The sequence below is a fragment of the Cynocephalus volans genome, chromosome 1, assembly GCF_027409185.1.
Source record: "Cynocephalus volans isolate mCynVol1 chromosome 1, mCynVol1.pri, whole genome shotgun sequence".
Taxonomy (NCBI): domain Eukaryota; kingdom Metazoa; phylum Chordata; class Mammalia; order Dermoptera; family Cynocephalidae; genus Cynocephalus; species Cynocephalus volans.
This window is the reverse complement of record NC_084460.1, coordinates 119,493,010-119,565,098: the sequence shown is the minus strand read 5'-3', so window position 1 is coordinate 119,565,098 and position 72,089 is coordinate 119,493,010. Positions and strand designations below refer to the sequence as shown.

The 72,089-nt window shown below is 38.0% G+C and overlaps 1 protein-coding gene across 2 annotated transcripts; it reads right to left on the bottom strand.

The window, feature by feature from the left end:
- Positions 1 to 21,854: 21,854 nt before the first annotated feature.
- On the bottom strand, positions 21,855 to 47,472 carry TFRC (transferrin receptor). 2 transcript variants are annotated; one of them, XM_063093002.1, is made up of 19 exons: positions 47,405 to 47,472; positions 41,921 to 41,979; positions 41,126 to 41,327; positions 40,431 to 40,629; positions 38,983 to 39,132; positions 38,646 to 38,748; positions 36,955 to 37,068; positions 36,266 to 36,364; positions 35,749 to 35,888; positions 34,152 to 34,306; positions 33,269 to 33,388; positions 32,065 to 32,150; positions 31,768 to 31,831; positions 30,597 to 30,664; positions 29,547 to 29,605; positions 29,245 to 29,326; positions 26,609 to 26,830; positions 25,478 to 25,618; positions 21,855 to 24,877 (listed from the first exon to the last, which is right to left on the bottom strand). In XM_063093002.1, the coding sequence occupies exons 2-19, from the start codon at positions 41,954 to 41,956 to the stop codon at positions 24,635 to 24,637; spliced, it is 2,283 nt and encodes a 760-aa protein (XP_062949072.1). In that variant the 5' UTR covers positions 41,957 to 41,979; positions 47,405 to 47,472; the 3' UTR covers positions 21,855 to 24,634. The 2 variants fall into 2 exon arrangements, with proteins under 2 accessions (XP_062949072.1, XP_062949083.1); XM_063093013.1 differs by lacking the exon at positions 47,405 to 47,472 and adding an exon at positions 45,269 to 45,359.
- Between the last annotated feature and the right edge of the window lie 24,617 nt (positions 47,473 to 72,089).

Below are 72,089 nucleotides of genomic sequence, written 5' to 3'. Positions count from 1 at the left end.
AACCATGAATTTACTTCCACATGAGGTGGAACAAATCCTTTTATCAGTGAGCCTGTTTCTAAGACGTGATCCCTTCACTGGGAGATTGTAAGGGTTAGACAAGGTAATACTGTGATATTTACACCCTTGAATGGTGTTGTTACTGTAAATGCTCTTTAGATGACCTTGCTGACTTCAGTCTCTGTGCCTTCTTGTTACTTCCCCATCAATCTTCCTAAAACATCATTTTCTTTTCTTTTTTTTTTTTTTTGTCGTTTTTTCGTGACCGGCACTCAGCCAGTGAGTGCACCGGTCATTCCTATATATGGGATCCGAACCCGCGGCGGGAGCGTCGCCGCGCTCCCAGCGCAGCACTCTACCGAGTGCGCCACGGGCTCGGCCCCTAAAACATCATTTTCATCACAACATTCCCTTACTCAAGAACTTGTAATTGCTTCCCAGTTCCCCTTTGGTGTTCTACAAACCACAGCAGTCCCATAGAGGTCAACTTGTCATGCAGGGTGACAGAGTGAGAAATCGGGTCTAGATGAGCCAACAAGCTGAAACTAGAGATCAAGATAGGTCTGTGAGTTAGAACTCAAGGACACTCTTTTTCTGGAAGAGAAGACAATATGCATGCCACAAATCAGGGAAGCAGGTGGAGCAGCAGATACAAGTCACTGTCAGCAAGGATACTAACCTATAACTTCTATGATGAGGGGCTTGTGTATAGTGAAAAGCCAAGTAACTGGAACATTAGTTTTAACTATCCAAGACACCTCAGTATCAACAGCCTCAAAGAGGGTGACCAGGTGGTTGAACCAAGAAGAACACTAGTGGGGGAAATACAGGGCACCTGCACAAGTTCCTGAAGATGTCTGCAAGGTAAATACAGATTATACAGTCTCACCAATTGTGCGTCTGTGCTATTGGGATGCATAAGAAAGGATTATAAAGGCACCTTAAAAGGATAGGATTGAATCTGGATTTGAAGGAAGAAACATACATTTCCAGGGGGAAAGGGATTTATGTTAGAACTGGAAAAGATATTAGAGAATATCAGACCCAACCCCCCATTTAGCAATAGGAAACTAAGGTTCTGATAGGTATAGCAGGTTACCCCAAGGATACCCAACAATTTAAGCCTAGTGACTGAACTTGGATTAGAATCCCCAAGACCCAGATAAAAATCCAGGGCTCCTACTCTACTGTTTTTCTCTGATCCAACTCCTTAGCCCTTCTAATACATATATATAGAGAGAGAGACCTTGCCAAAGCTGAGCTGCAGAAATAAACAGAAATAAAATATTTTGGTGAATCCTGAGGGTTTACATATAGGAATTGTATGTGTCCCAGTCTCTATTTGCTTGATTAAAGGTGATGAAAAAGCACCTTAAAGGATTAATTGAGGTGACTAGCTAGCCATCAAGGAGGGCTGGGACTGAGTGCTAGCAGAAGAATAGGTCAGACTGTTAGGCCGCCCCTCTTTCTTTCCGACACATACATGCACAAGCACACATGCATGCACGCTTTTTTCTTGAGTACTAGTAGCATACGTGGGCAATAGTCAAACACACTTTGAAGTGTTGAGATTCCTGGTCCTGAGGTTAGCACTTCAATAGAATGGATTTCAGAGCAGGGAGAGGAGTAGGAAACAGAGCAGCAAGTATACTAGAAACAAGGAAAATTAAAAGACTTTTATATTCATGGTGGGGGGGGAGACTTTTATACTCATTCAAATGTAAGATGATAAGGATCTAGAAAAAGGAAAAGGCCATGGGAATAATGCTGCATCCAAAAGGCATTATAGAATCTCTTTAGGTGTTAGGGAAATTAGCTCCTTATATGTGGAGAAAATATTTTTTATCATTTTGTCAGTTACCTTATGATTTCATTTATGCTATTTTTTTGCCATGCAACTGTAATTTGTATGAAATCAGTGTATCAATCTTTTCTCACATGGCACCTGGGTTTTTGTCATGCTTTGAAAGGCCTTTCACTTCCCTAAGATTATTTTAGAATTCTTCTGTATTTTCTTCTAGAATGTTTATGGTTTCATTTTTAAAATTTGAATCTTTAATTCATATGGGATTTACTTTAATGAAAGAATTTAAGTAAAAATACAATTGGACTTTATCTTTCCCCATGGCTACTGTCAGCTCTTCTTTGTTTTATGGTTAAAAGCTCTCAGAAGCACTTTTAACCAGTACAGAGGGGAGATAACAGCATGGTTGCCAGAAACCAGAGGCTACACTGGGGTTTTTATAGAGTTAGAAAATAAAGAGGGGTTAACTCAAATAAGGAAAAGAAGACTAAAATCCAGGATATGTGGGAAGGTGGAGAGTCTTTATCAAGAACCCTTAGGTCTGCAGATTTTTATCAACACTCCACCTCAGAGAAGACAAGAGATTTACTGTCCAGAGAGCTTGAAACAGAGAGGTTCTGGGCGAGGACACAAGCACACCTACATGGGAGTGAGGCACCATAGTTAAAGCATTGAATGAGACTCTGAAGACTGAATGGTCAAGCCAGCAGTCTCTCTCCCTGTGACCCAGAATGCTAGGAAACAGCTTATAACTCCCCAGATAAAAAGAAAATTTCCTCCAGAAACTCCTCTCTGGAGAAACAAGCTGGGAATAAGACCTACAGATACTAACCTTTGGGAGGTGCCCCAGTGAAATGTCAGGGTCCCCACCTGATCACTCCACTGGGAGGTTCTCCAGGTGACAAATGCCACCCTGCATACACAGCATTTACTCTCTCCCTCTTAAGTATAAACAGACCACCAAACGTCATACTTGGGGAAAGCTTCAACATGAAAGCCAGGTTAAAAAAGAAAGAGAGAGGAGAGAGAGAGAAAGAATGAAAGAACGAACTGAGGGGATACAGAAACAATGAAACCAGGAGATAAATTCAAAAGTACATTAATTTTGTCTGATGAAATAGTATTGCATCCATGAAATAAGAACATAAGGCTATATAAAAAGAAATATTTGTAGAACAAGAAGAAGTTCTTAGGAATTAAAAATATAATAGCAAAAATTTTATTTTAATTTTTTTAAAAAAGATGACTGACTGGTAAGGGGAACTTTTTTTTTTTTTTTTTTTTTTTTTTGTCTTTTTCGTGACCTGCACTCAACCAGTGAGTGCACCGGCCATTCCCATATAGGATCCAAACCCGCTGCGGGAGCGTCGCTGCGCTCCCAGCGCTGCACTCTCCTGAGTGCGCCACGGGCTCGGCCTGGGATCTTAACGCTTGACTTGGTGTTGTCAGCACCACGCTCTCCCAAGTGAGCTAACCGGCCATCCCTATATAGGGATCTGAACCCGTGGCCTTGGTGTTATCAGCACCACACTCTCCCAAGTGAGCCACAGGACAGCCCTAATAGCAAAAATTTCAGTGGAAGTTTGAAAACTAAAGTTGAGGAAGTCTTTCAGAAATTAGATCAAAAAGCCAAAGAGACAGAGAATTGTAGAGGAAAAATAACATTAGAGGAGTTCAAAAAGTCTAACATACAAATAAAAAGAGCTCCATATAGGACCAAATAATGGAAGTGAGAAAATTATAATCATGCATGGAAAAATGTCCCCAAAATAAAGGCCACATTTTTTTAATAAAAGAGTTCACTAAGAATTCACCTGAAGGTACATTACTGTGAAATATAAAACCATGGGGTAGAAGTTTCAAGAGAGAAAACCAGGTTAAAGATAAATAATTAGGAGTCCGAAGTGTATAGAATTTCTCAACAGCAACAATGCAATGTAGAGAATAACAGAGAAATTACTTCAAAAAATTATTTCCAATGTAGAATTATATATACAGCCAAACTATTAATAAAGTATGATAGAATAAAGGCTTTTTAAAACGTGCAAGATCCACTAACATTTACATTTCATAAATCTTTTCTTAAGAAGCCACTGAAGGATGTGCTCCACCAAGATAAGGGAAGAAACCAACAAAGTAAAAAGACATGGATCTAGGAAACAGGACAGCAGCTGTGTAGCAGTCCAGAGAGCCACCACTAAATTGGAATGGAAGGATGGAAGTTCCTGAAAAGATGACTGTAGGAATAAATATGAAATGGATCAATTAGCTTATAGATGTGAAAGTGTTGAGGGGAGATTTACGGTTCTGTCAAAGAGTTTGGGGATGAGATAATGAGAGGAAAGTAGAAAACAAAGCAAACTAAAAAATTAAGTAATTATTATCTCCAGAGAAAATAAAGAATTGTATAAGAAAGGAAATGCTACTGTAGTTCATTGTATGGCTCCTCTGTGAATAATGTATATTTTAATGATGTAATAATAATGTAAATGCTGACTATTGGTTTATTCAATAACTACACTGGAAGAATGGGGAAGGAGAGTTGGTATAAGAGCTGAAGCCATATTTTTCATAGTAGGAAGTCAACAGGTAATATATAAAACTGAAAAATCAGGAAATAAAATTATAAGCATGTTATTTAGAAATAAAGAGGTAAATACCAAAAGAAACTGCTAAAAGAGGTAAAAACCAGGGCCTCTAAGGACTGGGGGAAGTTGCAGCTATTTTTTATTAAAAGCCTTGAAGTACTGTTTGACTTTTAAAACCATGCATAAGCATTATTTTGATAAAAATAAAAATTAATTAGAAAAAGCAAATCTTTTTAGCTTGAAAAAAGTAGCATTAAGTAAACATCATTCTGGATAGCTCTCTGTACATATATACAGTTGGAAGGATGTAATATAATAAGGTAAATAAGATAGAAAAATATAGTTTTATGAAAATGGTTTTGAGAAAAGATAAATTCCACTGGCACTAATTCTCATTTTCTACTCCCTTTGGGAAGCTTAGAGAACTTAGCCCATGTCCCCTAGATTTTAGGGATGCAGGGACAGGTGCCTGACTCACACCTGAAGAAGTTATTAGAATGGCAGAACAGGGAAATGGCCACAGGGGGCCCTGAGTAGACCCTGTCAAAGGGAATCAAACCTGAGTTGTCTTGAATGGTGCCTTGTCCAAGAGATCCAGAAGCAGTAGGGCTGACAGATCCTGGGACTAGAGACATTGCCTGCATCAGGACACCACAGTTAGAGGTTTCCAGCAGTAAAGATCTCTGAGGAATCTGCAAATGCCCCCCATGAAAGACCATTGGCATTTGGACATCTGCTACACCCAGAGGGAACCAACATAGCCATGTTAAAACTGCACTGTCAAGCAAGGCCTTTTAGCACCTTTCCTCTCCGCCACATCTCCAATGGAGCCAGAGGCAGCAAAGCGAGTGATGGAGTCAGAGTAAGGTGGGGAAATAATGAAGAAACCAGTTACACTTTGGCAATGAGATTGATGCTTTGTTATTGTACTGGACTTTTAAACCTACAAAATAAAACCACAGTTTTTGTTGATAACTGTGAGTGCCTAGAAAAGCTATAGTATCTATCCAATATATAATTTTCTCAATCCTTTATTCATGGACACTGATTGTTTTCCAATTTTTGCTGTAACAAACAATGCTGTGATGAACATCTTGCATACACACATCCCCTTGTGCAAACATGGAAGAACGTCTCTTGGGTACATAACTGGAAGTCATGTTGCTGCACCATGAGTACAAAGGGCATTTTCAGATATCCTGTGCATTGCCAAACTTTTTCCAAAGTGATGTATCAATTTTCACTCTCACCATCAGTGTTTATGAGCTTGTGAGAGATTCTCACCTTCTTTGAGACCATCTGAGAGTGATATGATTTTTCCTTCACAGCTGTTAAAGGTTGTTGTTGTTCATATGTTATGTACTTTTTTCTGCAGCCCGAAGCCATTGAATTGGCATTGAGATTCTAATGCCATATTTGGGCCTGGTTCTCACTGTTGGAGGACTTTTACCAGAGTTTATGCCGTCTGGTGGGAGATGGGGTGGTGGGGATCCACTCCCATGGGGTGATGCCCTCAGGCCTCTAAACCTTCTGTGTGCAGTGACAGACATAATTTCTGACATTCAGTTCCACTCTTTCTGTTCCCCTTTCTCACTATTTTCCTAGAACAGGGAAAAATTTGCTCTTCTCCATTATGAACTGTCAGCATTTTAATGACTCATCGTTTTGTCTTTTGGAGGGTGAGGGCAGAACCTCGTTGCTACACTGCATTCATTTCCAGAATTTTCTGTTCCTTTCCTTGAAGATCACTCCGGGAAGATTCCAGCATCAAGTTGTATCTGCTTGTTTGGTTGCTTCTGATAAACCTCTTTTGCTCGTTGTTACCCACCTCCTCATACCCTGCCAATTTTGTGGGTATTGGGAAGGCAGATAACTTTTCACCTCTCCTATTTAAAAGCACTCTGCATATTAATTATGTACCGAGACACTCAATTTATCCCTGTTTTTAACAACGTATATGTAAAATGCTCCATCCACATGTGGAAGCATTTGCAACACACAACAACAAACTCATTTCTGTCACATAGGAAAACTACTCTGCATCAGGAAATTCAAGAATCCAACAGAAAAATACAGAAAATAACAATAATAAAGGTCTATATCTTGATTTGGGTATGGTTGCTCTTACATTTTTTCAAAACTCATCAGATTGTACACTTAAGATCTGTTTATTTTATAGTATGTAAATATACTTATATTTTTTTAAAAACTTGCTGAGGTGAAAGCATGTAGCCTTATCAAAGTAGTGGCACAGGGTATATGCTTAATAAATGTCAGTTTTCTTCCTTCCAGATGAAGGAAGGTATATAAGCAAAGCCAAAGATGCAGGAAAATCCCAGGCATTTGGAAGACTAGCAAGTAAAAATGATATCTCTAATTTGAGAACTTAATATGTATGAGGCACTACAGTAAGCTTTTTGCATGTATTATTCCAAAATCCTTGAAACAATTTTTGGAAGTAATTACTATTCATTCAATACTTATTGACTTCCTTCTATGGCTGGGTGCTGTGCTGGGCACTGAGAATACAGGAGTGAATATGTCAGACACAGTAGCTGTTTCTAGGAAGCTTACCTTGTCAATTTTATGAATGAAGAAACCATGAGAACTTAAGTAAGTTGCCCAAGAATGCACAATGAGTTGATGGCAATGTCATTATTTTTTGAGCCAAGTTCTGTATGACTTCTAAGCTTGTATTCTTAACCACTGTGCTAAAGCAATGGTATTTGTTAAATATTCCATCTGTTCCTCTGTGTTTTCAAGTTCCCTTGCAGTTAGATAGGGCCATGGCATTTGTTCTGGCCAAATAAATCATGAGAAGTGATGTAAGTCAATTGTTGGGCTGAGGCAGTAAAAAGCGCAGGGTGGTTCTCCAATCTCTTCATTTAATATGGTGACTGAGAATGCTGTGTGGTCCAGATGCCGTTTTCACAAAATGGTGGAGCTTCAGTTATCAAAGACCCATACTGACGAGGTGGAAAAGAGCTTCTGCCAACCCATGCAGAATAGGTAGCATAAATGAAAAATAGACTTTTATTGTGTTTGGTAATACAGTGATTGGGTAAGCCAGAAGGAGAAAGGAGAACTCGTTTATACATTGCTGATGGGAGTATATGTTGGTCCAACATCTTTGGAGGTCAACCTAACTATTTAACAAAATTTTAAGTGCATAAGCACATAACAAACAAGAATGGTTCAACATATGAAAGTGTTTGTTCTTGCTTCAATCTTAACAGAATTCACAGGGGCTCTGATAGGGTCTCCTTTCAAACTGATAGGGGCTCCTTTCAGACTGATGTGTTATCCTTCTTATTCCTGAAACTAGATCTTGTTCAGATATGTTATAATAAGGTAGTACAAGTTTATTTTTGTGCAACAAATTTTGCAATCCATGCATAGTTTTTTTCATTAAATTCATTTTCCATGAACATCTTGAAGACCCCTCAAACATACCTAAATATTTTGTTAAATATAAGATGCAGTGGCAAAATAGTTGAACCTGCTTAGCTGTTCCTTGAAAGAGACTGATAAAAAAACTTATGGTATATCTTCATAAAGCATAATATATACTATTTTTAAAGAATAAAGTAGATTTATTTGTATAGATATAAATTATTCAAGATCTATAATTAAGTGAACAAAGCAAGATGCTATGGTGTTTATGTGCATTTTTAATTTTACTACTTTATTGAGGTATAATTGATGTACAATACATTGCACAATTTAAAGTATATAACTTGATGAGTTTAACAGAAATATACACTGTGAAACCATCCCCACAATCACATTTCAATCATCCCCTAAAGTTTCTTTGTTTCCCTTGGTAATCTTCCCTTCTACTACTCCTCTCATCCTCAAATCCCCCTACCCCATTTCCAGGCAACCAGTGATTTTCTTCTATAACTATAAATTACTTTGCATTTTCTAGAATTTTATATAAGTGGAATCAATAGTTCCTTTTTATAGCTAAGTAGTAGTCCATTGTATAGCTATAATGCATTTTGATAGCTATTTGGATTGTTTCCACTTTTGAGCTATTACAAATAAAGCTTCCATGAACCTTGAGTACAAGCCTTTGTGTGGATGCATATTTTCATTTCTCTTGGACAGACCTAGAAGTAAAATGGCTCATCACATAGTAGGTGTATATTTCACTTTTAAGGAAACCACCAAACTTTTCCAAAGTAGTAGTAATATTTTACATTTTCATCAGAAGAATATGAAAGTTCCAGTTGCTCAACATCCTCACCGACACTTGAATAGTCAGTCTTTCACATTTTAGCCATTTAAATAATCATGTAGGCAGGCTGGTTAGCTCAGTTGGTTAGAACGCAGTGTTATAACACCAAGGTCAAGGGTTCAGGTCTCTGTACTGACCAGCTGCCAAAATATATATATATATAAAAAATATTTAAATATATATTAAAAAATAATAATCATCACGTAAGGGTATCTCATTGTGGTTTTCATTTCCATTTCCCTGACAAATGATGTTGAGTATCTTTTCATGTGTTTAGTGGCCATTTATACATCTTCTAAGTATCTATTCAAATCCTACGCCCATTTGAAAAATTGGATTGTTAGCCGCAACTAGGCAAGCTGCTGCCACCACCCCAGAGTCCCACCAGGGCCCTGAGGTATGGAGCCAGGGGAAGCCAAACCCAGCCACAACCAAGCAAAGAGCACACCAAAAATACCATTTCCATGTGGGTAGCCCACCATAGTCACAATTGCCATGGCTACCGCAAAAGTGGGTAGTCTCTATAGCAGCAGTCACAGCCACCGTGCAGATGGCAAACCAGACTCTCAACTGCAGTGACACAAGGAGAGGCACTAGTGGAGACCAAAAAAAAAAAAAAAGAGAAAGAAGAAGAGAGTGATTGCCTCGATTGCCTTGGTCCTCTCTCCACAAAGCACACTGCAGAGTAATAGAAGAAGCATCTGATTTACGATCATAGGGGAGGACTTGATCACACTGTCTCAGTACTGGACAGATCACCTAGACAACAAACCAACATAAGAACAGTTAATCTATCATTGAGAGAACAAACCTATGGTTATTACAGGGGGGAGGGGAAGAGGGAGGGGAGAGATTGGACGAGGGACGTAAAGAACAAGTCTGATTTGTAACAATAATATGCTAATAAGAAAATTTTTTAAAGCTAATACAAGTAAGAGACATAAAAATTAAAAATTGGATTGTCATTATTATTGAGTTATAAGAGATCTTTATAGGAGTCTATTCTGGATATAAGTCCTTAATCAGACATACTCATATCATATGCAAATATGTTCTTCCTTGTCTGTGGTTTGTCTTTTTATTTTTTAAAATGGTGTCTTTTGAAAAGCAAAAGTTTCTAATTTGATGAAGTCTAATTGATCAACCTTTATATGTTTCAGGCTTTTTGTATTCTATCTAAGAAAACTTTACCTACTCCAAACATTTTCTCCTGTTTTGTTTTTTAGAAATTTTATAGTTTTAGATTTTCCATGTAGCTCTGTGATTCATTTTGAGTTAATTTTTGCATATGGTATGAAGAAAGGGTCAATGTTCATTTCTTTCCTGTGTGGATATCCAGTTGAACCAGTACCATTAGTTGCAAAGACTTATCTTTCCCCCTTGGTTACTTTGGTACCTTTGCCAAAAATCAATTGGCCATATATGAATGGGTTGGTATCTGGATTCTATTCTGTTCTATTGACCTATATACTTTTTTTTTTTTTTTTTTTTGGTTTGCCAGACTGTCTTGATTGCTGCAGGTTAGTAAGTCTTGAAATCACGTAGGGTGGCACCTCCAACTTTGTTCTTGTTGTTGTTATCGTTTTTATTCTTTCTCCTCCTCCTATAGATAGAATTAAGTCTCCTAATCCATGAAACAGGATGTGTTTCCATTTATTCTTTTCTTTTCTTTTTTTTAATTGAAGCGTAATTGATTATATATATTTTGGGGGGACAGCGTTGATTACCATCACCTGTGTATAACATGTGATGATCAAATCACTATGTTTCCATTTATTTATGTTTTAATTTCTTTCAGCAACATTTTGTACTCTTTAGTATACAAGTCTTTACCTTTCTTGGTTAAATTTATTCCTGAATATTTTATTATTTTTGATGCTATTGTAAATGGAATTGTTTTCTTAATTTTCTTTCAGATCGTTCATTGCTAGTGTATAGCAATGCAACTGATTTTTGTGTGTTAATTTTGTATCTTACAAATTTGCTGAATTCTTTTATTAGCGCTAACAGATTTTGGGGGGGAATTCTTTAGGTTTTTCTATATATATAATCATAACATTTGTGAGAAGAGATCATTTTACTTCTTCCTTTTTAGTTTGGGTGCTATTTATTTGACCTAATTGCTCTGGCTAGAATTTCTACTGCTTCAACAAGCAAAAGTGGGCATCCTTGTCTTGTTTCTGATTTTTGGAAGAAAGTTTTCAGAATTTCACCACTGTGCATATGATATTAGCTATGGGTTTTTCATATACAGCCTTTATTATTTGGAAGAAGTTCCCTTCTATTCCTAGTTTATTGAGTGCTTTTATCATGAAAAGGTATTGGATTTTGTCAAATACTATTTCCATATCAATTGAAATGATCATGTGGGATTTTTTTTCCCCTTCATCCTATTAATGTGGTGTATTATGTTGATTGATTTTCATATGCTAAACCATTCTTGCAATCCAAGAATAAATCTCACTTAGTCATAGTGTATATACTTCTTTCAATGTGCTGTTGAATTTGGTTTGAATTTTTTGGTTTGGTATTTTGTTAAGGATTTTGCATCAATGTTCATAAGGGATATTGGTCTGTAGTTTTCTTTTCTTGTAATATCTTTGTTTGGCTTTGGTACCAGGATAATGCTGGCCTCAAGGAATAAATTAGGGACCATTCTTTCCTCTTCAATTTTTTGGAAGAGTTTGAGCAAAAATTGATGTTCACTCATCTTTTTTTTTTTTTTTTTTAAAGATGACCGGTAAGGGGATCCCAACCCTTGACTTGGTGTTGTCAGCACCACACTGTCCCAAGTGAGCAACTGGCCATCCCTATATAGGGATCCAAACCTGTGGCCTTGGTATTATCAGCACCACACTCTCCCAAGTGAGCCATGGGCTGGGCCTGATGTTCACTCTTCTTTAAATGCCTGGTTGAATTCACCAGTGAAGCCATCTGGCTTTTCTTTGTTGCAAGGTTTTTTATCACCAATTCAATCTCCTTAGTAGTTACATGCCTATTCAGATTTTCTATTTCTTCATGGGTCAGTTTTGGTATACTGTGTGTCTATAGGAAGGGTTTCATTTAATCTAGTCTATCCAATTTGTTGGTATATGAGGGTATATAAAAAAATTCGTGGATAAATGGAATTAACAGATAATAGGAATTTTTCCATGAATTTTTAAAGACCACTCATACAATTGTTCATACTATTCTCTTATAAGCCTTTATCTTTATGATAAATTGGTGATAATGGCCTAAATTTTGCATCTGGTTTCAGTAACTTGAATCTTCTCTCTTTTTTAGTCCTTCTAGCTAAAGGTTTGTCAATTTTGTTGATGTTTTCAAAGCAACGACTTTTGGTGTTAATGATTTTTCTCTATTGTTTTTCTATTCTCTATATCATCTATCTCAGCTCTAATATTTATTATTTCCTTTCTTCTAAAGGGGTTTGGTTTGCTCTTTTTTTTCCTAGTTCCTTAAAGTGTTCAGTTAGTTTACTGATTTTAGATATTTCTTCTTTTTTTGAATAGATGGAATTATTATTCATCAGTTATACCTCAATGAAGCTGGAAAAAAATTCCAAGCACATAAAAAGAAATAAAATAATGCAGAATTTGTCAACTAGATTTAAAAAAAACATAGCTGTATTCTGTTTACAAAAGAAATATTTTAAGTATATGGCACACATAACCTGAGAGTTAGAAGATGAGAATAGATCTACCATGCAAATATTAAACAGAAGATTATGTGGCTATATTAATATTGGACAAAGTAGATATGAGGTAGAATTACTGGATATAAAGATGCACATTTCAAAGTAATAAAAAGGTCAAGTCCATAGAATGCTGTAAAATCAAAACTTTGTAAATACCAAATAATGTAAATTTCAGTTACATAACACAGAACTATAAACTATAGTCTATAGTTTATAGCAGTAGTTTACAGAACCAAAGAATTAATATGCAAATCTACAATTATAGGGGTGACTTTAATCCACTTTTTTCAGTACTCTTTTTTTAATGTATAAATTCCCCTCTTAACACTGCTTTTGCTGCATCCCATAAGTTTTCAGGTGTGTGTGTGTGTGTGTGTTTTCATTTGTCTCAAGATATTATCTAATTTCTCCTGTAATTCTTCTTTAACTCATTAGTATTTAGAGTGTTGTTTAATTTCCACATATTTGTGAATTTTGCAGTTTTCATTCTGTTATTAAATTCTAGTCTCATTACATTGTAATTGGAAAAGATGCTTTGTATGGTTTCAGTCTTTTAAAATGTATTAAGACTTGTTTTGTGGCCTAACATATGGCCTATCCTGGAGAATGTTCCATGTGTAATGGAGAAGAATATGTATTGTGCTGCTGTTGGATGAAGTGTTATTTGTATGACTATTAGGTCTATTTGATTTGTAGTGTTGTTCAAGTCATGTATTTCTTTACTTATTTTTTTCTGGTTTTTCTTTCTTTCTTTTTTTGGCAGCTGGCCGGTGCTGGGAGCCAAACCCTTGACCTTGTTATTACAAAGCAGTGCTCTAAGCAACTGAGCTAACTGGCCAGCCCTCTAGTTGTTCTATCCATTTTCAAGAGTGGGGTATTGAAGTCTCTAAGCATTATTGTAGAAATATGTCTATTTCTACCTTCAGTTGCCTTCATCTTGCATCATATATTTTGGGACTGTGTTAGGTGCATATATGTCTATAGTTGTTATATCTTCTTGCTTTATCAAATATTTTATCAATATATAATGTCTTTCTTTGTATTTTGTATCTTTTTTGAAGTCTATTTTATTTGATAATACTACAGCTACCCAGCTCTCTATTTTGTCTGATAATACAGCCACTCATCTCTCTTTTGATTACTATATGCATAGAATATCTTTTCCATCATTTTACTTTTAATGTTGTGTTCTTATACCTAAAGTGAGTCTCTTGTAGACAGTATATAGATGGAACCTTTTATTTTTTAATCCATTCTGCCAATCCCTGCATTTTCATAGGGGAATTTAATCCATTTACATTTAATTTCATTACTGATAAATCAAGATTTACTTCTGTCATTTGTGTACTTGTTTTTTGTATGTCTTATGTGGTTTTTGTTCCCAATACCAACATTACTGCCTTTTTTGCATTTAATTTTTTTGTAGTTTACCATTTTAAACTCCTTTTTTCTTTCAATTTCTATACATTTTAAAATTATTTTCTTAGTGGTTAGCTTAGGGATTACAATTAACATCTTAAATTTATAACAACTTAGTTAAATTATACCAACTTAGTTTCAGTAATATACACACTGCTCTTATACATCTCTTTCCTTCCCTCTTTGTAATATTGTTGTCACAGATTACATCTTACTACATTGTATGCTTGTTAAAATATAATTATTTTTGTACATTTTGCCTATTAATTTATATAGAAAAAAGAGAGAAGCTACAGCCCATACCAAAAGTAAAATAATACTAGCTTTTATGTTTAACTACATAGTTACCTTTATCAGTGTTCTTTATTTTTTCTCTTGGTTTAAGTTACTGTTCAGTCCTTACATTTCAGCCTTACTCCCTTTAGCATTTCTTGTAGGGCAGGTATTCTGTAACAAGATCCCTCAGCTTTTGTGTATCTGGAAATGTCTTGATTTCTCCTTCATTCTTGAAGGACAACTTTGCCAGATATAGAATTCTTGGTTGAAAGTTTTTTGCTTTTTTTTTTCTTTCAGGACTTTAAATATATCATCCCATTGCCTTCTGGCCTCCATAGTTTCCAAAGAGAAACAGCTGTTAATCCTATTGAATAGGCTCTCTTGAATATGATGAGTCACTTCTTTTGCTGTTTTCAAAATTCTCCTTTTTTTTTTTCCTTTAGGTTTTGACAATTTGATTATAATGTGTATTAGTGTGGATTTCTTTGAGTATATCCTGCTTGAAGTTCACTGAGCTTCTTAGATGTGTACATTTATGTCTTTCCTCAGATTTGGGACATTTTAACCATCATTTCTTCAAATATTTTTTCTGCCCCTTTGTCGCTCTCTTTTCCTAAGACTCCTTCTTCTGGGACACCTATAATGTGCATGTTGGCATGTTTGATGGTGTCCCACAGGTCCTTCAGGCTCTATTCTTCATTATTTTTTCTTCATTATTTTTTCTTTCTGCTCTTCATACTGGATAGTTGCAATTGTCTTATCTTCAAGTATGCTGATCTTTTCTTCTGCCTGCTCAAATTTGTTGAAATTTATTGTTGAACCCCTCTAGTGAGTTCTTCATTTTAGTTATTTTATTTTTCAGATCCAGAATTTCTGTTTGTTTCCTATTAATGATTTCTATTTCTTTATTGATAATTCTTATTTGTTCATACATTGTTTTTCTGAGTTCCTTTACCTTTTTATCCATGGCTTTCTTTAGCTCACTGACATATTTAAGACCATTGATTTAATATCTTTGACTACTAATTCCAGTATCTGGGCATCCTCAGGGGTGATTTATGTCCAATTCTTATTTTTGTTGTGATTGAACCACACTTTCCTGTTTCTCTATTTTATAATTTTTTTGTTGTTGTTGAGGACTGGACATATTGAGCATTATGTTATGGTATATTCTGGAAATCTAATTCTAACACTCCTTAGGGATTGCTGAAGCTTGCTTATTGAGGGTTGGAGCCATCCATTTGTGACTTCTCCAAATTTTTCTTGCAAAGTGTGTGTGTCATGTGTTTGGTTCTGTTATTGCTTTAGTAAGCCAGTGACCTGACAAGGATGTCCTTAAATGTCTGCCACTCAAAATGGAGTACTGTCTCTTTAAATCTTCTATAAGCTACTTCAACCCACAGGGTTTAAAACAATGACCAATATCTCTGTCAGACCCTCAGTGATCAAAAGCAGCAATCAGCAATCAAAATACACAATCCTGATATTTGGAGGATGTAGTGGATTGAAGTATGCCTCCTGCAAAACTCCCTGAAGCTTGAATTGTGTCCCCCAAGTTTTTCATATTAGAAACTTAGCCCCCACTGTGACTGTGAAGAGAGTGGGAAATCCTATTATGGTCATTGAAAGGTGGAGCCTTGAAGAGGTGATTGGATTGTAGAACCATGCAGTAGTTAATGGATTAATGATAGTGGTCAGGGGCATGGTTCTGAGTGCTTTAAGAGGAGAGTCTCTCAGTCTCTCTCTCTCTCTCTCTCTCTTTCCTTCCACCATCTTGCAATGTGAGACCCCTGGGTCACTGTAACCACCACCAGATGGACTTCGGACTTCCCAGCCTCAAAAACTGTAAGCAATAAATTTCATTTTCTTTCTAAACTAGCCAGTTTCAGGTACTTTGTTATAAGCAACAGAAACAGACTAATATAGAGGACAAGGTCTTTATTACCCAACCTGGCTTCAGGAAACCAGACCAGGAATGCAGACTACTGTCCTTTCAGTTGCCTGCCATGGGTTTGGGATGTGGGGGATAGTAGCCACTACATAAAGAGCCCCAAATCACCTGAATTTACTGAAAGTGATCAGCCTCTTCATCAAGCTGTCCCCTGGATACTGCATGTGCTCACCTGGACTCCAGAGTTTCAAAATGGTTACTTCAGACAGTCCCTGCCAACTCAATTGTTGTTTAGGTGGAGAGATGGTTGCCTGGAGCTTTCTTATCATCATCCATGACACCACTCCACTTCATTCCTTTTTATTTCTGAAAATATTCCATTGAATTCTTATACCACATTGCGTTTATTCATTCATCAGGTGATGAACTTTTGGGTTGTTTCCAATTTTGCCTATTATGAATAATGCTACTATGAATATTCATGTATAAATTTTTGTGTGAGCATGTGTTTTCATTTCTCTTGGGTATATACATAGGCATGGAATTCTGGGTACATTGATTTTTTAATATTAACATAACCTTGCATTCCTGGAAGAAATGCTATTTGGTCATGGTATATTATCCTTGTATGTATTAGATTCAATTTGCTAGTATTTTGTTAAGAATTTTTGCATCTATATTCATGAGAATGTTGGTCTGTAATTTTTAATGTCTTCATCAGGTTTTGGTATGTTATGCTGGCCTCATAACAGGTTGAGCTACTGTTTCTCCTCTATTCTGAAAAAGTTTGTGCAAGGTTGGTGGTATTTCTTCCTTGAATAGTTGACTAAATTCAACTAAGTGAAATGGAGTCTGGAGTTTTCTTTTTGAAAAGTTTTGATAGTCTACGGCCATACCACCCTGAACACACCCGATCTCATCTGAAAAGTTTTGATAAATTCTATTTCTTTAAAAGATATAGGGCTACTCAATTTCCTGATTTTTCTTGTTTTAATTTTGGTAAGCTAGATTTATCAATAAATTTGTCTACTTCATCTAAGTTGTTGAATTTGTTGGCATAAAATTGTTCATGCTATATCTTTACTATCCTTCAATGTCCATAGGATCTGTGGTGTAACCACTTTTTCATTCCTGATATTGGTCATTTGTTTTTGTGTAATTTTTTTCTTGATCATTCTAGCTAGGGGGTTTTCTATTTTGTTATTCTTTCCAAAGAATCAGATTTTGGATTTGTTAGTTTTCTCTATTGTATGATTTCCATTTCACTGATTTTTTGCTCTTTATTATTTCCTTCTGTTTAATTTGGATTTGCTTTGCTCTTCTTTGTCTAGCTTATTAACGCAGAAACTTAAATCATTCGCTTTATTTTTTTTATTGTTGTTTGTTTGTTTTTTTCGTCTTTTTCGTGACCGGTACTCAGCCAGTGAGTGCACCGGCCATTCCTATAGAGGATCTGAACCCGCCGCGGGAGCGTCGCTGCGCTCCCAGTGCCGCACTCTCCGGGGTGCGCCACGGGCTCGGCCCTAAATCATTCGCTTTAGATGTTTTCTTTCTAACATAGATATTTAAAGCTATGTTACCAAGTCAGTACTATGATTTGAATGTATGTGTCCCTCCAAAATCAGTATTGTACTTTAAACCTCAATGTGATAGTGTGAAGAAGTGGGGCATTTAGAAGGTGATTAAGTCTCCTTATAAAAGGGCTACAGGGAACTAACTAGACCCTTTTGCCCTTCCATCCATTCTGCCGTGTGAGGACACAGGAAGAGGCACCGTCGCAGAAACAGGAGCCCTAGCCAGACACTAAACCTGCCAATGCCTTGATCTTGGACTTCCCGACATCCAAAACTATAAGAAATAAATTTCTGTTCTTTATAAATTAGTCAGTCTAAGGTTTTGTTTTGTTTTGCTTTGTTTTTTTAAATAGTAACACAAACAAACTAAGACAATCAGTACCATCCATACAACTTTCTCCATTGATGGAAATATTCTATTTTCTGCCATTCAATACAGTAGCCACTAGCCACATGTGGATACTGAGCACTTGAAATGTGGCCAGTATGAGGAATTAAGCTTTTTATTTAATTTAAATTTGAATAGTAATATGTGGCTAGTGGCTACTGTATTGGACAGTGCGGCTCTAAGCACTGCTTTACCTATAAAGCAGTGCTTAGAGCTTTATAAAGCTTCACAAATTTTATGTTGTATTTACCATTCAATTGAAATTCTTTTCTAATTTCCCTTGAGTTCATCTTTGATCCATCAGCTATTTAGAAGTGTGCTGTTTAATTTCCTGTTTTGGGCTTTTCTGGATATCTTAATTATTAAAAATTAATGATTTTTAATTCCATTGTAGTCAGAGAACTCACTGTGTATAATTTCAATACTTTTGAGACTTGTGTTATGGCCCAGTATATGGTCTATCCTGATGACTATACCATGTATACCTAAAAACTGTATATTGCAGTTGTTGGGTATGGTGTTCTAAAAATGTCAATCAGACTGAAGTGGCTGAAAAAGTGGTTCAAACCTTTTGTCTTACTTTGACCGCTGAGAGATAGGTGTTAAAATCTATTATAATGACAGAATTGACTATTTCTCCCTTTAATTCTGTCAATTTTTTATTCGTGTATTTTAGGGCACATACATATCTATAATTGTACTATCTTCCTGATAAATTGCCTCTTTTGTCATTATGAAATGTCCCTATTTTTATTTCTGGTAATATTCTTTGTCTTAAGGTCTATTTTATCTGATATTTATATAACCACTCCAGTCTTACTATTGCTAGTTTGCATGTTTTGTCTTTTTCTATCTTTTGATTTTCAACTTATCTGTGTCTTTAAAATGTTTCTTGTAGGCAGAATATAAATGGGCCTTGATTTTTTAATCCACTGATTTTTAATTAGAATGTTAACATGTGAATAATATAATTATTTGTATGGCTGGACTTTGGCATACCATTTTATTAAGTTTTTTGTTCATCCCGTCTTTTTGTTCTTGCCCAGTTTTACTACCCTTCACAGTCTGCCTGCCTTTGTTTATTTCTTAAAGACCGCCCGAGGTCTTTAAGACAAATTGATAATTGTGGATATTTAGAGGGATGAAAACTGTGGGGACCAAGAGGAAAATACTTATTTTTCAATGCAGACCCTTCTGTACTTTGACCATCACTTTTTACTTTCAAAAATGGCATTAACAACTATACTATACCATTTGGGAAGGGTTAAGCATTAAGCAGCTTAAAGGACAGATGTAGCACACTGCAAAGGCTTTAACTCAAGGAAGGTAAACCCATTGACAGCCTCAAGGAAGACATTAGTATCTGATGTTAAATTCCAAGCGAAGGTATCTTCCAGATAACCAGCTATCTTCAGATATTTGTTTAGGGCTGCCTAGCCCATCACCTTCTTTCAACATGCACTTTCTCCCATAGAATACAGCAGTTTAATGATTATCTTGCTTCTCCTCAAAGGTATGAATGTGGCTACTAATTCTGAAGGGAGGGCTGGCCGGTTAGCTCACTCGGTTAGAGTGTGGTGCTAGTAACACCAAGTAGAGGGTTCAGATCTCCTTACCAGCCAGCTGCCAAAATAAAAAATTTTTTTAAAAATCTGACAGGAAAGCTGGAACATAGGTGAGGCAATTAGCTGGGACACAGATGGCTGGAATTCCAGCAGCTATACTGAAGAAGAATCCTGGCTGGCACATGTAGTGATAGGATTAAATTGTGTAATGGCCTTTTTGGTAACTGGCAGTAAAAAGCCGGTATAAGAAAGAAAACCCTTATCAATTATGCATTTTGCTATAGGGCTACAGTGTCCACTAATCATATGTAGCTATTGAGCACTTGAAATGTGGCTAGCCAAATTGAGATGTGCATTGCTCAAAGTACAATGGATTTTGAAGATTTAGTATGATAAGAGGAATACAAAATATCTTGGTAATAATTTTAAGTGATTATATGTTGAAATGATAGTATTTTGGATATACTGAATTAAAATATATTAAAATAAATTTCACCTTTTTAACGTGGCTACAAGAACCTTTAAAATTAGATATGTGGTTCATCATGGTTACTATAGTTAATAACAATATATTGTATACTTAAAAATTGCTGAGAGTAGATTTTAAGTGTTCTCTCCACAAAAAAATGTGATAATGCATATATTAAATAGCTTGATTTAGCCATTCTACAATGTATACACATATCAAAACATCATGCTGTACACTATAAATATATACAATTTTTACTTGTCAATTAAAAAAACATAAGTGGTACACAATATATATTTTTTGGACAGTCCTGCTAGAGTATTCTTAGCAAAAACCAGTGACCAACTCGCTGTCCACATGCAAAAAAATTTAATCTAGATACAGACCTTACATCCTTCACAAACATTAATTCAAAATGGATCATACATCTGAATGGAAAGTGCAAAACTATAAAACTCCTATAAGATAGGAGAAAATCTAAATGACCTTGGGATTGGTAATGACTTTTTAGATACACCACCAAAGACGTGATCCATGAAATAAATAATAATTGATGTTAGATTTCATTAGAATTAAAAACTTCTGCTCTGTGAAAGACTTTGTGTCAAGGGAATCAGAAGACAAGTCATAAATGGGGAAAATATTTGCAAGACATACCTGATAAATGATTATTATCCAAGATATACAAAGAACTCTTAAAACTCAACAATAACAGGGCTGGCCATTTAGCTCAGTTGGCTAGAGCATGGCCTTGTAACACTGAGGTCAAGGGTTTGGATCCCCATACCATACAGCCACAAAAAAAAAAAAAAAAAAAAGATAAAGAAAAAAAGAAAATCAACAACCATGATTTAAAAATGGGTGAAAGATCTGGCCACCTCACCAAAGGTATACAGATGGCAAATGAGCACATGAAAAGATGCTCAAGGGCCGAGCCCACAGCGCACTCGGGAGAGTGCAGTGCTGGGAGCGCAGCGACACTCCTGCCGTGGGTTCGGATCCTATATAGGAATGGCCAGTGCACTCACTGGCTGAGTGCTGGTCACGAAAAAGACAAAAAAAAAAAAAAGATGCTCAACATCATGTCATGAGAGTTGCAAATTAAAACAAGATACCACTAGATGGTTTGGCCATTAGAATGGCCAAAATCCAAAACACTGACAATACAAACTGCTAGCAAGGATGTAGAACAACAAGAACTCTCATTCATTGCTGGTGGGCAGGCAAAATGGTATAGCTACTTTGGAAGACAGTTTGGCAGTTTCTTACAAAACTAAACATATTCTTGCCATTCGATCCAGCAATTGTACTCCTTAGTATTTACCCAAATGAGTTGCAAACTTATGTCTACACAAAACCCGCACACAGATATTTATAGCAGCTTTATTCATAATTGCCAAAACTTGAAAGCAATCAAGATGTGGTTCAGTAGGTAAATGGATAAACACACTGTGGTACGTCCAGACAATGTCCTGTTATTCAGCACTAAAAGGAAATGGGCTATTAAGCCACAAAAAGACATGAAGGAAATTTAAATGCATATTGCTTAGTGAAAGAAGCCAAAAAGGCTATAAGTATGATTCCAATTATGACACTCTGGAAAAGGTAAAACTATGGAGACAGTAAAAAGATCAGTGGTTGCCAGGGGTTATGGGGAAGGGAGGGATGAACAGACAAAGCACAGATTAGGGTAGTAAAACTATTCTGTATTATCTATAATGGTAGATACATGTCATTACACAATTTGTCAAAACGCATAAAATTTACTTCATCAATTGAAACAAATGAACTATTCTGGTGTGCTGGATGTTCATAAAGGGGGAGGATGTGTGAGTGGCAGAGACAGGAGATATATGGGAACTCTGTACTTTCTGCTCAATTTTGCTGGGAACCTAAAACTGCTAACAGAAAAAAGTCTGTGTAAAAAATATATATATGACAACTCAGTGTTCAAGCATTTTATTAAGTCAGATGAAGAATCTCCATATTGTTGCACATACCAGCTTGTATACAATTTTAGGGGCATATCACTTGTTCACAAAGATATAGCTGCGTAGTAGGTTGGTAAGTCTAAAATTTCAAGAACATTCAAAGAGCAAACACAGTAAAGGTCATGCAAACTCTAGAAAAGTGAATCATGACAGAGCTCACTCATTTTATTCTTTACCTCCAAAATGTACATGATATTTAACCAGAAAAAAATCTGAAGACTAGCAAGTTGTCACCAGTCAGATATACATTTCATTCAGGAATAGTAAGCCTCTTACCATGGACTGACTTGTTTGATTGGAAATAACCCTAACCATAGAAAAGGGTTTTTTGAACAGATTTACTGCTATAAAATGTATGCCCTTTATTCACAGTATGCTTTGAAGTCACTGAACTTTCACTAAAGTATGTGTGCATGATACTCAACCCAGGAATCCCAGCTATGACCTTTTCACTTAGCTACACTAAATATCAGTCCAAGATAAAAACACTGTGAAGATTAAAGAGACTGAGTAACAAAACAATTCAGTGAGCCTAAAATAATCTAGGTCTACGTCTTAAGTAAGTTGACATTAAGTTTAAGAATCTTAAGAAACCCTATAGATTTTTTTCTTAGGTGGCAATTCTGAGCTGTCCTGTGACAGGTGATTTATCAGATTTATAACAATGGCTAATTAGAAATTAAAATCTTTACTCATGTAGCCTCAAACTTATTTGTTCATATCTATGTTTAACTTATAACCACTAAAATATATTAATGGGTAGATAGACATGATCAAAGATCCTTTTGCAAGCTTTGCCTTCTTACCTGCTTTACTCCCGGCTCCCCCCAAACCTCCTATACAACTTCCCCCTGCTTTAAGCCAAAAGGTCAATTCTGGATTCAAACTTGTCTGAACTAAATTTATAGGAGATAACAGGCAAATAAGGGGATAAAGTTAAATTCATTTGTCAACAGCAAACGTTATAAATGTATGCTACTTTCCCACGAACAGAAGACCCGGAGATACAAAGATAACAAAACACTCACATAAAGTTTTTTTTTTTTTTTTTTTTTTTTTAAGAATCTTGAAGAAAGTAATTTTATTTTACAGTGGTTGAATTTACCCATCAAATGCTTAATGACCACAAAATGTTTCTGCAACTAAAAGATAGATAATTATAGGGAGTTGGGAATACATGTTAGATACTAACTATCTTCAAGCTTTGAAGATATCATTGCATGAAGAAAATTATGGGAAACACTGTTCCCGATAATTACGTACACCCTTAGTGTAACATATGGAGATCACTGTCTCCGATATAGACACTGTGGTAGGCAAAAACTACCTTGTTCTTTATACATTATGGAAGACACTGCTCCCGATAATGTGTTAGGTTTGTGACAAAGGTACTGGAAATTTTGCAAAATTGGAATTAAAGTTACACCTTGGATAAACTAAGCTGTAAAATCTTGCATATATGAGTACTACCACAGCCTTTAAGTGACATTTATTTATAACTTAGTCACAATTCATTACATTTGGGAGAACTATCATTTTTATCTGGTCAGCTAAATAGAAGTCTAATGAGCAACTAATAATTGAATTTTTCTCTAATACTTGGCTTTATAATTTTATTCGGCTTGCGGCTATTTTCTAAAACCCTCAAATGTTGACCACAAATGCAAAACTTCCAGTATCTGTTGGGTTTTATTAGCAGATGCTGCTTTTATTTTTAAAAAACGACAGTATAACTGTCATAATTATGGAAGGCACTGCTTCCGATAATTATCTTCTATAAAAAAAAAACACCATTTATAGTGAACTCTGTCACTGATAAATAAACAATAAATATCTCAGTGCCAAAATGACAGAAAGCTTTCCCAAAAGATTAACACTTCAGCCAAACTTTGGCAGTGTGTTCTTTAAGTCTGACAAACTGAGTCTGAAATTTAAACACCTGAAACTGGCTCTCTTTCAAAATACTTTGGAAAAAATAAAAACAACAAAGAACTAAACAAAGGACTATGGGGCAGAGGACAGAGGAAAAGAAAATATACTAAGTCTTTGGCTTCTGGTCTCCTCTTTTCATAACATTGAGGTTAACACATTAAGGCCTGACTCCTGCAATAAACAGTCGAACCTCATTATAGCCAGCTGAAGGACCTCTATTTCAGACTTCATTGGCAAGAAAACAAGTCCCATCTCTTCTGAAAGTTAACTGTTTCATTCAGGGATGCAGAAACCAGATAAATCCGTATGGAAAGACATATATCTCATTTAGAGAATAACATCTTACAACCTAGTATCTCCTATTTAGCATCAAATGAAGATGGAGGAAGATCACACTAACCTACCACTTTTAACCCTCAGTAGAACCACCTTCTTCCTCTCACCTCAAAAGATACCAGTTCATGTCCTTAGGATTGAGAGCAATGGTTCATGTATCTGGTTCTGACAGTTTCATAACTATAACAGGGAAGAGGCAGTTACCATTACAAAGCACTTAAAATTCTAGAGATAATCAAAGAAAATATTCTATTATGAACATTTTTTTTAAGTGATTATTCACTTTAAGTTTAGATACCTACCATATATTAAAAGCTGCTGCCTAAAGACATCTAGTAGTACCAAAATGACTGGGAAGAATTTTAACATTAGGTTTTGTAGCCCTACTGAAAATTTAGCACAACCAGCACAAGTCTAGAAACCAGACTACCCTGCTATTCTTATGTAAGTTATGGGTATCACATTTAAAACTCATTGTCAATGTCCCAAATGTCACCAGAGAGGGCATTTGCAGCCCCCTGAATAGTCCAAGTAGCTAGAGCCAATTGGTTTCTCAACAGTGTAGCATTAAAAGCACTGTTATTTTTCTGACGCAGCTTCAAGTTCTCTAGTAAAGCTGACAAAGTGTGAGAGCCAGAGCCCCAGAAGATATGCCGGAAAGGAAAATCTCTTGGCGATACATAGGGTGAGAGGAAGTGATATTCCACCTATGAAAACAAAACATACAAGACAGCTTACACAGTGCTATGACTTTTGTTGTGAGGAAAGAAGCTAACATAGTAAAACTGACTGTCAGTCTCTCACTTCAAATGTTAAAATTTCCCTGAATTTAAGCATGTTGAGAACCAGGCTCCTGATCTTTTAAGGTTAAAATTCTAAATCAAACTGTCAATTCCTTCGTAATAGTCAACTTTAATTGTACTGAGATTTTTTTTTGGTTGGAGTATATATGAGGGTACACGACAAGTCCTTTGTTTTTTCCAAGCAGACTAGGATAAAGCAGTTAAGGCTTGATTAATTAAGCCCTGAATGAGATAACAGAAACAGAAAATGATAGCTAAAAATCATTACTGATTTCTTCTAAAAAAATCTTTTTGAAGTCTAAAAGGATTAATAATAGGGTAAATGTCTCTTGTATTTTTGGTTTAGATATGTTGGTTTTAGATCTTGTAAGAGAAAATCTGTACTCAATTCTATAGCAGCAAAGGATTCTAGGCTCCTCAAGTTGCTCCACTTTTTAGAAATGCAAACTTATAAACTAAAAATTTAACATACTTTAATTGCCCCTTTTCTAAGTGCTTACTTACTTTCATGATACGATCATTAATTTCCCTCATGACGAATCTGTTTGTTTTCTCAGCATTCTTGAAATCTGTTGTTAGCCTGGAAGTAGCTCGAAAAAAGTCTCCACGAGCAGAATATAGCCACTGTAGATTCAAGCCCATCTCCTGAAACAGAAAGATACTAAATTCACTATTAGAATTTACATTTCTCGGCCGGCCTGTGGCTCACTCGGGAGAGTGCGGTGCTGATAACACCAAGGCCGTGGGTTCGGATCCTATATAGGGATGGCTGGTTAGCTCACTGACTGAGCATGGTGCTGACAACAACAAGCTAAGGGTTAGGTTAAGATCCCCTTACCGGTCATCTTTTTTTTTTTAGAAAAAAGAAGTTATATTTGTAAGGATGTTATTCTATATACCATTCTAATTTAGGTGTGGCAACTGAGAAGATTCTGATAGAAGGAAGTGACTCACAGGTAAGCCCAAGACTCAGAATGCTGGACTTAAGCACCTTGTTCAAGTGGCTCCAAACTCTATAAACTAAGATAATATGCCCATACTTGAGCCCAGCAGACAGTACTATTATCCATTTTTACCCTCACAAGAAAACCATTCTCATCAAGAAATTTAAAACAATTTACTTAGTAAAACTATATAACCCTATACACTATATTGTTTCCAGTTTTAGTTTCCTATGGGGGAAAACCTCAAACATTTTGGTTCAATGAACTTCAGAATCTAGTTATTTCCATCTGGTAAGTCCAATTTTCTGAACATTTTCCATTAGTTTCGAGTTTCAAGAAAGCCTTAATAATTAAAAGTTGGTGATTTACTTCAATTAAGGGATCTGTTAAATAGACTCCCAGTACCATAAAACACTTATTAATATTAATTTAATGTCTGAACACTAGGCACACAGGATCAATACTAAATACGATAGTAACTACTGGCTATGTTCTCCTTCCATCTACGTTGTGTCTGAAAGGCATATAGTCCAAATTCATAGTTGTGATCTTTGTATTTTCTGGGTCCTACCTATGGACTGCCGGGAATGCATGAATGATAGAAAACTTAACACAGCTTTAGCTTTTGGACATCATACTTCAAACTGCTTAATATGTCAGCAATAAGAATCTTATTTCAGTTAGTGCTCACCTTTATGTCTGCTCTGAATTGGTTCAAATCCCTCACAAATGAAAGTATTTTGTTGTTATACATCTCATAGTCCAGATTCAATTCAACATCATGGGTAAGTTTAATCATGAACTGACCAGCCACTTCTGCTGCTGCACGTGCCATTTTATTCAACTGAGGAATTTGCTGAATCAGTACCTCATAGGTATCCATGGTAGTATCCAAATAAGGATAACCTGTGTCCTGGAAAGAAAACTAGGCTTTTATATTCATGTGAGTTAGGAGAGCAAGAGCTTCACATCCTGGCTTTGCCATCAAGGTAATAAATAGTAGCTGCAATTCTTCCCTTATTTCTAACATATTCCCACCCAATTTTTTCTCCTATCTGCTGCTTTAAGACACCATTCTTGCTATCTACTCCTAGAATGACTACTTTTTCCAAGTTTTACAGAATCCTTATCCTATCATATCATATACTCTGAATAGATTTCTAGCCAAATTCCTTGATACTGTATCCCTTGTTTTAGGAAGTTTGGCCCATATTAAAGGTGAAAGAAGAGCATGCATAAAATTTACTTTCAATATAAAATGTTACTCTTAGATTAAAATATACCTTCTTCCCAATCATGCAGCACTTTTTTTTTTTTTGGTGGCTATCTGGTAAGGGGATCCAAACCACGTTACCTTTCTAACAAGAATGTTTGATGGTCTACCTTCATTAGACAACTTTGGTAACTATTACTTACTCTTTTATTCCCTACCATTGCCCTTTGTGAGAATCACATTGATAATCCTTTAGTTTGACCTTAATTAATTACTTTCAGACTATATACTTCTCTATTACTGTACCTACCTCTTAAACAACACTCAAGGTTTTGACATCTCAAACTACATCTGAAGTTTTTGAAAAACATGACTTTTGAACGTCAGCAAAAGTCATCCATAAATTCCTTCAACCATAGGACCTGACACCCAGTTCTTCCTAATGTACTAAATAGACATTGTGACCAGCTATTTCAATACCATTCATACTGCTGCTCTAGTGGAAGGTCAAGAGAATTCCAACTTTGTTAATCTCTAAATGTAGATCTTTCATCACTCCCTCACTTCAGACCTTTCCCCTCCTAGTCCTAGCTAAAACACCCAGTCGGCACCTTGGGGCCCACCCAGGGACCCGGAGTATGGAGTCGGGGACCGGACCCTCCTCCCACAACCAGGCACACTGCACCAGTACCTCGGGGCCCGTCCAGGGACCTGGAACATGGAGAAGGGGACTGGACCCCTCTCCCACAACCAGGCACATGGCGCCAGCCCCTTGGGGCCTGCCCCAGGGACCAGAGGCATGGAGAAGGGAACCAAACACACCCCACAGCCAGACATGCCACCAGTGCCAAGGAGTATGCCAAAAATAGCACCTCTACGTGGGTGGCCCACCACAGCCACCACAATAACCGTGGCTGCTGCAAAAGCGACTAGGCGCCACAGCCACCACGCAGATGGTCCACCAACCACTGGAGTGCATTCACACAAGAAGAGTCACCAGCAGAGACAAAGAAAAGAAGAGGAAGTCTCTTTCCACAAAACCCATTTCAGAGTGACAGAAGAAGCATATGCTCTATGATAATATTGGGGGACCTGATCACATCTCTCAGCATTGGACAGATAATCTAGGCAACAAGTTAACAGAGTAACCATTATTCTTTCAGAAAGAGAGAAGAAACCTAGGGCAATTAGAGAGGGGAGGCAGAGGGAATGGGGGAAGGGGAGAGGTTGGACAAGGGGCATAAAAAATAATTAGGATTTGTAACAATATACATGCTAGTAATATTGATTTAATCAATATCTCAATGTTCAACCCCCAAAATATGTACAATCGATTTTGATTCAATAAATAAAATAAATTAAAAAAAACAAAAACAAAACAAACAAACAAAAAACCCCCAAAAATAAAACACCCAGTGATAAGAAGTCCAGTAAGGACCTGGCCTCTGCTAGATCAATAATTTGATGCCAAAGTCAACAACTTCTACCCCAACCCCCTACACTAACTCTAGGATCTCTTCACTGTCAGAAGACCTCACTACAGGGCCAGTTTTCCAACTCTAGCACTTCAGCACAAAAGTCCTCATCATTTTGTTTACTCTGCCTGACCTTCAGTGCCTTTGAATTGGTTCTTGTACCAAGCTAATCTTGTTTTCCTCAACTTGTTCAGTTCAAAGTTCTGTCTCATGACAACCTTACATCTGTTTGGTTTTTGTGCTTTTACCCATAATCCCTACTTAAGAGACTAACATCTCTGGGTAAACATCTAGAACCATATTTCAACAGGTATCTAGAACAGCGTTGTCCAGTAGAACTTTGTTTGATGGAAATATTCTATGCCTGCACTGTCCAATAGGTAGCCATTAGATATTCAATCATACAAGAAATTAAGCCTTGTTATTAAAACTCAGCAGACTTCATTGAAGAAATTTTAGCAATAAACTGAAATGTTAACTAAGCTAATTGAGATAAGTCTATATTAAGACTGATAATAAGAAAGTAGGTAATAATTACATGTGTATAACTTCAAAGATTTTAAGCACTCTAGGAAACTTGGTCTCAAAGTTGATACAAGAAGATCTAAGATGTAATGCTTTAGAGTTCTTCAGACTTACCTCAGAAAAACAGAAAGAAACTGCTGGGATTCCAGAATATGCAAGGAAAGGGAAAGCAGCATTATCAAAAGAAAGTTTCTCACTGCAAGGAAAGCGAGAATGTGTGTTTAGAAAGGTTTCTAAAGAACAGACTGTGCTTCCATGCAACCCTCTCCCTACTCCAAATAAATTCTTAAACTGAATCTCTCTGGGGATAGGTAAGCTCATTGCAAGGTTAGGTTTAGATTTCTACCTAACATAGTAGGTGCTACTGGGCAATACTGCTTTTCTATTAGCTTGTTCATTCACTTTTCTCAACTTACACTTTGTTGACCCAGTTGCTGTCCTGATATAGAGACCGCCCAGTAACTGGATGTTTCACCTGTAAAATAAGAAGTTAATTTATCATTAAAACCAACTTTTCTAAACTTAGTTATTCAGGCTAGTTACTAACATGTTTCTCTTTATAAACACTTATAAAAGTATTAAATTTTTACTGTATCTTCTTGAATAAAATTTTCTTTAAGACAGTTAAAACAATCTCAAAGGGGAGGAGGAGGGAGGAGAAGGAAAAAAGAGAAAAAAAACAATCTCAAAGTTATTCCTACTAGGTTCATGCTGTCAGTTGCTTTAATTTTGGTGAGGAAAAAAATGTCTTCCTTCTTAATTGACATTTTAAAGGTGGCTTAACACAATTTCAGAAGCCCTCTGTAAACTTAATGATATGCCTATCTTGTTTCTGGTTTCTTCCTTCTAGCACATTTTATACTGCCAGCCTAATCAGCAAATACATTACTGCCTTGTTTGAGACCCTATAGTAATCTCTTGTTTCCCATGGGATCAAGGCCAAGGTCTACCATCTGACCTTCGTTTCCCTCCTACTTTAATTACTCCAACATGTAGCCTCTAACCCCATTAGGCAAACATTCTCTTTCATGTGTTCATCCCTCATTCAAAACTATGGTCATTCACATGTCTGTCTTTATTCAATAAATGATTCATCTGGCCTTCGTATTTAAGTCTTAAGGATAGTTCAAGTCCACTTAAACCTTCCTTAACATTCTGACTTTATAGACAATTCCCTGTGGGCTCCTACAGTACAGCTCAGGCCTCATGGCATTTTGTTATATATTCTTAAATAGACTACATATTCTTTGAGATCAGAGCCCTTTATATACCACCTCCTTTACTTCACATAGTTCAGTAGGGTAGGGACCAGTAAGACAAAATCATAACTTAACTATTGCTGCTATAGAACTTATTCTAAATTCCTCTTACTGGTTACTGATAATGGCTTAAATACCAATGTTTTTCATTTTATGTAAATGACAAAAAATGAAGTGATACACTTTTGTAATTAGGTATACACTCACATCTTGCATCGTTTTCTCAATTAGCGTATACAACAGTGGGCTGGCAGAAACCTTGAAGTTCCTGGTACCTGCAAAGAAATTATTTTAACATTGCCCCTTCTCCAATCAAGAGAATTTCACAGTGCTGCTTCTACAACTAAAACTAAATGACAAACAGGAAGGCAGTGACATAGATCAGTGGCCCTATACAACAACTATCCTATTAATAAAGTAGACAAAAAGTAATTTAGGAGTCAAGTCCTTTAGCAACTATGCTAACTCTAATTTGACTCAACTGAGGCTCTTACTCCTCGAGTGTGCATACTTTAATGTTAGTGATTTTTTTTTTAATACTTTTTTACTGAAGTTTTAGGTTCACAGAAAAATTAAGAGGAAAGTACAGAGATTACCTATATATCCCCTGCCCCCTCACCTCCCACATTATCAACATTGTGATTTTTTTTTTAACCTTTTTAGTTCATCCAGGTTAGGGCAGTCATCTGCTAGCTATAGTAAGCTTGCTATACTCAATACCTTCTGCTGCATAGGTAAAACGGAAATAATGACTAATCTAATAAAGATTTAGTTTAATTGTTTTAACTCCTTCCCTTTTCTTCCCAGTGTAGACATTTCACTATTCTCGGTTCATCCATTGGCGACATCTGCACTTTCAGTAACATTCACTCTTTTAGAAGTTTGATTATCCAGTACTTCTATCAGTGATGGCACAATCTAGCAGGATGTGAATTCGTTTCTAAAAGTACCATTCTATATGGTATGGTTTAGTTCCTTCTGGTCTAAAATATAGTCCAGTCTAGCAGTTCTAAAATGTTAGTGCATCAGAATCACCTGAAGTGCTTGTTAAAACACAGTTTGTTGAACCTATGCTGTAGTTTCTGACTCAAAAGTTCTAGACTGGAGCCTAAAAATTTGCATTCCTAATAGTTCTCAGATGGTCCTAATGCTATTCATCTGGGGACCACACTGAGAACCACTGCTCTAGACAAGGCAATCTGCACCCATTCTGTAACTTGGACAGTTTAAGAGAAAGCTAAATCAATCTTTTGATCTCGTTACAGCCAATGTAAATTGTAAAAAAAAAAAAAAAAAAAGTGCTGTTTTAGAGAGCTTTCTTCCACTATTTCAAGTTGTTTACCTGAATTTATAAACAGCTAATAAAAAGGATACTTACCAAGAACTGCTTTATCCAGATTAATGTAAGTGAAAGCCTTTAAATGCAAGGAGGAAAGGTATCCCTAGAAGAGAAGGGAAAATAGTAATGTCCTAATATGTATTAATCTATTTATTTATTCATCACACAGAGGAGCTATTATGAGGGATTCATTTTGAAATTTGGATTCTATTGAGACTAAACATATAAAGGCAAAAATAGTATAATCAAACCTAAAAGAGCATTGTTTCTGGAAGGCAGCTTAAGCCAATACAAGTTTAGTGCCCATTCTAGGCAAGGATGATATATAAATAATACCTCTAGCCATTCAGTGGCACCAACAGCTCCAAAGTCTCCAGCACTCCAGCTGGCAAAGATAATGCTTCTGCTGGGTTTAAACCCATCTGAAAGAACAAAAAGTTAGCTTTATCCTGGGAAAGTTCATAAGCAGACAACTAACTTAAGATGAATCAGAGAAGCTTCAAATTCAAGATAGCAGATTCAAAAATATATCTTTTCCTTTTGAGATGCCAAGTGAAAGAGCAATAATCAGGAATTGGGGCTGGCCAGTTAGCTCAGTTTGTTAGAGAGCAGTGTTACAACACCAAGTTCTAAGGGTTTGTATCCCCATACTGACCAGCCTTTTAATATTCCAAAAAAAAGGAATATTAAAAGTAATCTGCAATGAACAGGATAGGAAATCGTCTGTAAATAAGAATCCAAGTGTATAGCAGGAACTAGCTTATTGGTAGTCTTTTATAATTCTGTTCTTTGAATCCCTTAACTTCTGGACCAAGAGATATTTGAAATCACAGTGTAAGTATGAAGTGTTTCTTCTTTGAGAACAATCTTCTTAGAGGTAAGTCACATAAAACACTGGATTATTTTAAAAACAATTATTATGAAATAGAATGAAAATTCACAAATTTAAGTTATAGAAAGAGTTTCCAGAGAAATTACATTTGTGAAGGCTCCTATTGGGGCTACATGTGCCACCGCCCCCCATACCACCACTTCCATGGGTATGTATTTTTATGCATTAACATACTTTGTATAAAAGTTAAGCACTGCAATATACCCTATGACCCAAAGATTCAAGAACATGATGTGGGTTTGTATGTGTGTAAGCTGGTGTGGAGGAGTAACTAATACCATGAAAGAAAGGCTTGAAATTAAGCAGAACAAATTAATAGTTAATAGCTGTAGGTCTTAGTAGCACCTTGGTAGAGAGGTATGCCACTGCTTTCCAACAGATTCCTCAGGGACTATGTTAGATTTACCATGTCATTCTGAATACGTCAAACTAAGAATTAGGGCTCAAAGAAATTGATGATTCCCAGTGCAATGAAGACACTTTCACAAAAAGCTGTTTCAAAGTCAAAAGACTGCCTTTTGTTTAAGAACTAAGGGTCCAGCATGAGAAAACCATAAGAATATAGGCAAAAGTAAGCAAAGCATATGCTAACATCTACAACTCAAAGTAACACATAAAAGTTCAAAGGTCTCAAAATTTGTACTCTACCTTTTAAAACCATATCAGAGAATATCCTGGCAAGTTTCAATAGAAGAGCTGTTCCTACACTGGATTTTGCAGCTCCAGGACCCCAGGCATCTCTCTGGGCCCCTACTACAATATAGCGATCTTTAAAAAAAAAAAAAAAAAGATAACTTATGCAATCAGGTTTTTAACTGTTTTCAAATACTGAAGTCTAGAATAAGCATGTCAGTAGAAGGGTAAAAGTATAGTACATGTATTAAGGATAAAAGAGGTTTATTTCAGATGTGACTTAGGACTCCAGGGATTAAAAATTCACATCACAATATTCATCTTTTTTTCCTTCTTAGTATTGCTATGCTTCTTCTACATTACCAATTAAATTTACTCACTGGCTACTTATTTATGCTAATTGTTTAATAAACAACTTAAGTCCAAGGGCTTTCCTTACTAAACGATGAGACTATTTGACTGCATTTAAATAGTCTATTCCAGGAACTGGCAAACTACAGCCTATATGCCCATTCATTATGTATTGTCTATACCTGTTTTTGTGCTACAATGGAAGAGAAGAATAGTTGCAACAAAGACGGTATAGCCCACAAAATGTTTATCTGACCCATTAAGAAGAAATTTGCTTACTGCTGGTCTAGTCAATAACTTAAAATAGATTTTCTAGTCATAATGGTCGGTTTATAAAAAGTCAATTTTCTAGGGCCTCATTACCTCCCAATGAAGCTGACATCAAAACAGCTCACTTTAGGACAGACTAAGATTTAGTACTTCACAAAGCCAAGCCGAGAAGACTTTCCTGCACTCCCTCCTTCTCTGGCCACATCCTTAAGAATAGCAAGGAAAATTTTAAAAATAAATAAAAATAAAAAAATAAAAACAATACATAGGTCTTTACCTGGTTCTTCAAAGCCTTTAATAACTCCAAAGACGTTAAGAATTCTTGTCTCTTTGAGCACATTGTTCACAGTGAGCTTCACTTTCTTATTTTGTAAGGATAGCTTACATGAAGAGTCTGTACCCCACCTAGAAGGACAGTCATCTTCCATATTTCTAGAAGTAAAAAACAGGCATTCTAAGTTATTGTTATTTCCCCCAGGTTTACAAAATCAGTCATATTTTCTATTCAGCAAAGTTCTAGGTTAAGAGGATATATAAAGAGAATATAAAATTTACTCCCTAGTGGCCAACCATTTGTGTCTTACTCTGTTCTATAGGCACTCATTTGAAAACCATAAGTAACTTTTTAGTTTAAACAATGTTTTTAAAAAATTTCTCTACCTGTTGTCATCTGATGTATGCCTTACTGCCAGAGACATAACTATAGTTTACATTTTAAATATGTACCAAGATGGAGTCAGAATAAAGGTCTTCTATAGAAGTAGATTAATATATTTTCATGTTTTTCAAGCCTCTCCACTAACAGGAGTAATGTACATTCTTATCTTAGTTATAAAAGAATATTGCTGTGCTGCTTGTAGTGACATATCTTCCTCTATCTAATATTCTTCATGTGTTATCCAAACAATGACTGTTCCCAAGAGGCTTACATATAGGTTGAAACATCATTACCCACTACTACAAGAGGGTAAGATAGGGGGCTGGCTTCACAGGTTAAGAAAGATTTGTAGATGGTGGGTAGACTTACCTGATTCTAAGTTTGGTATAAGTCAACAAGAATCACCTATTTCAAATGTCACTTAGCATTACTGATAGTCATATAGAATTTCACAAAGCCCTATTACATGTAGATGCTCTCCATTTGAGACCACTCTATTAAACATTATAGATTTTAGCTATCCAAAAAGTTGAAGAAACAGAATCAGAGGGGTTAGAGTAACTGGTTTTACATCACACAGCAAATAAATGTTTGCATAACAGTTTGAAACTACAACAATACCAGGTGGGAAATATGTCCACATCAAGATAAAAATTAATGATATGTACTCTAATCAGACTTGGATCTACTTTTAAACCCACTAGGTAGGATATGCAGAAGAACTAATCATAAACATAAAGCATGTGGAAACTGTCATGAAAAGTGAGGCTATTAGTCTATAGACAAGGAAATTGAAATTGTTCTGCTGTTAAAAAGAAAACAATCCTGAACTAATGGGTGTTACAGGGAGTAAAATTTGAGCTCAATATGAACTAACATTTTCTCCAACAACTAAATGGGTTGGCATAGGCAACAAAGTGCTTCACCATAGGAAGTACTCAAGCATAAGCTATGCCAGAAATATTGCACATGGAATTCACTGGGTAAATTGGACAAGGAGTTTATAAATCCAATGTCTATTATTAAAATCACTTTATGGAGGAAAACTTTCATTTTTATCTATACCAAATTAATAGCTAACCATCCCCCAAATGCCCAAATGTGGATAATTATAAGCAATTGTTTTAAGATTTGATCAAATCAACTTAAATATATTATCATTCTTCCCTAATCATAAAACCTCACCCTGCAAGAATACTTTCAAATAGGAACTTACGCAAACAACTTTTCTGCTCCAGCTCTGGAAATTGTTTGGACAGGTATATTAGGCAATCCTGATGACTGAGAAGGTGGAAACTGAGTGTGATTGAAAGAAGGGAATCCAGGTGTATAAGGGTCACCTGTTCCCAGATGAGCCTAGTAAAACAAAAGAGTAATTAGGTCTATCAGGCATTTATTCAAGACGTTCCCTATAAGATTCACATTTAGTATGAGACTATAGCCCAAGCTTAGTTTAGCAAAGTCTCAGAGTCTGAGTGGCTCTACAATGTGACTCTTGTTTTTAATATGGCATATGCCAAATTCTCAATTCAAGGCACTACTGATAAAGTACTTTCAGCAACACGTACAGTAAGGTAGGTCTTACGTCAACATAATCCATCTTCTTACTGCTAAAACTCTCCCAGAAAAAGAGTATTTAAGGAAGACACAGTTCTATTTCCACTTTTGTAGATGGAATCCAGTAACAATCTGTAGAACCCCAAAACCCATTTACTCAAGAAATAAGAACTTACGTGTCCAAAGAATGGAAGCTCTGCCTTAAAAATGGGAAACTTGGCCAAATCCATGTATATCAAGACACCAATTGCATTTAAGCTTTCAGCATTTGCAACCTAAAGAAAAACATATAAAGCTCAGAAGATTAAGATCTGATCATATAAAATAAGAATAATAAATTACACTTTATGCTAAAGACAAATGGTCACAGAGGACTAGACTGATACTCCCAGGTTTCCAATAGCTTATACACTCAGGAAAAATTTTTCCTTTAAAATTAACTCATTAATTAAGGAGAATTTGGAAGAAAGAAAAATAATAAAAATCCATTCAAGAAACCACTATCCTTTGATATGTTCCAGTCTAATCCCTTCTATAGGTTTGGCTTTTAATTTTCCTTTTCATAAAACATACTTATAACTGAATTCTTTATATATACATAAAACTGGGTTACACAGACATAATTTAATAAACTTTCACTTAAGCATTTCTGATTACTTCCTTTTCACTGAAAGACAAAGGCTGCAAAATACTCCAAGTGGATATACACAGTTTTGAAGTATCCTGTGACTTTAGGTAACTCTAACTTACATGATTTGTTCAGCACTTTAAGACTGCTGGTTTTCAGAATGTGAGAAAATTAACAAGAAATACCGTTTAACTGAAGAATACTAAGATACCAATGTATTTACCAACTCCTACTCACCTTTTCTGCAAAAGTGATTTTCCCTGCTCTAACAATCACTAAAGATCCATTCACAGAAGAGTTTAAATCCTCGAAGTCTTTTTTAGTGCCAAAATTAGCATGGACCAGTTTACCCTGAAACAAAGACATTAGATTTATGAGCACTACGGTACCAGAACAGCTCTATAATCTGAGACAGAAGGGTTTTACAGATTGAATCTGAGAGGAAACCAAGAGAAAAAAAAAGGGGGCCAAATCCTAAAAAAGATATATGTGAGTTTTAAAGTCAAAACTGGTCAGAGTTATCAGGAGTGAAATCAAGATTTCTGGCTTCCTATATTCATGTCTTTCATCATCCCATGCTATCTTTAATCTAAAGGGTATTTTACATGCTTCAGATATTTCTAGGGAAAAGAAAGGGTAATAGGATATGATATGTTAAACAGAGGTATATGAAACTAGTCATGGCAGCACCATTACATAAGATTCCCACAGCTGAACCCCAGACAACTGAGGACATACATAGGAATAGGTTTTAACTGAAAGGTCTGATAATAAATCTGTCCAAAAATGGGTAAAGACTATCCTTTACAATAAAGAGACTTGCATAAACTAATTTTTAGATGTTTATACAAACTATCATCATAATGTACCTAAACTCTATTAGAGTTCAGATGAACAGCTATCTATATACTGACATTAACTACCAAATATCTGAACACAGAAAGCTTGCAGGTGAACTAAAACCCTCATTGTTCTTTAACAAAACAATCTACCCATCTCCAAACTCCTGGTTTGTAGGTAGCCAGGGAAACTGATACAGCACAAGTAATCAGGAAGGCAGAGAATAACCACAAAACATCATCTGGCTTGAAAGGCACCAACTAAATATAACCCTGACATAACAAATATGTGGTTTTTAACCTGAAAATGGTCTACTCTATCTAGCTGTTTTCTATTTCTGTAATAGTTTGGCTATATTTTTGCCTAAATTTAAAAAGATCAAGCATTGAAGAATCATAAGACTAGACCCCAACCAAGACGGATATTTAGATCTGTCTCCACATAAGGGGGAATCTGATATATGAATTCATTTAGCAAATACTACCATGTGTCAGGCACTCTCCAAGACTCTGGGACATGGCAGTAAATCAAACTAACCCCTAATTCTTCATGTACCTTACATTCCAGTGGAAACAAATCAATAGATAATGTCAGGTGCTACAAATACTATGAAGAAAGATAAAGCGGGATAAATAAAATGATTAGAGGGAGGACATCTTTGACAAAATAATCAAGGAAGCCCTCAACAATGAAGTAATGTTGGAGAAGAGATTTGCACAGAGTAAGGGAACAAGCCATGAGGATATTTAGGAGAAGACTGGTCCAGGCAAAGGGAAAGGCAAGTTTTATAAAGGTCTCGAGGTTGGAGCATGTTCTCGTATAAAGAAGAGCAAGTAGGTAAGTGAGAGTGGCCAGAGCAGAGTGAGTGAGGAGAGCAGTAAGACTAGTGAGGGCCCCCAAAGTACCATAATGAGCACTTTGCATTTTATATTGACTGTGGCACTGGCAGGTTGGGAACAAAAACATTTCATGATCAGTTACATTTTACAAGTAAATTCACACTATGGCTCCTAAGAACAATAAAGATAATGAGTCTTAGAGCTATTCAACAGGGAAAAGAGTCTCGTGGACTGTTTTGCCTTACTTACAGTAACTGTCGTAGCCTTACTATATGCCACGTAACCCTCAGGACTTTCCACCAAGGATACTGTGTCATTGTTCATATCCACTACAGTCACCAAGTTTTGAGCACTATTAAAAAAGATTAAGTTAAAATGAAGCTAAGCCATCGTGAATAAAAAAACTAAACAAACAAAAAATTAAATAGCTTTAGTACATTTAGCATTTGACTTGCATATTTGGCTTGAGAAAATTTAGCTCTAAATCTTAAATCTTAATTTTTATTTCAAAAATCTTTGCTATATTTAGCACACCTGAAAGTAGCTAGCTACTTCTATGAAATCAGTTTGCCATCTTTCAACATACCTCCCTTTAACCTGAATCTTAACAAAATGTTCATCACGCCAGACTTTGCTGAGTTTAAATTCACGGAATTGATTTTCAACAAGAAATGCGACACTTTCATCTTTCTGAGATCCAGCCTCACGTGGGACATAAGAATTTTCATTCAGCTGCCTGGAGGAGAAAACATCTTTGTTAAACTTAAACTTAAATCTAATTTTAAATAAACATTTAACTCAAGAATCAAGCAAATTGTCTTGAAAGAATAACTCAGTACTATTCCTCATAGTTAAGATAAATGAACTGGGGCTGGCCGGTTAGCTCACTTGGGAGAGCGTGGTGCTGATAACACCGAGATCAAGGGGTCGGATCCCTGTACCAACCAGCCACCAAGGGAAAAAAAAAAAAAGGATAAATGAACATCTGGATGGACCCCCCAAGAGACAAACATAGAAGAAAAAAAAATTGTGCCCAATATCTTGAGTAACCTATGACTTCAAACTTGTTAAAACCTCTTTATCCACCATAAAGCACTCCTTCAAGGAAAGCTCCATACTAATACAATATATATGCTTAGAGTGGTTTTAGGGGAAATGAGTAGCTTCCAGGAGATCTACTATAAGCAAAATGAAAGACAGTAATACTGTTGGTGAACTCAAGATGTATACCTTTGAAGCATTCTGAATCTCCTGGAAGCAAAGTGCTCCTTGTTCTGATCTCTGTGGCTCTTTCTAAATATACTCAACATATCAGTTCTTTGATTTTGTGTGTGTGAGTGGACTATACTCTCACTTTATCCATAATGACTGGTGTATGGTATACACAAAAGTATTCACTAGATGAAGTAAAAGTGCCAAGATTTCTAAGTTAAGACTAAAAGAGTTATAGTACCATTGAAATTGCAGGAAGCTAGCAAAAGGCAAAGGACAAAATTGTTCTTTACACAGACACGTATCTAAGGAAGATATTAAAAAATCTAAGGAAGAAACCTCAACTTCTTGGTGTATGGATTAATGGGTGAGAACCTGCAGAAATCAAAAAAATGCTAGACATATGAAGTCAGGCAGTCAAGTTAGTCATGGTCTAGAAGATGAAGGTTACTGATACCCCTGTGGACAGTAGCAGAGCTCAGCATCATGTCACAATAGGTTTATATGGAAAATCAGAGCAGAATAAAGACTGACAACAAGCAATAAGCTACAAAAAGTCAGACAGCAAAAAGATGCCAAGAATTTTTTTAAGAAAAAAGAAAGAATCCCCAGAACAGTTCTTTTTTCCTTATCAGCATAGTTTCAATACTTTAAGGACCCCTTACCCCTATAGCTAAGTATGGGAAGTCTCCCCTACTCTAAAAAGTCTTTCCTCTTAAAAAATCTTTTCTCTGTCACCCTTATTTTGTTTCACCATACCTAATAATCAATAAGTATTTGTTTAGATATTGAGGTTGAACTTGTGAAGTAGCTCAAGCTTACTTGATGATGCTGGTGAAATCAGTGGTATTCAATTTCTCTGACAACATTGTTTTGAGGTCTGCCCAATATAATTGAGAAGGTATTTCAGGAAAGTCCTCTTTTGACTCCTCCATCTCTAGAGACTCTGTTACTGACGGTGTCTCACACTCAGCTTTTGGTTCTGCACGTTTATAGTAGCCCAAATAGCCAATCATAAATCCTAAAGATAAAAAAAGTTTCAGAGTTAAACACGGAATTTCATTTATAATCTATTCCCATAGAAGTTGTTAATATTTTTAGCTAAGCCTTAAAAATACTGGTTTTAATCAAATTCTAAGTAGTCTGAAAGGTTTGTATATTTTAAACTATTTAACCCAATAAACTATATAATACCTTTATTTTATACAATTACACGTTCAAGCACAGGTACCTTTTCTTCCCAGAAGCCTTCCTTGAAACCTTAGGCTAAGTTTTATGCTACAAATATCCTGTGCATATTTCTAGTATAACATTTGTACATTATATTGAAATGATATATATCTCCTTTCTCCCAACAAATTAAATTCAATGGCAGATACAGAATTTTGGTCATCATATTCCTCGTACCTAGCACAATGGCACTTAAAAAAGCCCAAAATTAGTATTTACTAGCTGAAATAACAGACTTCCCAGAGTTGGTTATAAGGAACATTTAAATTTTGAATGACCATTCTTACCAATCAAGAAGAAGATGATTACAGCAATAGTCCCACAGCAAATACTTCTATTAAGCCTTTTTGGTTTTGTGACATTGGCCCTCATGTTATTGTCAGCATTTTCTTCCTCATCTACAGCTAGTTTCATCTCCACATGACTGTTATCACCATCTACTTGCCGAGCCAGACTAAACCGGGTGTATGACAATGGTTCGCCACCAAACTAAGATTTTTTTGAAAAATAAAAAAAAGAGAAAGCATTATGAAGAAGAGAATAGGAACATTTGCAGAAAAGTTTGGTCAGATACTATACTTGTTATTGGGCCATTACTGTAACTTGCTATACATTCTTAAGGGAAAAGAAATTCTTCTTTCAAATCAACATTCTTCCCTGTCAATGGCAGATAAGGGCCAGATCACACACACCGGTCCTTCATCTTATTCAGCCTTTTCATTCAGGGTTTCTGTTTTGTATGTCTCCTACTATACATTTTTTCCCCATTACTTTATAAATAAGGAATCCTACTATACATTTTGATCAGTGCTTTCTTTAGTTCATCTTATCTGCTTGGCTGTCTCCCTCCACCACATCCAAACCACCCTGAAACTTCTTACAATATTTTCCATAATTAAACATACTCAGGAATGAAGATACCCCTTCTTTTGTGGAATCAGTTATGCCTCAAAACCCCCAGTTCAAATGAAAATGAATATCTGATGATAGCTTTGGGTATTATTTCATGCTTAGTGGGTGAAAGTCATGCTTGTATACTTCGCATTGTTGTGGACAATGAATTACAACTGAAAATATCTCACCAAGTTAGAGAATGCTGATCTAGCTTGATCCATCATTCTGAGCTGCCACACAGAAGAACCTAGTGTTAGAATAAAGAATTGATATAATGAGTATCTGTATCAGATTAGTGAACGCTTTTCATTACCAGGTGATATTTATTATTATAGATCAAATTTACTTTTAAATGTTATCACCTTCCTAGAAAAGGTCTTTAACCAAAATATTTAGTTTACATGACAACTAAATTTAGTGTGACCCTTGATTGGATCCTGAATTGAGGTGGGGTAGTAGTGGCTATGAAGGATATTATTGGGACAAATAATAAATGTAAATATGTCAACAGGCCAGTGGTGCAATGGAGAACTCGTCTGATTACAGATCAGAAGAAATGTCAATATGGATTGCATACTGAATGACACTGCTGTATCTAAATGTTAGATTTTGGGAGTGTTAGATTTTGGTACTGTATTGTGTTTTTAGAGGAGAATGTCCTTGTTCTTAGATTAATGCTGAAGAATTTAAGGATAAAATCTATAACTTTCAAATTAATATTTCAGTTAAAAAAAGTATATAAGAAATAAAGTAAATGTGGCAAACTATTAACAAATGGTGAATCTAGGTAAAGGGTATATATAGGTAAAGTCACTGTACTATTATTTCAATTTTTCCTATAGCCTTGAAATTTTTCAAAATCCAAATGTGGTAGAAACTAGTTAGAATGTCATCTCTGATAAGTAGATTTAAGTAATTGAATTTAGTAGTCAAAGAAAAGGGACAAAGAAAATACAAAAAGACAATAGACTATCACCTAGAAAAAAAACAAAACGAAACTACAAACTGAAACAATTAAATCAAGACTGGTCATGCTACAAAGACCAACAATCATCTCCAACAGGAAAGGAGACAAATCTTTGTATCCCTGTACCAGCCAGCTCCAAAAAAAAAAAAAAAAAAAAAAAAAACACACAATAAAAGAAAAAGGAGAGAAATCCTAATCCTTCTGATTAAATGAACAGTTCCTATAAATGATTTGATAGATCTCTGACACAAAAAGAACAGACAAAAATAAACACAGATCATGCTATTTTGTAGCATGAAGAGGCCAATTATCTGAGAGGCTTGTTGTTCATGGCTGAAAACTGATCATCTAAAAATTAAATTCAGTGGGGTTACTGGGTTATAGAAATAGCATTCTCATCTCTGGAAATTTAAGAAATTAATCTTAACATTTTTTCAAAGCAAAAGACACCTCTGTAATCGGGAGAGTCCTATATGTTAAGTTAAAGCCTTAACTAAAATCTGGATTTTCTAATTTAGTTTGAGTGCATCTAGATGTTTCAAAGTGATATTATGTTCAGACTTACAAAATGAACATTTATTACTACCTATTTTAAGATTTTTCCTATATACAAGTAATCTGACAGCATATTAAACACCCACATGGCACAAAACAAATTGTGAGGTATACACAGATTGTAAAGTGAAAAGAAGTTATATAGATTATCATTAGAAAGTCTATCTAAAACCTATTAACAAAAAAAAATTTTAAAGCCCCAAGCTTTAAAGACTAGAGTCAATATGCAATAGATCATATTCTTAGAAGTACAATCTCTTGTGCCTTCTGGTACAAAAAGCTTATCATTGCTACTGCACCAGAACTGTACAGACCCAATCACTAGAGCCAGAACTAGAAGGCCCCACCCTGAACCAATTTTAATCACCCATTTCTAGGAAAAAAAAATGTAAGCTGTTTACAAGTTTAACATCTGAAACATTTTCCAGTTTTAAATTAATTTTAAGACTAAAGTGATAATACTTAAATAAGTGATCTAAATAATTTTTTAAAATGATGAGATTGAGCAATTGTGAGTCTGCAGACAGGTAGATATAAATAGAATATGTAATTATAATTATGTATAATTAAAATCTAAGTATATTTTTACTGAGAAAACAGATGTTACTTCCATTTCAACCCCCAGACACAAAATTAAGACTGTAACATAAAAGAAATCAAGTCAGAGAAAAAAATTGTGACCTAGGCAATTTCCATTTTAAACTCATTTAACTCCACATCTCTGAAGACCACAGTAGTTCTATGATATCTACAAAAGTTACTCCTCAAGTTTTATATATAACAAATTGAGTCATTCTTTCAAAATGAACCTTATACATAGTATAGAAGCTGTCTATTTAAAATAACCTCAATGAATTTTCTTCCAACTGAAATCACTCTAATTTATGTGTTCTAAAAGCATGAGAGAAGCTTTTCATGCCAGTTATAAAACCATCCTGTCTATAAACAGGTAGTTAAAAGAGCACATCTAAAAGCCAAAAACTATTTCCAAATGCTGATAATCGATCACACGAGACAAACCAAACATCACTTTGATTTTTATTCGTATTAGCTATTTGTATATCTTTGGTGTTCCCAATGCCTGAAAAAACTATTCAATTTCTCATATTAATAATCAAAACTAAGGTAAGCAAAACATAGCCCCACATGTTTTAACCATGAAATTGAAGGAGGATCTGAAATGTCTAATTGAGCTGTGAAATGGAAAATAAGGGGCAGGCAAAGATACTAGCTGGACTACAGCCCCAAACTTCTTTAAAATTCAATCATATTCCTACTTTCTTAAAATATGGCATTAAATTATATTTAATTTTTAAAATACAGTAATTATTTTGAGGTATTAAGCTATTTTGGAGTGTCTCAAAACCAGAGATCTGTACACAATACACAGAGTTAAGGGGAGTGAGGAAATCAGGTACAAAAATACACTTTTACCTATGCATAACATAATTAAAGCTGCTACTCCATTTTTCTTGAAATAGGAATAAGCCAGTTGTTTGTTATTACTGAAAGCCCAATTCAATTTAGAAAACAGGCCACTGGTTCAAGTCCTTGGAGCTTACATAAAATGAAGTTCTTCTACCACTTTTGAGGCTCTGTTCTAGAAAGCTTCACTTCTTAATAACAATTTCACTGCCCTCTATTTTCTCCCCAATAAGACAGAGCACAGCCCCTGCCTTTACACACTAACATTCTTCCAGTTCCTTGAGGTCCTACTCATTTCTTCCAGGTTCAGCTCAAGGGCCCTCTCTTTGAAGCCTTCTCTGATTTTCCTATTCTGTGATACTTGATACTGACTTATAAGATAATAAGGGGTAAATATATTTTATTCCTCAACAGTATTAGGACATGCTTAATGCATATGAGATTCCAAATGATATGGAAAAAATATTGTGAAAACCTTGGATGGAATCTTTTCTCATCCCTGACACTATTCTGGTTTATCCTGAAATCACTGGGCAAAGCTGGGGTACTAGGGAGATTTTTTTTAAAGCAGAAAAACTTTAAAGTTTACCTGGTAGGGCTCCAAGATCTCAAGCAACTGGTTGTAGATAACATGCAAATATTTCCCTAGACAACTACACATTTGCCAGGTGAAAAAGAAACGATTACACGAACATACAGAACTTCTGCAAGGTCCTCAGAACTCATATGCTTGTATATACCCAGAATGACTTGACAAGAGATGGTCAAGGTCTTTCCCAGCTTTAAAAGTCTAACTTCATGGGCCTATAACTAGAGGGGAGTAAAGGAAATCAAAGAAAACAAGCAGAATCTTCATTCCCATGCAGTTTTCTGAAAAGAGATTGCCCAAATTGAAGGTCTGAACCACTTGAAGTCATTGCAATCTATTTTGTGTAGTGTTCATCTGAGAGAGCACACAACACAAGCACCTACACAGAATAGTTCCAAAAGGCCTCAGAGGGTCATTTTTAACAAGCTTTCATTTTCTCTGATTCAGGTTTAGCTGGGAACCTTGCTCCATTATAGATAAGTACATTATCAGAGGCAAATAACTGCCTCGCTTTAGGGCAGAATTTGGCCTTAGGCCAAACTACTCTACTCATCCACCTTCAATATAGACCAGGTTTACTGCCACCATTACTTGATGAGAACATCCCATAGAAGAAAACTTAAAGGGTGCTATGCTATACATAGCCCTTTGGAAAATATTTGATATTAATAACAAAAAGTTTTAAACTCTGAATTTTCTTGTAAAGCATACTGAAATTATTATAATCCGAAACCGAGAAAAAAAGCCCAGCAGGGCCCACAGTACTTTTAGAAAGTCTAAGCTTAATTTAATTTTCACAGAAGATAACTTCTGGAAATCAGCTTAAACGTCTTTGTCAATGAGGTCAAATTCTCCAGGTCAGAGACAATTAAGTCAGCATCTAGTATTCCAAACTCATATCTAATCCTAGAATAAAAGTATCAGGTAGCCAAATACTTCTGTATCAGGACTACTATTTCCTACTTCAATCCTCTAACCAAAAAAAAAAAAAAAAAAAAAAAGGAAAAGGAAGCAGTATTCAAGTCCACTGGATAAATGACTACAAAGTCACTGCAAGCAGAGAAAAAATGTTAACGGAAAAGAATTAAGTCACAAGATATTTTATCACTCACCCTCCCCACTACCACCTTAGAGAGCTGTCCAGCAGAAACAGTGACACAATGGCTCTCTACAGCGTTTATCAATACAGCCCAGTTCTTTGACCATACCGCTAATATCCAAATAGCTTTTACAAAAAGTCTTATTCCTATGGTCTCCCATCTTGTAGCGGGGACTGCTAGCAATATTCCTAATGCGAACACCTGCAGCGTTCAGTTGGACTCTGCCTCGGGAAAACAGAATCTACATGCAAGAAACCGGGCAGGGCCTGGCAAGAAAAATCAGGTTGTTCCGGAGTTCAAATGTACAGTGTACACAAACCCCCATCTAAATGCCCATGACACGCTCCTAACTGAATCGGGGACAGCTCTGTCCCTTTCAGAGACCAAGGCACGCCTGGCCCCGAGGAAGCGAAGGGTTACGAGCCCAAGGTCACCCAACGAACCCCGACAGCCTTTCCCTGGGGCGACTTCCTGGAGCAGCCACGTGCTCCCAGCCGAGCATGCATGCCAGTGCTGTCGCGGGGTGGCTGCCCCAGCGCTCCCGAACCCGCGGCCTAGAGCGGGCTCAGGAGGGCCTGCAGCTTTTAAGAGCTAGCGAGTGAGGAACGGAGATTGGCGGGGGCGTGAGGAGCAGGAAGCAGAAGGGCAGGGCGCAGAACGACCATGGGGTATCCCTCATCTCGCCCTCAGAGTCCTGATAGAGAAGCCATTCGCCGCTCCGAGACCAAGGAGGGCGCTGAAAGGCAAAGAAGGGAACGGACCAGAAGCAAAGGGACGCCCTTCTCCCCACAGCGGCTCCACCCCGCTGCACCTGCACCCAGCAACTCGCGCCGCCGCAGCCCCCTCCCCACAGGCTCGCGGGCCCGGCTCCATCCCGCCCGCCCGGCGCCGCCGCAGCCTCGCCGCTCCCCCTGCTGCTTCCAAAGGCTGCTGGACAGCACCGCAGTGCGCCGGCCCGGAGAAAGCTCGGACCAGCCTCGCAGGCTGAGGGGAGGACACAGGGTCGGCGGAGTCTCAGCAGCAGCGCGTCACTCACACAAGCACCTCGCCGTCGGCCGCCGACAAAGCCGCCACCCGCAATCCTGACGCCCTCTGAGGAAAGAGTAGCTCCCAACCGGCGTTTTATAGTCTGGCCCCGCCCCCCCGACGCCCCCCAGAGCGTCACTTCCTGCCTCACGTACACCTACCGAGGTATTCCGAGACAGCCCAGGGCGAGGGTGCGCGCGCAACCGGACGGGGCCCTCAGCTAGGGGCGCGCGGGGCGGAGCGAGCTCAGACGGAAAAGGCGCCAAGACAGCAGGTGGCCTTGGAGCCTAGCGATTGGCGCAAAGGCTTTAGCCTCCGCGTTTGTCGCAGAACGCAGCCCTGGTAGCCGGGAGCATTCCGCCTAGCCTCGACCGACCTCCAGTCCCTGCACTGCAAGGTCAGATGCGGTAGCTTTGGCCTCTTAAGTATTGGATACTTATACTAAAATAATTCCTTAAAGTGTATGCCCAGGATGGAATGTTAGCAGCCACTAAAGCCATACTGTGAATATATATTTTGCAGCCTCGGAAATGCTTAAGTAAAAAAGGAAAAAAGAATTAAAAGCAAAATGCAAATTTATATTCAGGATGAATACAAGGGCCATTTGAACCAAGACTGACAGGGTGCTTTGCATAACGTTTCATGCATGAGGGAATGGGAGGGAAAATAGAAAACAACGATTTATTAGCGTAATAGGATTACAGCTTAATTTTCATGTTCTTTGCCATTACCGTTATTGTGCAATGCATAACAAATGAATAAAATTGGATTCTTGTCACTTTTTAAAATCTTCCCCAGGGCCGAGCCCGTGGCGCACTCGGTAGAGTGCGGCGCTAGGAGCGCAGCGATGCTCCCGCCGCAGGTTCGGATCCTATATAGGAATGACCGGTGCACTCACTGGCTGAGTGCCGGTCACAAAAACGACAAGAAAAAAAAAAAAAAACATTAAAAAAAAAAAAAAATCTTCCCCAAACATTCACACCCTCTTCCTCCCTCTGGTCAGTAACCTACATACGAGGGAAGAAAATAAAATGTTTACACATAGCTACAATGAGAGAAAAGGACCTGGACCATAAAAGAGTTGCAGATAAAGCGATTTCCAGGTTACAGCCTTCGGGGACGCAGTTGTTTAACATGCAAATCTGTTTCCGAGCCTCCGGCTCCTGCTCTTCCCCTTATTCAGCTCTAAAACAGGGAAAGTTCTTGGGATTTGCCCACCGCCCTTCCCTTTTCCCCCGTTCCCTAAAGTCTCTCTCCAAAGAGAAATAATTTAAAAATCGTATAAGCAAGAGCATCGATGCACCTCAGTAGATCTACCCAGAAAAAGGTTAGGGCGAGGAATGCGATGGACACGGATTAGCCGTGGAGGGGCTGGCCGCCTTGGAATTCAGAGAGCGGGCCGAGTCCCCTCTACCTTTTCTTGACTGGCGGTATCTTTAAAAAAGAAACAGTGCTAGTATTTTCAGGTGAAAATCCTAGATCGTCATGGAGAAAATGAGTTTAGCAGACAGTCAGGACCATTCATTTATATGCAAGTCCAAATAAAAAATTTTATACTCACAAAAATGAAACAAATAAAGACGACACTAAAGAGGATGTCAATTATATTTTCATTTTCGTGCTTTTATTAGTAATAACGGACACTATGCAATTAAATTCCCTCTACAAACCCTTTCTCACTAGATGCTTTGCAGGATCTCCCTCCTCAGCAATTTCAAGTAAATGAGTATAAATTTGTCTTTCTCAGCGGCAGAACCTATACGTACGTGAGGCAATTTTTCTTTGCATCCTACTCCGTACAGACGTTCAAAGACTTTTTTTTTTTCAAATCTGATTTTCGTCATATTGTTGTTGCCGTTATTACAACGTTATTACAAAGCATTACCTCCCACTTCTGGAGACCCAGGAACTCGGATGCTTGCAATGAAATATGTTTTTGGTAACACTTATTTAAAGTATTCAGGCTTGCCGGTTAGCTCAGTTGGTTAGAGTGCAGCCTTACAACACCAAGGATCACGGGTTCGGATTCTGGTACCCACCAGCTGCAAAAAAGAAAAGAAAAAGTATTCAGCATAACTGAAATGGATATTATTCAATTTCCAATCTTCCACAAAATGTGGTATAAGACTTACCTTATCCTGGAACTAAAATTAATGCAGTTCTTCCAAAAGGTACACAGAAATAAAATCATGTATTTTAGAATTTTCATAAAGGAAACTGGAGGTTGGCAAGAAATGTACAATGTGCTAAGGAAAAAACAAAAAGACCTTGAGTTATGTGGAAAAGAGCACAAAGCCTGGAGAGTCAAGGAGCTGGAGTTCTCACCTTTCTTGAGCCTGAGTTGTATCAGCTCTAAAACTGGAATAAAAATACCTGCCTCACAAGATTTCCATAGGGTTAAATGAGATAAGGCACGTGGAAGCTCCTAAAAACAGTGACTGTCACATAACAGACTCTTGGTCAGCATTGGCTGAGTCAGAGTCTGGGTGGTGTGAACTGGGGTCAGGCAGAAACGTGACATGGAAAATGTCTGCAGGCTGGGATAGGATTTGGGTTCATAAAGGGGAAGAAAGAAGGCATTTCAACAGAGGAGAAAGGCTTGGTTAACTTAAGGCTCTGAAGTGAGAATGAGCCCCGTGGTGTGTGTTAAAAATCCTACTCTATAGAAATACCTGACAGCTTCTTTATGGGGATTACTGGTGAAGAAGAGGGTACGGGGGTCATCAGCTAGAAAATCCTTCCTTCCTCTCTTTTTTATTCACCTGGAGATGAAAGCAGTCTTGCTGTTTGGTGAGGGAGGAATGGCAGGAAAAACAAACCAGAGAAGCCACTTACGTAGTGAAAAAGAGTCAGCAGCTGGTCCCAGATCTCTCACCAACCGTGCTGTGGAACCAGGGGTTTAATGGCTCTGTGCTTCAGTCTCCCTGTTCGTCACATGGAAATAACATTTAAAAACATTAATCTGTTGGAATTATGTATATTTTATCGCAATATTTTAAAATACCATTTAATCTGTCAATTTAGTAATAGAGGATCTAAAACCATTTTCTAGGGCTGGCCCGTGTCTCACTTGAGAGAGCGTAGTGCCGACAACACCAAGTTAAGGGTTAAGATCCCCTTACCGGTCATCTTTTAAAAATAATTAATTAATTAATTAATTAATTAAAACCATTTTCTCAATCTGGGGTCCTTCCTGTGGCCCTAATTACAGACGGTGGGGAGGGGGTCTCTCCCGCTCTCTTTTTAAAAAATTCTTTCATGTTTAGACACGCATGCAGCAGTGGCATGGATGACCCAAGTTGTATGAACAGATTAATCCACACATTCCAAGTCTTTTCTTAAGTAATTAAAAAAACATCAGGACCCGCACATTGCCAACTTAAACTCACATTTACAATATAAGTAGATGGGGTCTCTTGGGCCAGCATTTCTCAAACATTTGTGACTGCTCTCCATGGAAAGATGTCCGCCTTAACTTCACAACTCTGTACACACATATGTATGTGTATGTGAATGTATATATGTGTGAATGTATGTGTATTTACATGAAACTGAAATAAAACTTTCATGAAATAATACCCTTGCTGTATGCAAAGCACTCCGGAACTTTCCATTCTATTTCATTGTAAAAATGTGATTTTAACACATTGATTTTACAGTGGGCTATATGACCTGTGTTTGAAAACCACAGTCCTGGGCCATCTCCTTTCTCAGAGCATAAGTCTTCCTAATGAACAGGATAAATGACTTGCTCAAAGTTAAATTTCAACTCCCAAGGTTTCTCCCTGTTACTTTGCCCACTGTTTCAACTTTCTAGCACTCTACACTTCAGCAAACACTGATTGAGTTTTGTTTTGTTTTTGGCCACTGGATGGTACAGATATCTGAACCTTTGATCTTAGTGTTATCAGCACCATGCTCTAAGCAAGTGAGCTGACCAGCTAGCCCTGATTGAGGTTTTATGAGTTGGAAGGTTGGGAGGCTGACTTGGAAAACAGAGAGAAATGAAGTCTTTTTAGATGCTTTCAAATAGTGACATACACTTTGGTCAGTGATGGTAGAACTCTCTGCCTGTCACACGGCAGGTCTTCTTAGCAGCCTCTACAGAAACCACTCAAACTCACATTCAGCTCTGACCACAGCTCCTATTTAACACACTGTATCCATTTTCTTCACCTTGGAATCCTAAGCCTAAGGGACTCACTTTAGGACAAGAATCAGAAAATAAAAGTGTAAAACTCTACTACAGGATGCATTCAGAGAATGGCTGGTGAACTATCAATTCATGGATTTGAAGTGGGTATTATTTTCCTTTTTATTTTGCATTTCTTGCCCCCCTCCCCTTAAAAATGTACTTGGAAACCTTTAGTGTCCTGTCCTTATACTGCTGACTAAACTAATTTTTGTTTCCCCAGTGCTAAAAGGGAGCTCACAGTAGGAGAACATGGAGCAGGAGCAATATCCAGGTTATTATGGAGGAGACTGACTCCACTTTATAGCAAATAGCAAAGGTTAATTAGAGCAAGAAAAGGAGAATAATTAACTTTAAAATTAATTACAAGGATATTTATGCCAATTAGTATAGTGGTCAAAGTTGAAGTTTTGAGCAGGATATGAGGTTCTATTTAGTCCCATTTGGGCAAAATAGAACTAGCTTCATAATAGAATTTCAAGTTTGAAAGGAACTTTAACTCATGTACTGCCCCTGGCCTATAGGAGGTACTCAACAAATGTATGTTGAATTAATTAAACAAAAATTCCTCTACTTCACCCCATCAAGTAGTTTCTTCTTTACCTCTCCAATCTATAACTTCCCAAAACAGAGAGGCTTGAGCACTTTGAACTATTAGAAAGTTTTTACCTATATTAAGTTGAATTCTCTCTCCCTCAACTTTCTATAAATTGATTATTGATTGAAGCCTGCTCTGTCCACAGCTGTCTTCTCTTATTTGGGCTAAATCTTCAAACCCCTTCTAAAGGCTACCACAGGACATGATTCCACAGCTCTTCACCCACTGATCACTTTGGGAAGCATGGTTTGACCAGTCCAGAAGGAACAGGGTCATTATCTGTCTCTCGTAGACGAGAGCCTTTAAGAATACCATCTGTCTGCCACCACATTCACTACCTTAACAGCCATGGCACATTGTCAACTCATGTTGAGTTTTCAGCAGGGTTCATTGGGAACAAATTGGTCTTTGAAGTAAAGATACCTGGGTTCAAAATTTAGTTTTACTATGTACTAGTTAATTGTACTAGTATTCCATATTTCTCTCTTCCACAGATAATGGAATATCCAGATATTGTTGCAATCTTATACATCGTATGTAGAATATCTGTCCCAGTTTATCACCAGTCTAATTCAGCTAAAGATGGAAAAGAGTCTAATCTACTTATTTGGCTAGAAATGTTCCTGACATTAGAGAGAAATAACAAGAGCTAAGATTTATTATTAGAATAGTGCTCAGCACTATTCTAAGCCATTTAAATGTGTTAGCTCATGTAGTCATAACAATCCTTAAGAATAAGAATTAATATCATCCTCATTTTCCAGGTGTGAAAACTGGCATTATACAGAAGTTAAGTAACTTGCCCCAGGTTACATGTATGGCTAATAAGTGGTGACAATCAGAATTCAAAACTAGGCAATCTAGCTTCTGAACTCAGCCCTAAGCAATTTCACTATCTTGCTTCCTTATACATCTAATCGTGAATCATGACGTAGCCTGACTGTACTACATACATGGCTCTGCAGACTTCTCTTTAAGGCAGAATTTCTATTAAACAGATTCAGGGATCATCTAAGTAGGACAATTAAAGAAGATTCAGCATCTGGAGGATTCATTTATTTTTCACTTCAGATTTAATTTTATTTTAAAAATTGGATTCATATGCATGTTGGGGTGGGTAATCCCAGATAATTCTAAAAATAAGACTGTAGTATAACTGATGATCTAGAAATCTAGATTTATATTTGACAGAATTGCAGTGGGTTCATATTGTCCCTGCAAGACAGCTGATTTCTTTAAGTTCCCAGAAAGTATACCTACCTTTGCAAAGGAGAGTTACTGAATTAATGGAATTATACTAACTTTATTTCCAAAATATCAATGAGTCAGTTTGGTTTTTCTTATTTTCATCTTCTTTCTTTTGACATCTGAGCTTGCAACTCTCAGCTATATCCATGTTTCCCTTCCTCTATTGTTTAAATTTGGCATCTTAAACAGTAATACTTCTGATCAGCTATGTGCCATATGGCCAAACACTGCCTAAGTTGAGTAAGTTGAGGACTTTAAAAAAAAAAAAAAGACTAAAAAAGAGGCCTTTGAAAAGAACATCATGAATTGCTGAGGGATTGCTATTGTAAAAGGGGGAAATGAACAAGTATATGAAGAAAACACTTGCAAACAGACTAAATGCCAGTTCAGCAAATCCAGTGTGCAGGAAAAATACCTAATCATCAGAAACTTGTTGGTGTCTTCTGCTTAATATACACAGTAGACAAATTTTCCCTTGGTTTGGAAAAAAATCCTGCCAAAACTTTTATTTCTTGTACGTGGAAATGTGGTCAAGGAGGCAACTGTCTGATGGTTACATCTGTGAGAGCTGGCCTGGCTCCCCTTGGTTCACCTCACAGTCTCCTAAATGGTAGGAAAAGCTGTACCCCAGGGCTGGGGTTTCCAGGTGTTAGAGTCAACATTCACTGAGCCTGTATGTTGTCAAGATACTGGACTGGGTGCTTATATTTGTGTCATTTTATTTTATTTTAGCTTTTATTTATTTATTTATTTTTATTTATGCATCTGGCCAGTATGGGAATTCGAACCCTTGACTTTGGTGTTATAACACTGTGCTCTAACCAACTGAACTAACTGGCCAGCCTGTGTCATTTTATTTTGGCCCCCAACAATTCTTTGAAATAGGTATCATAACTCATTTTATACATGGATAAGTGGAACTGTAAAGAATACAAAATAATTGTCTAGAAATGGCACAGCTTTTAAATAGCAGAGCCTAACTTCAGATCTTTGAGATCTTTTGTCTTAAAACCACTTTTCACTATATTTCAGGTATTGAAATATTAAAATACTGTTCTAGCAGGCAGATGGTTGAAGTTTTGTGCCCTGGGTAAATCATTACCCCAAAATGTAAAGACAAGGTCACAAGGTACAGTGTTCCTGGGATACCTAGCTCCCAGAATGCTTCCTGGAAGTAATCTATGCTACAGTAAGATGTAGAATTTGCTTAACTGATGAGATGATGGTCCATAGCCCCCAACCAGGTAATCAGAAAGCAGCCAACCCAAAATGTAATCGTGATAAACCATCTCCAAACTTACACAAGATTACTGCTTCTGAAACTGGATTCCAATGAGGAAAGGTAGCATTTGAAGAGACCCACTGGTTACTGTAATAAAGTCGAGCCCAGGACTTAAAGGTAGTCAATGGCAGCAGAGAACTCCAAAGAGAAAGAGAATCGTGGGTACAGAAGGCAATCCTGCTGAGCCGGGTGTCCTCTCCATTTGAGGCGGGCAGCTCCTGTCTGTGGTCAAGATCCAAGATCCAGCCTTGAGTTTATTAAGAGACAAGCAGAGTTCCTTCAGTTGTTGGGATGAATCAAGCTAAAGTTGGCTTTGAGATCCACATGGAGCCTAGAGTGTAGCCCAGTGCTTCTCAAACTTTAATGCAGATTCTGATGCAGAAGTTCTTTGTGGGGGCCCATGACTGCATTTCTAACAAGTCCCTGGCTGATGCCCAGGCTGCTGGTCTTCAGAGCACACTTGAGCAGATTTTAAAGGAGAAGTTTTTATTAGCTGTTCCTCCACCACTCCCCACAGAGAGGGCACACTGTGTGGCCAGCTGGCATGAAAGTGGTTTCTGTTTGGCAGCTATTTCTACGCAGCTGTAGTGGCCTATTCTACAAAGCTTTTCAGTGAACAAGGGCAATTCCTGGGGCTATCACAGCTTAAGTAAAACTGCCCTTAAGACCACTCAACTCTTTCACTGGGGCTCCACATTTGCCAAACAATTCACTCATCCTAATTCTTGAGAGGATTTTCCCTTCTGAGAAGATACTAGAACCCAACATGAAGATTTGGGCTACACAGCAGTTTTGTTCCTCCATGCAAATTAATAAATAGGCTTTATGAATCAGTATTTTGTGCCCTTGGGTAGCAGATTACCTTATGACACTGGTGAACTGATAAAACTGAGTTTCTGAAACTGACCAGGGGAACAACCTAGAACTGTCTTGAACTTCACCAAACCCCCTGAAAAGACCAGCTGAATAGCCAGTTCCTACAGACTCTGCTCTGGAAAAGCTCCTGCAGACAAGGCCAGGGCTGGAGCCATGGTAGTATTTTTCTAAAACAATCAAACGCCACCTCTAACCCCCAACACCCCAAACAAACAAACAAAAAACTATCACTGAGAAACTAAAGGGAAATGAATACTAAATCAGTACTCTCTCCCCCTCCCCCAGTTCACTCACATTCACAAGATATAAAGCAAACAGATCATGGAGTGTACATTTGGGAAGCTAAATCAGAGTCTAGTTGAAGGTCAGCTTGAGTGGGGCACCAGCCTTGACCTGCCTCCTCTTCTCCACCTCTGAGTTGCAAGAGCATGGTGAATTCCAGGCAAGGACACTCACATCTCGAGGATTGGTGCTGGCACAATGCAGGTAACATTGTCAGCCCTTGTCTGAGAATGGGCTCTCGTGGGTGGCCCTAACCTGAGACTTCCCTGGTCCACCCAGGCTCTCCCTAGAGACTGAGGATTCACTGATCTGGCCAGCCCCTGATTCCTCCCCTGAGACCAGCCTCTCTGCACTGAGCCTGCAGACAGTGCCCCAGCCTGTCTGGATAGCTCTGTGCAGTTAGCTCCCAGAAGGCCAGCCCTTGCCCCTGATCCATTTCTCTCTAGCCACTTAGCACAGACACTAGGCTGGGTGGTGAATGGCTCTAAACCAGCATCCAGGCCTGAGTGGCAGGGGACACCTGTTCAGAACTTGTCTACATTGCATCAGCTCCCTCTGCCAGAGACCCTGCATTGCCTCATCCTGTTTCTAAGCTTGAGCTTGCTTAGGTGCCACCCATCAGCTCCCTACTCCCTGTCTGGGTGATTCTTTTGATTGTCCACTTGTTCACGGATAGAGAGATTCAGAGTCTGTGAGTGACTGACCCTTTTAGTGCACTCATGTTCCCATTCTTCTCACCTTGTTTCTGGGTATATTTGACAAACATTTACCAGGTATCTACTGTGTGCCAGGCTGTGTTAAACCCTAGGGATAAAGAGCTGCTACAGAATATTCCTTGGATTCTCTCTGATGACTTATCCCTTAAGTGCCCCACAGGGGAAGGGTCTTCCAGAAACCTGCCATTCCACTTGGACACATCATAAGCCTTTGAAACATTGAGAGAAGCATCTTTGTCTTATATTTAGACATCACAGACAAATGGCCAGCAAGAGGGTCAATTGAAGTGCTTCATTGTTATATATTTCCAAGAATTTTTGTAAAAACAAGCTAGAAAACAGATGTGCAAATGTCATGAGTTATCTAAGGGAAGGTAGGTGATGAGTTGAAGGTCGTGTGCCCACACACTCCCATTTGGATCTCTACAATGTCAATGGGATTCCTTCTGACTCTTTCTCCTTCTGCATGCTGTACAAAGACCAATTTGTGTCCCCTCTCTCTAAACGCCAGATCTTTATTCTCAGGTGCCTGCTGGACATCTCCACCTACATGATTCACTCAGATTCAACCTGTCCCAAAGAGGACCCAGCACCCTACTCCCCAAACCTGGTGCTCCTGCTTCCTGTATTCCCTGCCTCTGTGACACATGCTTTACAGATTCAGGGAACAGTCCTGAAAGTCCTGTGAACTCTCCCATATCCACCTAGTAGGTATTCAATGAATGTTTATTGAATGGAGCTCCTTTAGCATCAGTTTGTGCCTGGGCTCAGATGAAACCAGCTCATTTAGTGGGAAATAACTTCTTCAAATCAGCTGCCCTGGAGTTAGAGGTAATCACAGAAATGGGTGCTACTGGTAATTAGTATCTAATAGATTCCAGCATCCTCATTTTCTATTATTCTTTTATTAAAATTTTTTGTTGTTTTCATTTTTTTTATTATTATTATTTTTTTTAAAGATGACCAGTAAGGGGATCTTAACCCTTGACTTGGTGTGGTCAGCACCACGCTCACCCAGTGAGCGAACCGGCCATCCGTATATGGCATCCGAACCCGGGGCCTTGGTGTCATCAGCATCGCACTCTCCCGAGTGAGCCACGGGCTGGCCCGTTGTTTTTAAATCCTGGACCCTCAGATTAAAAGTCTGATGCTCTACCAACTGAGCTATCCAGGCCCCATTTTCTAATTTTAAATCAGAGCTCACTCTTGGGAAGAGTTTCAAGCTTCCACAGGAATAAAATGAAATATTGACACATTCTGTTGTAATACCTCAGCACGTCACCTCAAATCACTGTTTTTCTGGAGGAAGAGTGAGGACTTCAGCTGGGCCTCGCTCTGCATCACTTGGCCTGCATTGAGTGATGGTTTCTCTCTGCAGAGCACCAGGCTGAGCTCTGAGGAGGAAGCTGAAACACACCAGACAAAACTGTTTTGAGAGATACACTGACATGTACATAAGTGCATAAAAAATGACCGAGAGGGAGACACACCACACTAACATGTTAATAATAGGGGAAACTGGGTACAGGGAATATCTAGGTACCCTGTGCTATCTTCTCAATTTTTCTGTTAATCTAAAATTGTTCTATCCAAAAAATGGTCTATTTTAAAAAAAAGATTACAAAAAAAAAAGAAAAAGTGGAATTGTAGAAAGTTCAGGAATTGCATAATAAATGCAAAAGCCAAAACTCAAGGCAAAATGTTCTTGCTAGGGAGTAATTAGACCAGGCTGGCTGGGTGTTCAGAGGAAGGAAGACTGTGACCAGGGAGATGTAGGGGGCTAAGAAACAAGACAAAGTGGTCCTGAAGGTACAATCTGGGCAGACTGTGAGCACTTTCAAGGCTGTGAGCAACGTTCACCAACTGGAGCATGGAAGGTTATAGACACAAAGAAGGCAGCTTTGGATCCAAACAAGCCAAGATTAAAATCTCAGCTTCAGTTCTTGAAGTATCTTAGAAATACTCACCTGTAAGTATTTTAAGCTAAATCTTAGTCATCTCTTATCCATAAAATGAGAATAATAATGCTCTCCTCACAGGTTTAAACGAGGCTGTTTAAATCTGATAATGCAATTAAAATGTTTAGCATAGTGCTTAGCATCATAGAAGGTCTCAAAAAATGTTAGCTGTTGCTGCTGCTGCTGCTGTCAAAACTTCAGGTCAGAATGACTGCTAAGCTAACTGTATCCCAAGTTCCTTCTCCCCCAGGCTTTCCCTGCAGCTCCAAGTCAGGTCAGACCACATTTGCACTCTTGTCCTGACTTCTTAGCCTACCTCCCTGCATCTTTTCCCTTTTCCACTTTCTCCCATTCAGTCCTATGGGCATCTCCACCATGGGGATCACCCATCCCTGCCACCCTCCTCTTCTCTCTTCCCCAGATAGGTTCTTCTTTCTGTCTCCCCTTCACTGATCACAGCTTCTTGGACTTCTTTCCCCACACTTATCTTAATGCCTATTAGTCCCTCTGAATCTCTCTAAAGCCAGCAGTCTCAATGCCATATTTATGAGTATTTGTCCCTATCTCAGATGTATCTTAAGGTTCATCTCCAGTTGGAATTCAAAATTAATATGAAAGGGATCATCTTGTGCTATGGCGCTTTAACCCAAATGTACATTTTCCTACTGTAAACAACAAAACCAGGAGATAGCTAAAGCATTCTCTGAGAAATATATCTGTAGTGTCCTATAGCATGGTACCATCTGGATTATTGGGAAAGAGTGAAAAATATACATGACCTGGGAAAAATCTCAAACGAAAGTTTGAAATCATGAGTTTAGTAAGAAAGACTCCTTCCACTCTGTGACAACAGCCCTTTACTGTTAGCAGAATGGGATGTCCTTGGATTTAATTTCAATGCTGGCATTTATAAGGCTAGCCATTGGCCAGGAGACTGATAAAATTAATCAAAGACACACCCTTATTTTCCAGGCACACCCTTATCTTCCTGCAGTTTCCCACACCCTTAAATCTATCAGAGCAGTAAAGAGCAAGATTAGCTGAGGGCCATAAATTTCGATTATTCTGGGTCATTTTGGCTGAGAAGTCTTCTGTCACAGTGTACAGAAACTCTCATTCACTGCTGGTGGAAATGAAAAATAGTTGAGCCATTCTAAAAGACAGATTGGCAGTTTCTTATAAAGCTAAACATAATCTTACCATACAATCCAGCAATCATATTCCTAGGCATTTACCCAACTGATACAAAAACTCATGTCCATACAAAACCTGCAGCAGCTTTATTCATAATCTCCAAAAACTGGAAGCAACCAAGACAGCCTTTGATAGGAGAATGGATAAACAAACTAAGGTACATCCATACAATGGAATTCGACAATAAAAAGGAATGAGCTGTCAATTCATGCAACAATATGGAAAATGTTGCTAAGCAAAATGCATATTAAATGCATATTGCTGAATAAAAGAGGCCAGTCATAGAAAGCTACATACTACATGATTCCATTTTTATAACATTCTGGAAAAAGTGAAACTGTAGGGAACTAAAATACTGCATGCTGTACAAAGACCAATTTGTGTCCCCTCTCTCTAAACGCCCGATCTTTATTCTCAGGTGCTTGCTGGACATCTCCACCTACATGATTCACTCAGATTCAACCTGTCCCAAAGAGGACCCAGCACCCTACGTCAGTGGTTACCAGAGATTTGGGGATGGAGAGGGTTGAACAGGTGAACCATAGGTGATATTTTAGTGTAGTGAAACTATTCTGTAGAATACATAAGACTATGCATTTGTCAAAACTCAAAAAACGTTATACCACAAAGAGTCAACCTTAACATATGCAAATTAAAAATATTAATTAGGAGGCAAGAGGATCCCAGAATGGAATGCAGACTGTGATAGAAGAATCTAACTGTGTTACAAATGTATGCCCTAACTTCACTGAAGAGGGGGGCGGGGTAGAGAAGTGCTAACCTAAGTGACTTTTGTTGTAAGACTAAAGACAAAAAGAACAGTACATAAGCACTGCACTCTAATTGGTAAAGTCATATAATTGATTAATCTATATCATGGAGGTATAGATTAACAATTCGGAAACCACTATACATGTATACTGGAATTGGGCAAATAAGTAAATGGATGGCAAATGGTGGAAGCCAGGCTTCTTACTGTTGGATGTGAAGTTACAGATAAGCAAGGGGTAAGGCTAGTATGAATCATGTCAAACTGGTTTAAAATTAGAGACATCATGTTTAGCTTAGTATAAATACAGAAAAAATATAGTAACAATTATGAATATGTGTGTATACACATATAAAGCAATAATAGAAAAAAACACACACAGAAAAAAATAAAAACAATAGAGAACATCAAGAAAACTGAAGTTGGCTCTTTGAAAAGATTAACAAAACTGACAAACCTTTAGCAAAACTGACCAAATTTAAAAAGAGAAAAAAAAAAAAAAAAACTCAGCATAGAAAAATAAGGAATGAAAGAGAGGACATTACTACCAACCTCACAGTAATAAAAAAAAAGTTATAAAAGAATACTATGAATAACTGTATGCCCACAAATTAGATAACTTAGATGAAATGGACAAATTCCTAGAAAGGCACAAACTTGTAAAACTGACTCAAGAAGAAATCAAAACTCTGAATAGACCTATAGCAAATAAAAAGATTGAATTTGTAATTTTAAAATTTCCCACAAAGAAAAGTCCAGGCCCAGATGGATTCATTGGTAATGTCTAACAAATATTTAAAGAATAACAAAAAGTAATTCTTCACAAATGCTTCACAAAAACAGAAGTGGAAGGAATACTTCCCAATTCATTCTATGAGGTTAGTATTACCCTAAAACTAAAATCAAAGACTGTATAAGAAAACTGCTGACCAAGGCTGTCTGGTGATCTCAGTTGGCTAGAATGTATTGCTAATAAAACCAAGGTCCAGGGTTTGATCCCTGTACCAGCCAGCCACCAAAAAAAAAAAAAAAAAAAAAGGATTCAGATTAGAAGGGAAGAAGTTAAACTGTCTCTGTTTGCAGATGATACAATTCTATAAAAAGAGAATCCTAATGAATCCACTAAAAAACTATTAGTATACACATGAATAACCTAGCTCTAGCTCTGTGCCCTGAGGGCGCCTGGAAGTAATAATACCTGGATATCAATAAGCACATCCAATGCCCAGATCATGGTTTCCAAGATACGATTCCCCAGTAAAAAGAAACTCAGCTCCTTGAAGAAATGGCTGATTCTTAGGCTGGGTCAGGTAACAAAAGATGAATCTGGAATATCCTATGGTGCCAGAAAGTAAGGAAGTGCTCAAAAAATAAAATGGTGGAGGTATGTCTACAGATACAGGAGCCAACTGAAGGAGTTCCCAGTGGCCAAAACTGTAACAATTTGAGTAACAAATTTGAGAATCTGTAACAAATAAATAGCATAATACTGGATTATAGCCCAAAGTATATAATAAATATTCATCAGACCCTACTAATATAAATAAATGATTGTCTAAATAAATAAATGAGGAAGAATAGACAAATCTCATGTTAAGAAAAATTCCAGGGGGCGGGAGGGAGGGTAAAGGAAAAATTGGTAAATGGCCATGAAAAATGATTACATTGTATAATGTTATATACTAATTATCCTGATTTGAATATCATATATTTTTTCATTTAAAAAAAAATTTTTTTGAGCATCACATATTGCACACAGGTAATGATGTTCAGCTCTGTACCCCACAGATATGTACAATAAACTATGTTACAATAAAAAAAATTTCCAAATAATATTTGTAATTACTGCCCCATTAAGGAAGTGGAGCATAACTCTCTATGTCTAAAGTGTGGGCTGTGCACAGTGACTTCCTTCCAAAGAGTACAGTATGAAAAGGGGAGAAAAAAGATAGTGACATTACAAACTTTACAAATATTACTTCAACCAGATGATCCAAGTCAACGTCAACAGTGATAAATCATGTTGTTAGTATGATATGATGTGATGAAAATGGCACTTTACCTCTGTGGTTTTCCTCCCCTGAAGCCAAACCCTCAGTCTAACCATGAGAAAAATATCAGGCAAATCCCAGTTGAAGGACATTATACAAAATACTTGACTAGTACTCCTCAAAACTGTCAAGTTCACCAAAAATAAGAAAAGTCTGAGAAACTCTTATATTCTAGAAGAGCCTAAAAAGACATGACAACTAAATGTAGTATGGTATCCTAGATGAAATCCCAGAACAGAAATGGAATTTTAGGTAAAAACTAAGGTAATCCAAATGAAGTATGAATTTTAGTTAAGAATCATAAGGGTCTACAGGAGTGGTTTAGTGATGGTGCCTGCTGTTGTCTGAATGTTTGTGTTCCCCCCAAATCCATACGTTGCAGCCAAACCCCCACAGTGATAGTATTAAGAGGTGGATAGGAAGTGCTTAGGTTATGAGGGCTCCACCCTCATGAATGGGATTAGTGCCCTTGTAAAACAGGCTTGAGGCAGTCCTTTGGCCTCTTCCACCACGTGAAGACAGCTAGAAGGCACCGTCCATAAGCCAGAGCAACGCTCAGCAGATGCTGCGTCTGCTGGCACCTTCATCTTGGACTTCCCAGCCTCTAGAACTGTGAACAATAAATTTCTGTTGTTTATAAATCACCCAGTCTAAGATATTTTGTTATAGCAGCCCAAACAGACGGAAATAATACCCACATCATTCCCAGGAAATGGGGACCTTCATAAGAAGTTTTACTGGCAAAAGCAAAAGAGTGTTCCCGTATGAGATGATTACACACAGAGAGCAAAAGGGAGAGATGGAACACATTGTGGGATGGGGAGGGGGGCAAGGCAGGGAGTGGAGCAAAACGAACCTTGAAAACATCATGGTGAATGAAAGAAGCCAAACATAAAGGCCACATATTGAATGATTCCACTGATATTAAATGTCCAGAATAGGGAATCTATGGAGACAGAGAGATCAGTGGTTGTTTGGGGGTGAGGTGTGGGAACAGGAAGAATTGGGAGATGGGGAATGACAGGTAAAGGGCACAGGGTTTCTTTCTGAAGTGATGAAAATGTTCTAGAATTGACAGTAGTGATGGTTGCATAACCTTGAGGATATACTAAAAACCATTGAATTATGCACTCAAAATGGGTGAATTATATGGTATGTGAATTATATCCCAATAAAGCTGTTTGAAAATCCAAAAAAAGAGAAAAGGAGCTGGCCGGTTAGCTCCGTTGGTTACAGTGTCGTGCTGATAACACCAAGGTCCAGGGTTCAATCCCTGTACCAGCCAGCCACCAAACCAAAAAAAAAAAAAGAGAGAAAAAGAAAAAAAATGTAAGAACAGTAGGAGAAACTGTGTATGGGGAATATGTGAACTCTCTGTATTATCCTTGCAACTTTTCTGTAAAGCAAAAAATATTCTAAAGTAAAAACTGTATTTTTCAAAATATAGTTTTACTTTACTATAAAGTAAAACATATTTTTTATTTAAAAAATATATGCACACTCATTACATGTACACATATACACATAGTTGCAGAAAAGAATAAAAGGAAAAAAACCCAAAATTAATAGCAGATAATTTTTAAAACCTTTTTCTTTTTCCATTAAATATTCCTTAATGAATATATATTACTTTGAACATTTAAAAAACGACTTTTTTGAGGGGGGCAGCAGGCAGCTGGCTGGTATGGGGATCCGAAAAAACAAACTTATTTTTTAACCATGAAAAAAGAAAATGATAATTGTTTAAAATCTAAGCCTGGCTTTCTCCCTCTGCTGTATTCTATCTGCTACTATTCTGTAATGGGAGGCACATTATCTCTTATGCTGACAGGATACAGATAATAGATTCATGCGGACAGCTACCTCATACTGAGCACATATGATGTGACATGCGCACTGCATATGTTGTGTCATTCAGTTCTCATAACAACCCAGTGAGGTGGGTACTAATGTAATCATCATGTTCATTTTACAGTGGAGAAACTTAGAGTGGTTAGGAACTTGCCCAACTAGCAAGGGGTGGAGCCAGAATTTGGATCCAGGTCAATTGACTCCACAGCCCGAGCTGGCCTGTGCTGGGATGAAATGCGCAACCTGAAGGGCCGGCTGGTGTTAGGTAATACTCCAGGTTCAGAGTGAAGGCAGAGAGTAAGTTAACAGTCCTGAGTGGCTCCCTTGGGACTCCTGGTTCCCCCAGGGCCCAATCACTGTCCAAGTCATGGGGCTGGAGTAGAGCCTTCCTGTCCCTCCTTAGCAATAAGCCCCCTTCTTCCTAGGAGAGAGAGTTAGGGGACATGAGGCCATGGCTGACAGGGTCACTGCATTGCACAAAATTCACATTTATGAGAGGTGGCCTGGGGCTATCACTGTTGGCATAGTCTGTGAGATAAGAGAAGGGCCACCCAAGTGGGGAGCAGAGGGAGCTGTAGCCTCAGGTGACCTACATTTAGGCAGGACAAGTAAGCCCAGGTTTCCCAACCACTGAATCACCCTGTGCTCCTACCTTGCTCATGTACCTGCATGTGCACACGCAGGCACACATGCACACACAAACACACACACCACAACAGCTTCCATGTGGCAATGGGCAACCTTAGACAAAGAATTGCCATGAGAGCGCTGAGAGAGCAGTCCCACTCAGGAACCCTCATCAGTATTGTTGGATACTAGTTTAACAACAATGAGAAAGAGAACAAAGAGCCTTGTTCTGGGACCACACAGTTGGTATTTCGAGTCTTCACTAAATTCTCCTTTAGCATCATGCCATCTGCCTTCATTGAGGGACATAATAATGAAAAGTCACATGGAACTCAATATTGAGCTTATTGTAGGGGCTATTAGGGAAAATGGCGATACTGGGAATTTTTCTGGGTTTCAGCACACAAAAAAGGCTGAGCTACTCCTGATTAACAGGGTTGTTTTATTTTTGACACAATTTTTAATAATCTTTTTTTAACTGAAGTATAACATACATACACTAAAGTACACACACCTTAAGTGTACAACTTTTAAAATGTTCATGCCTGCTTTCCTGCTGGATCACATTGTAGAACATTACTAGCATCCAGCAGCCTCCCTCTCACTCTCAGTCATTGCTCTTTCCACAAAGGTAACCACTATTCTGACTTCTAGCATCATGAGTTTGCTTTTACGGCAGAGGAGCTGACATGAATCTCATTTCTGATCATGTGTCTTTCTCTGCTGTAACCCCCCAGAAGCTCAGTCACTTCTGGGGCCCATTCAACACTGTACAGAACTCCAGGGTATGCAGTTTTTAGACAGAGGTCCTACTCCCTGGTTTCACCTTATTTTCCTGTCTTCTCAATAGGCCCAAATGGTTAAAACAACAGACTTGGAGACCATCCGACCTGCACTGTCATTCACCAACCACATGACCTTGGGCAAGATAACGTCTTTGAGTCCATTTCCCTGTCAATAAGACAATAATATTTACCTCACAAGGTTATTCTGAGGATTGCTAAAATAATCTCTGTAAAATAATCAGCCCCTTACTCAGCCATAGTAGTGCTCAATAAATGGCAGCAAGTATAATAATATATTAGTCCATTTCTGTTGCTTGTAACAGAATACTTGAATCTGGGTAGTTTATAAAGAAAAATTATTTATTTCTTACAGTTTTGGAGGCTGGGAAGTCCAAGGTCCAGGGAACACATCTGGTGTGGGCTTTCTTCTTGTTGACTCTCCATAGTGATCCTGGGTGTCACAAGGCGAGAATGGGCTGAGCAGGAGAGCTAACCTGCTCACTGGCTCTTCTTATAAAGCCTTCAGAACCACACCCATTACTGCATGAATGGATTAATACATTCATGAGGGTACAGTTCTCACAACCCAAATACCTCTTAAAGGCCCCACCTTTCAATGACCATAATAGGATTTTCCACCTCTTAACCCTGTTACATTGAAGATTAGATTTCCAACACGTAAATTTTGGCAGACACATTTAACCCATAGCAAAAAATAATTTAAAAGTTCTATTTGTCTCCACTGCCACCTCAAATCTTTTGGAATGACATGGGGTAAAAACAAATATATAATTCTTAGGTAGCCCAGATTTTTCCACATACCTATGTAGCACATAATTTTCCTATTAGGCAAACACAGAGGAAATTGAAATGTAATGCGAAGAGTGCTTGGTAGGGCTAGGGAAGTCTGTCTCTGGGGATAACCTGAGGCTGAAGAGAGCTGCCTCACCCTAAGTCATGCCCTCCCCAGGGACAGCCCCCATCCAGTAAAAAGGAGTCCCATCCTGTTGCAGGATTGGCTGAAGCCTTTCTCATAACTGCACTCCCGTCAGACTCTCCCAGTCCTGCTGCCCTCCCTCCTCCACGGGCGTTAACCCTGAGGGCATCGTTTATAAATTTCCTGTATGCAAATCTACCTCTTGGTCTGTTTCCCAGATACCCTCCCTCTGACAGTTGTAAGGTTTGATTACTAAATGGTCCTGTCTCTGAAAGTCTGATGTATTCATCTCCACGATGGGCATGTACCCTCCTAGTTCCCTGACAGGGCACTGTCTCCTCAGGGATGCATCTAGACCTGGTAATTTGTAGAAACTGATCAAAGTTAGAGACTGGGAGAAAATATAGAACTCCTAATGTTTCCTGTACCAATTCCCACCTTTACTTCCTACTCTATTCCAACCCAAATGAAAATAAATAAATAAATAAAAATCCTGCAAACCACTAAGGAGGAACAAAGCAAATCATACTTCTCAGGAGTACTTGGCATTGAACTTGTTTCACTCTGAAAGGATCTTCAGTAAAAACTGAGCTTTTTTGTTCGCCCCCTAAAGTCTCAAGTTAAGCAAAAAGGGAAAACCCACTTTTGCTCTGGGCAAAAAAAAAGCTGCAAAAATCCTCAAGCTGCAGGACGAATCTGAAAACACTACATGAACTAAGGCCTATTCTCCCAAGTAATTTTCAGGTCATTGATTTGGCTCTGGATATTAAAAAGAACACATCTGTAGTGGCTCAGTCGAGAGAGGGGCTGGGGAGCAGTAAATCTTACGAGACTCAGGGGTGACTATTCTCAATTTCCAAAGAGGGTCCTTGAAGGTCCTTGACACAGGTGATAATTGTGCACACTGCCAGCACCTTGGGGCCCACCCAGGGTCCTGAGGCATAGAGCTGGGGACCGGACCCCCCGACAACCAGCAACACTGCCAGCGCCAAGGAGCATGCCGAAAACATCACCTCCATGTCGGTGGCCCACCACAGCCACCACAGTACCTACCACTGCTACAAAAGCGGCTAGACGCCACAGCCACCACACAGATGGTCGACCAGCCACTGGAGTGCATTGACACAAGGAGAGTCACCAGCAGAGACCAAAGAAAGGAAGAGGACGTCTCTTTCCACAAAGTCCATTCCAGAGTGACAGAAGAAGCATCTGCTCTACGATAATACTGGGGCACCTGAACACACCTCTCAGCATTGGACAGATCATCTAGGCAACAAATCAACAGAGTAACCATTATTCTCTCAGAAGGAGAGAAGAAATCTAGGGCAATTAGAGACAGGAGTGGAAAGGAGGAGGGGGATGGGGAGAGATTGGACAAGGGGCATAAAGAATAAGTATAATTTGTAACAATATATATGCTAGTAATATTGATTTGATCAACATATGTCAACATTGAACCCCCAAAATATGTATAATCAATTATGATTCATAAAAATTAAAATATATATATATCTTTTTGACTTTGGGATAGAAAATGATTTTTTAAAATCAGACATAAAAAGCACAAACCACAAAGAAAATGTTGAAAAATTCTAATCCAATAAAATTAAGAATTTGTATTTATTAAAAGATTCCATAAAGAAAGCAAAAAGAAGCTACATATTTCTAACATACACGACCAAGTTATTTGCATACAAAATATGTTACCATTCTTTAAACCATTTATATATCTTATATATACTATTTTGAAAATACGTTTTACAGTAAAAAAAAAAAAAAGGACAAAGCATGGATTTGTGATTAAGTTACTGAATCTCTCCATCCTCAGTGTGGTTGTTACACATGCATATAATAACAGTTCCTTCCTCATAGGGCTCTCAGAGCTTTAAATGACGGTACATGTAAGACACCTTGCCCAGGGCCTGGCACATGGCAAGAGCTCAACGAATGATTAATGATTATAACCATTAATAAATAATAGTGTCAGAACAGGTTGGGAGTCAAACTCGGCTCCTCAAATCCTCCATGACCTGAAACAGGATTGTTCCCAGAACATGTGGCTGAGGTTAGGTGGCCTTGGCTGTGGAGGGAAGGGGCAGGTGAGTACTGACAGATAGAACCTAAACAGTCCACCAAGCTGTCTCTTACATAGCTCCTGTATTAGTCGGTTTTGTGTTGCTATAACAGAAATACCTGAGACTGGGTAATTTATAAAGGAAAGAGGTTTATTCTGGGACAGCTGCATCTGGTGCAGGCCTCAGGCTGCTTCTACTCATGGCGGAAAGTGGCAGGCAGCTGGCCGGTACAAGCAGATCACATGGCGAGAGGAAGCAAGAGAAAGGAAGCAAGAGGGAGAGAGAAGGTACCAGGGTCTTTTTAAGCAACAAACTCTCATGGGAACTAATAGAGCCAGAACTCACTCATTAATTCCCCCTCCCCCAGGGAGAGCATTAATCCATTCATGAGGGATCCGCCCCCATGACTCAATCAGTTTCCAACACTGCCACATTAGGGATCAGATTTCCACATGAATTTTGGAGGGGACAACACATCCAAACTCTATCAGCTCCCAAGATGTTTCTCCTGTTCTTCCCACTCTCTGGCTCTGAGGCAGGATCCATTTACTCCGAACACCTCCCACAATGAGTCCCTGCAGAAAGCCACTGGGGCCCAGCCTCAGAGTGAGATTCTGGGGGTCAGCACCTGGTAGGAGAAACCACCTCAACTAGGACACTTGCCTTTATCATCAGCAAAAATACCCCTTAGTGGTGGATAGCCACCTTACGTTTTTAAATGGGAGAAACTCACCAAGCCCCAACTCGGCTGCCCTGAAACTAAGAACTCTTACTCTGAACAGATTTAACTCATGAGAGAAATTCCCCCAAATTATTGGCCCATTCTTAAATTGCCTATTTTTTCATAATTGCACTTAGGGATGTCAAATAAGATAAAAAGCAAGGACCAACCAAAAAATAAGGAATGATGAGAAGGAAGCTGGTTTCAATGCTGGCATCTGAGACATTCAGGTCCAGGCCCGGTGAGAAGGCCCAGGGCAGTAGGGACCCTTTCCCGTGGAAGCAGTTGGTCAGGTGCCCCCCTGCTAGGATGCAGAACCAGGAGTTTCAACAAGATGCTCAGTGCTTGGTGTCTGACATGGTGGAGTGTGGGCCCGGTGGAGGATGAAGCAAATGACCTCCAGGCAGTGAGCAGAGATGGCCCCACTCACACCATAAATAAGCCTGTTCTTACCTGATCCTATGTCTTAATTTTTTATTCCAAAGTATAGTCTTCATGTCCATTTATTTCTAGAGCTGTATGAGGACTTGTTTGTTTGTGCCATGAGAGCTTAGGGCAAGGAAGTTCGGTTCCTCTCCAAAATGCTGAGGGAAAATGGACTTATTGTAGATGGCCCAAGCAACTCTGGCCCAAAGGGCACAGGCCATGCAGTCCTAGTGCCCTATGGGACGTGACTGAGAGCATGGTCCACAGGAGTGGGGACAACAGCTGTGTTCACATTGTTCCACCTCACAGTCAAGGGCTCAGAGGGTTGGGCAGGATTCAGCAGAACCTGGGAATGGGGCCACTCTGGATCTGCTGGCTGCAGGTTGGTATGGGCTTCAGCTGGGATCAAAGGAGGCCCAGAGCCAAAGCTCAAACAAATGGTCTCTCTCTCTTGTCCTCTTGTGTGCTAACTACCACCTTGGCTGTCAGCCCAGGCAGGCACCTGGTCAGAGCAAGGGTTGGACATATGTAAGGGCAAAGGGGCATCCAGGCTGGGTTTCCCAGGATGGCAGCTGACTGGGAGCCAGCCTGGAAATGAAGACAAGAACACCCCAGCTTCCCAAAGTCCACATGGCAAATGACAGCAAGGCTTCTGCAGGGTATTTCATGAGAGGAAGTTGATCCACATAGGCACGAGTTGGTAACTTCCTTCCTGGTAGCCCCAGCTAACATTTTGCTACTCTTCCAGTCTTTAAGCCACACAAGCATTGCTGTCTATGCCAGGAAAAGAATTCACTGTATCAGGAAAATTGATTGCAACATCCTTCTCAGGATTAATATGTCTTTACTTTAGATCTTTATTTATCTTTCTGCCAGGTGATTAAAGTAGGGACTGAAGAAGTATCCTCACACCCCGGAGACCCAGCCCTGGTTCTCAACCAGCTGGGCTTAAAGTAAACACCGAGTTGTGCCCCAAAGACAGAACAATAAGTTACACAATCAAATGCTGACATTTTGCTGACATTCCGGGCAAAATCCGGAACCTTCATTAGGATGTCTGTAGAATTACCCCTTAAAATTTTCCCAGTGGATTCTTTCCTTGGTAGTTAGACTTGGAAGCGACTCCCAGAGAGCACTGTTCAAGGGTAGACTAACCTTTAGTCCTCCTCCTTTTCTTTCAGGAGTTGAATAGCTCTAGAGTAGTGTTGTTCAATATACGTACAGTACAAGCCACATGTGTAATTTTAAATCTTCTAGAAGCCACATTTAAAATAAAAAACTAATAAACAGGTGAAATTAATTTTAATAAAGTATTTTTTCACCTAACATATCCAAAATATTATCATTTCAACACATAATCAACAAAATAATATTAACATGATATCTTACATTCCTATTGTAGTATGAAGTCTTCAAGATCTGCTATGTATTTTACGCTTGTAGCACATCTCAACTCAAAGTAGCCACATTTCAAGTGCTCATGTGGCCAGTGGTATAACACAAGTTTAGAGCATCAAGCCTGAATTTTACAGCTCGGCTTTTCAGATACTTTTTTTTTTGCAGGGGTGGGGGGGGTGTTGGGAGGGTAGCTGGTTGGTACGAGGATCCAAATCCTTGACCTTAGTGTTACAAGACTGTGCTTTAACCAACTGAGCTAACCAGCCAGCCTCAGATCTTTCTGAACTTGACTTCCATTTACCAGTTTAGGCATGTTTATCCTTACTCATAAACAGAGAGAAGACACCTTAGAGAACTTCCCTCATTTTACATATAATCCCATGAGAATCCAGAGATGACAAGCGACTTGCTAAGGTCACACAAATATTTAGTGGCAACACCAAGGCTTTTCTGACTTCTAGAACAAGTGGAGCCATTGGAGCCAGTTAAGTACTGTCACCTATAAAACAAAATGTTACTGGAGAGAATTAATGAATCAAAATGGTTCTTTTTCTGCTTTGCTAGGGGTTTTTAGATGACCCCAACTTCTCAGAACTCAGTGCTGAGGATTAGTCATCCCCATAGCCAGCCTCGTGACTGTTTCTGTGGCAGGTTGAGCTAGCCTTTGGATGGCCATTGGAGAAGGTGCCTTGAACTTTACATGCCACAG

What these genes read in the sequence shown, in the direction of transcription:
- TFRC (XM_063093002.1), bottom strand. Translation starts at nt 41,956, where the DNA reads ATGATGGATCAAGCTAGATCAGCATTCTCTAACTTG. An exon ending in GTAAGGCTACGACAGTTACT is followed by an intron (nt 37,069 to 38,645) that starts GTAAGTAAGGCA and finishes TCTTTGTTTCAG; the next exon opens with GGTAAACTGGTCCATGCTAA. An exon ending in TTGAGAAAACGATGCAAGAT is followed by an intron (nt 29,606 to 30,596) that starts GTGAGTGTATAC and finishes CTTATTTTACAG; the next exon opens with GTGAAACATCCAGTTACTGG.